The sequence below is a fragment of the Chiloscyllium plagiosum genome, unplaced genomic scaffold (assembly GCF_037043375.1).
Source record: "Chiloscyllium plagiosum isolate Xiang-an unplaced genomic scaffold, Cpla_swu_hap1 HiC_scaffold_36, whole genome shotgun sequence".
NCBI classification, from domain to species: Eukaryota; Metazoa; Chordata; class Chondrichthyes; order Orectolobiformes; family Hemiscylliidae; genus Chiloscyllium; species Chiloscyllium plagiosum.
The window spans coordinates 63321857-63393945 of NW_028270174.1; positions in this window are offsets into that span (position 1 = coordinate 63321857).

The window sequence follows — 72089 nt, forward strand, 5'->3', positions numbered from 1 at the left end:
GTTCAGCCAAATGAATAGGAGATTGTGTAACTGTTACAGACAGAAATAGTCACAGACAAAGGGCAAAAGGAACGTTCATAACAAGGAAAGTGGTACTATTCAGATTACGGTCAAGATAACGGCTGAGGATAAAAAGTTAACTGCTCAAAATTGCATTTCATAACCGTCCTGAAGAAGGGCTAATGCCCGAAACTTCGATTCTCCTGCTCCTCGGATTCTGCCTGGCCTGCTGTGTTTTTCCAGCATCACATTTTTCAACGCTGGTCTCCGGCATCTGCAGTCTTCACTTTCTCCAAGTGTTTAGAAGCAGTGTTTAGCTGAATACAATAAAGTGAGACAAAGTGAAATAGACAGAAAACTAATTATGATTGGATATAGAATATGTGCATATGTAGAGAGAGAGAGAGAGAGAGAGAGAGAGAATGAGAGTGAGATGTAGAGAGATGAAAAATCGTCGTGTTAGTTCCCATGATCTGCCATGCGCGGGGTCAACTGTGCAGTATCGCTCCAAACTGAGAAAGTTCAACAATGTGATCGTTGACCATTGCAAAATGGCACCAATGCCAGTGATCACGGAACATCCAGGGGCATCAGTCCGATTGTGAGTACCTCCAGCCATGATGGGTTGAAGAATCGGGCTGGCATTGAATGAGAGGAACACTATGAGATTTGGTGGTTAGTTAATGAGGTGAGCTCGATAAGATAGAACCAGGAAACTAGGTCAGCCTCGTACAGACAATCCCTTTGTCGCACTCAATGAAAATGGCGCTGAGATTATTTATTGCTAGATTCAGACCAATGTGTTGAAGACTCTGCTGACCCCACACCCAGTTAACAAGGTTGCAGAACAAATGCTCATATCCAAAACTCTCCATCATCTGTACTTACACCAATTTCCTTCACCTATCATTCCTGGGAATATTGGCTCATGCTGCAGAATGCAGTCGAACTGTCTTCATTTGAGCATTCTCACACCTGTGACCTTACATGAAATTGTCTCTCAATCTCCTTTTCACTTCTTTCCCAAAATCCTTTTGATTGTTGGTAGTTAAACTGACTTCCCCTCTCTCTCTCTGGCAGGGACTGGGAAATACCGTCTAGGGAATGAGGACTCTGTATTAGAGTGATAATGCAACTAGACGGGTAATTCAGAGGCATGGGCTGTGACTCCAAGGTAGTGTTTTAAATCCTACCAGAGCCGATGTCAGAGATTAAATTCGAATGACAAAAATTGGAACGAAACCTAATTTCACTCATGGAAACCAGAAACCATCAGGATTTATTCTTATTATTTAACTGATATTCTTTGGTAAAGGATCTTAACATTATTACCCAATCTGAACTCATTGTGACTTCAGACCCACAACAAAATTGTTGGCTCCATTTTTTTCCTGACAAATGGCCGCGTGGTCAAGGACAATTACTGATAGAAAACAAATGTTGCCCTTGCCCGTGAGGCTGGCATCCCGTGAAACAACAGCATTAACGGTGAAATAAACCAAGGAACGGTGGGTGCTAGAGATCGAAAATAAAATTCTCCAGCATCTGCAAGTGTTGGAGAATCTCAACATGTATGGCAGCCTCTGTCAGGAGCAACCCAGATAACAGTTTGAGTCCAGTGACCCTGTTTCACAACTGAATGCAAACTCGGAAATAATATTATTTGTCCTGGAAACAGATATGGTTGGGTTGGAGAGAGAGGCGGGGGCCAGTTTTAAATAGAATGGATGGAGAAATGGCCAAAAAAGAGAGGAAAAGAAATGAAAAGTGATCAGATGGATTGCTGATGATGAACTAAAAGGAAAACAAAATGGCAAGTTATTCTCACATTTCCTCATTTTCCCATATTCTTGAATATCACGTCCGTTTAGATATGTCCCTGTTTACAGTGAGTTAGGTTCCCTCTGTCTCTCTTCTCTGTGTGTCATGATCAAACCCATTGGCAATATTGGTGCTGCCCTTATAGTTGCTGAGATACAGAGAAACGTAATGTTAGATTGTCAACTGCGTCTTTGTGGAAAGAAACTTACTGTGGGAGTGTGCAGAGATGCAACGGCTTTCTCAGCCAGGTAGAGAAACTCAGGAGTGGAGATAGTTTTCAACACTGAGCGCGTGCACGTTCCGTGTGGGGAATTGATTTGTTCCTGTCATTGGAAAATCAGTGGATTTTCTGTGGATGCTTATCTCAGGTTTGTATTGTCAGCTGCTGGGTCTGGTGACGCGATTCTATACCTTGCATTTACAGAGTGTCTGGGTCCATGGTAAACAAATGGAGATGAGGCTCCACAGAAGGGAAGATCTATAAATAGGGAGGAGTACAGTGCACTATCCTCCCTGGGATTTCCCGGGACATTTGTCGAAGCTGGACCAGATGTGTCAGGTATGAAACCAGTTTGTGTCAAAATTGAGATGGTCACTGAGCTGTGTCCCCTCCTTGAGTATACTGTGTAGCCTCACACCAGTGACAGGACTGTGCTGAAGCTCACCATGAATTAAGCTGAATTAATTCTGGAACTTTCCAGGCAGGAGTGAGTAACATATCCATCATCACCGGAGTGCAGTCCTCAGATATATTCACTGGCTGACAGAATCCATTTGTCCGCTGAGAGCAATATATTGTGTCCATCTCCCTGAGGAAGGTACAGAAAGAAACTTCCTGAAATACAGAGTGACTGGTGAAAATTGGGAACAGCCAGAAATTAGAATTAATGAAAGGTACGTCTTTCAAAACCTCATTGAATTTAAGGTTGGTATATTGCTGCATCTGATGAGCTACATCCCGGAGTATTGAGGAGATGGCAGCAGAGTTCGTGAAAGAATTACTGATTATTCATCAAAGCTGGTTAGAGTCTGGAAAGGATCCTCCGGACTGGAAAGCAGTATTGTAAATCTAAATATTTAAAACAGGACGGAGAGAGCAAACAGCAAACTAAACAGTGGATAGTTTGATGTAAGCTGTGAGAAAAAAACATTGGAACCTTTTGTGAGGAATGTGACAACTAGACACTTGGAAAATAATGACATTATTCGGTAGAGTCAATCTAGATTCAGGAATGGGAAATGATCTTGATCTTTGATAAATCTGCTGGATTTTGTGGAGGTTGTCCGTTGTGACATCGACAATTGAGAACCAGTGGGCATGAAGTATGTGAATTTTCAGCAGACGTTTGATATGGTTGAATACAGTTGAGTGGGGAACGTTAGAGTCCATGGGTAGGTAGGGGTGGAATACACCGAATGTATTAAAAGTTGGATAATTGAGAGAATGAAGAGAGTAGTATAATTATCTGGAGTGAAGACTTTGGGGTATCAAAAGGTTCAGTGTTTGCGCAATAGCTCTTCGCAAAATATAAAATATTTCAGATATTAACAACAAACATTATCATTCACATTTATGTTCATTAAATAGTGAGAGGTTGGGAAGTGCTGTTGTTGAAACAGACCTGGATGTGCTTGGTCATAAGTCACAAACAGAATTTTTGAACAGCAGGAAGTAAATGATATGTGGCTCATCATGCAAAATGGTTAATTTACCAGAGTAAATGTATCTTTCCCAATGATAGTGTTTTGTTGAGAGATTGTTAGGTGCATTGTGTACAGGTTGAATCAGCTTTATAAATAATGATCTTGTCAGCGATTCAGTCCAAAGGGGTTTCACCAGACGAAACCCTGGCATGATGTTACCATGAGTAGAAAGTGAAGAAACGTGTGCTTAATGAAGTGTGTTAAGGTGTTTGTGAGTTTATATTTTAAAAAGTGCTGAAGCACGTTGAGTGTTGAAGATACAAAATTGCCTTATTAGATCAATTAAAGGAATGAGCAGGCAAATTCACATTTCCTATGTATTGGAGTGCAAATATATCCACTATAAATATATTGGCTGGTGCCTGTTCTAGTCGAGAAGAGATCTGCACGGTAATAGCACGGACAACGCAGCAGAATCATCTAGTCTGCGATAAGAAAACATGCATCATTCTCACTCACTACTAACTTCACGAGAGCAATGGGTGATGGGAAATGTGATCAATAGCCAACGGTGCCAAAATATAATCCTGTCCAGTAGATTTTGTGTACTGAAGGAACCATACTGAAAGGGGTTAAATTGAGCTGTTTGTTCAGTGACTGTGATTGATGCCAGTCTCCATGGATCCGAGTTGTGTCACTGGATGTTTTCTGTCTCCTATTAGCAAGGGGCCTCTTGCAATGGTTTATGCCATTGGAGCAGCAGATGCATCAATTTCAACGCTCAAAGGGATCAGCAGCTGCAGAGACAGAAAAAGGAGATTTAAACATCTGAGAATAGTCTGGAATGATCCATTAATGGATCAGAATCTGAGAACATTAGACTGGAATGCTGAAACAATGGACAGGAGTTTATCCGATGGTCTTCTCTATATATCCTGGTCTTGGTCCAAATTATCACTTCGGATATATGGTGCACTGATGATTATCCAGGCGGGTTACTATCCTATCCTCGCTATTGTTGGTGTTCCTGGTAAGTTTGTTCATCTCTATACATTTATTAATCTCTTCACCCATGGCGAACATCTTTGCTATTTTTGTTATATTTGACAAAATCGGAAACTATTGTCTTCAGTTTCAAATGCAAATTCCATTGATTCCCCACAAATTTCAGAACCGCCCAAACCCCCGCCCTCACAAACATCTGAGAACGAGACTGTTTACAATACCGAATTTAAATAAATAAAATTCATTTATGTCTCGGTATTCTGTCCATCACAAAACCTATCCACTACCAGCTCGATTATATGCCCAGTCACCATCTTGACTTTAAAGCTGACGCTTAATAGACCATTATCTATGCTTTGGTAAAATTCAGACGTTATGGTTCCACCTCTCCTCTAAGCGCTCTTTCAGTTGCAAATATTCCGATCACAACTTTGTTCTTGTCTCTAAAATAACATAATGACACGAACAGTCTCTCAGAGCAGTAATGTCGGAAGAAATGTAATTCAGATGCACAGGTTATTATACAGAAAGACAGTGTTCCACGACCTACCACAGACAATGTCAGAAAGTAAATACAAAAGGCAGGAATTGAAAATAACAATCATAACACTTCCAGCATTTTGTCCATACGTTTATCTATTTCACTGATGTCCTTTGGTAAATAGATCTTGCGTTATTATCTTGTCTGGCTTAAGATTGATGTGAGACCCACAGCAATGTGCTTGCTTCTGAACAGCCTGAAAGAATGACCTCGCAGTAAATGACATTTGATTAGGTCAACAAATGCTGCCCCTGTCAACGATGCAGACATTCCAAATAATAACAAAATTAAAGGTTAAATAAAGCAAAGAATGATGCAACAGATCAGAAACAATAACGAATGAGAAAGTGCCAGACAAACTGAGCAGATGTGGCAGCCCATCTGCCACATCGGGTCGAGAGAAAAATAGAATTGGCAATTCGATTCTAATGACCATACACCAGAACTGAACACAGTTGGGAAATAGCGTGATTGATGTTGTTGACATCGACATCTGTTATGAAGGGGAGAAGGACTGAGTTGAATAGATGGAGAAAGAGAGAGATAGAGAGAAAGAAGCAAACAATGGGATTGTTGATGATCAGCTGGGATGAAAATAAAACATGAAATTACACCTTGCTTATGTTTCTCCTGTTCCCATTTTATTGATAATTATGACCATGTAAGGTATATGTCAAAGTTCCTGTTTAAAGTTATTCATGTCTGTTTTTCTCTCTTCCCTGAGTGGGATCATCTTCCTTTATTCATTAATGGGATGCTGGGCCAACATTTAATTCTCTTTCCTCATTGTCCTTGAGAAGGTTTTCATGGGCTGCCTTCCTGACCCAGTGCAGTCCGTGGGCTGTAAATAGTCAGTGCTGAGGTCCATGCAGTTTCATTTCTTTGAGGCTTTGAAGTGACTGATATAACTGAGTGGCTGGCTTGGCTATTTCAAATTGCAACTGAGAGTTAACCACATTGCTGTGGGTCTGGAGTTACATGTAAGCCCGACCAGCTGAAGATTGTAGATTTCCTTTCCTGAAGGGCATGAGGGTGCCAGGTAGGACAATCAACATTGGTTTCATTGTTTCATTTGATTCTTAATTACTGATATTTTATTGAATTCAATTTCCAACATTTGCCGTTGTGGGATTCGTATCCGGTGTCTGGGTCATTACCTGATTCTCTGGATTAATATTCGGAGAGAATACAGTGAGATCATCACCTCCTCATTATCTCCCATCAAATCCAATGGCAACAGTGATGTTTTGGTTGGTGTGACTTTGCTTCATAAGGCAAATAAATGATTGGCAAAAAATGCCATCCTTCGCATTTTGTATTTATGAGAAGGCGAGGTGATGGGATGTCCTGTTGGTGAAAAGGAGCTGTATGTCCTTGATCATGAGGCACTAACAGAATTCATACAGAGCAGTCGGGGACTGGCAGGTGGGACTAGATTGGGTTGGGATATCTGGTCGGCATGGATGGGTCGGACCGAAGGATCTGTTTCCATGCTGTGCATCTCTATGAATCTATGACTCAGCAAATAATCAGAACAATTAATGAGTAGCATTGTTCATTACAAAATGATTAAAGTATAAGTGTGAAGACACCATCCTGCAGTTGTGGAGTGTACTTGAGACAGTATTTTCTTTCATTTATAATCAATGATCTCCTAGTTACAGAGAGACGGTGTAATGGAGTTTCACCAGACTCATCCCTGCAGTGATGATACCATGAGGAGAGTGTGAAGGAAATGAGTGTTTAATCTGTAACGCTACAAAAAGATTGAAACGTGATTGCATTAACACTGGAGTGTTATGAATCAACACTCATTATTTCCAAAACAAAATACGGATAGCATTAGATATAACATGTTTTCCATGATACGTGTCTTCACATTTGGACAAATGTATAGATAGGAAAGGTTTAGAAGGATATGGACCAAGCGCAGGGAAATGGAGTTAGCATGGATGGACATTTTGATCAGCATGAACCAGTTTGTGATAATGGGCCTGTCTCTGCGGTGTGGGATTCCATGACTCGATGATAGTTTACAGATCTCTGTGGACCCCCCATGTTGTTTGAGAGAGAGCTCCAGGTTCTGAATGAAGTCTCACTGTCTGGATGTACAGTTGGTATGTGACCCTGTATTGAACGTCAGGTTGTTCACAAATCTGTCATCAGCCACACTCTGATAGTATTCGCCATTCCCACCTGCTTCTGACCTCCGTACAGAACACTAGCCTGTCTTCTCTGACTTTTTTGTTGCTAAAAGCTGTTCATTGGCTCAAGTAGACTCTGTCCTTGATGTTTTTCAGAGGGTCAATAAAACGGGGCCAGGCTACAATCAGACACGAAAGGGATTTTCAGAGGCCTTTTATTTATATGTAAATAGATGAAACTACATGGCAACGTTGTCATGCTTTCGGAGTGACCTGTATAATGAACGGGGAGTGGTCAGCTCTTTTAGCTGAGTTGAACTGAGTTGAGCAGTTTTCAGTTGAGTTTTGAACTGTGAAGTTCAACTGGGAGCTGTGTGGAAACTCTCTCTCTTTTCTGCCCTTCAGCTTCAACCTGGAAACATGCATTATAACGTTTTTACAAGGAAGTTTGATTATTGGGACTATTGTGTGTATTTGGAATAGCATAAGTAAGTCTAGCTGAATAGGTTGAATTCTGTAGGGGTGCTTTATTCTGTTCATTGTGTTTCATTCTGCAACTTTGTGAATAATGTTTTTGTCTGATTTAAAATCACCCTAGCTAAATTACTCCGGGTAATTTTCATTGGATAATGACCAAAACAAACTGCAAAGTTGTGCTCTGGGCTGCTTGCTTAATAATGTTTTGAGTGGTCTGGCCTCGTCCATAACAGACTGGGGGCTCATTGCTGGATTTTCAACAGCGAGTGGGAGATGCTAATGTCTTTATTTCGGGTATTAGTTTGATTGGGTTGACAAAACATCGAATAGTAATGGCTATTTCAGTCGCCAGACGTTTGCTGGGTGTGCATGCAGTGACTTTGGAAATTTTATGAAAAGTGAGTAAGACCAAGTTGCAAGAATTAGCTGAGAAGCGGGAATTGGAACTGACTGCTTCTGTAAGGAAAGGAGAGATAATTACAGCAGTAGCTCGTCAATTAAACTTGCTGGAGAAACCAACAGAATCAGAGATGGCAAGAATTCAGTTGCAAATGAAACATCTTGAGTTAGCGGTGAGACGTAAGGAAAGGGCAGCGCAAATGAAACACTTGACTTTCGATAAAATGCAGAGGGGGGTGGAAGAGAGCAGGAGAACAGAGAGTAAAAAAATGGCAAAAGAGAGAGCAACAAGGGAGAGAGAAAGAGAGAGCTTTGGAATAGCAAAAACTGACATTTAAAAAGAAAAGTCAGTGTAAAAGACTGGAGATAACGGCTGAGGATGCGCTTAATAAGGAAGAGAGTGCGGATGAGTAAGCCCCTAGTAGTCAGAAGCCTGGTGAGAATTTGTTTGTGTATGTTCAAGCATTGCCTCAATTTGATGAGAAGAATGTGATGCGCTTTGCATCTCATTTGAAAAGTTGGCTAAACAAATGCAGTGGCCAGAGGCATTGCGGGTTTTGTTGATCCAAACGAAACTTGTAGTTAGGACTGGTGAGGTATTCACATCCCTATCAGAGGAGGTATCTGGGGAGTCTAGACAGGTTAAAAAAACATTTTGTCTGCATAGACAACCTTTCAGGAATCTAATGAGGGATCCTGGTCAAACCTACACTGAGTTTGTAAGGATCAAACAGACTAATTTCGATAGTTGGATATGAGCTTTAAAATTCAAGCAAAACTGTAATGCCCTTAGAGAGGTTAGTACTTGGAGGAATTCAAAAATTCACGACCTGAAGTAATGCAAACTCAGGTGGAAGAGCAGAGAGTGTAAACAGCAAGGTTAGCTGCTGAATTTGCTGATGATTATGAACTGGTCCAAAAACTTGGTTTGGCTTCCAGAACTAGTTCTGGTCTCTGCGGGACAGAAATTGGAGCAAAGAGATATCCTCACGTGCAAAGGGAAAGGTAGATCACAGTGGAGAACGTAAGTATAATTTACCACGGTAATAAAGAAAACTTTGAGGGGGACAAAGAAGTTAAAATACTCTGGTGTTTTCATTGTAATAACGTGGGCCACACAAAATCACAGTGTTGGTGGGCTGGGAGAAAACCAGTTGTAGGATAACCAGACAAGCCTGGAAGTTTTGTTGGACTCGTAACAAAAAGCATAAGGGAAGTTATGCAACTGCCTCAGAGTGTACAAGATGATCAGTGGACGTGCCAATTCTGCATAAAAAACTTACATGAAAGGGTAATGTTTATTCACATAGGCCAGGAGTAATTGATAAGGAGGTTCCAATATTAATTGACACAGCATCTTTTCAATCTGTAATGCTGAGGGGTGAAGCTTTATGCACTCTTGAGAGACTATTACCAGAAAATGTGCTGCGAACAGGAATTCATAGTGAGGCAAAAAGTACTCAGTTATGTAAAGTGAGGCTGGAGAGTCCAGAGAAGAGTGGAGAATGTATGTTCGGAGTACTGGACCCCTAACTCTCAGCTCCTGGAATAAAATTTGTCCTTGCAAATAATATAGCTGATTCACTGGCAGGCGTGCTGCCTACTCTAGTTGAAAAGCCTGTGGAGATGCAGGCAACTGAAGACCTGGAGAATGTTTATCCAGGAATTTCCACTGATTGCGCCATCAGAAGATCACAGATACACGGGTTTAAGCAGGTTAAAGGCACAGATAAGGAAGCTGACGTAGAGTTTTCCGAAAGTTTCTTTTTGATCGGATAAGTGGAACAGAGAAGGAGCAAGTAGGAAAACATGAACGTATTTTTAGCTCTGCTAAGCTGATTGAATTACAGCAGAGAAATGAGGAGTTAAAAAAGTTATATCAAAATATATTTAACAAGAAAGCGAATGAATGCATTCCTGTGTGTTATTACTTCACAAATTATGTCGTAATGCGGATATGGAGATCAGCACACATTGAAGCAGATCAGACGTGAACAGAAATTCATCAAACTGTTTTGCCTGTTGGGTACAGAAAGGAGGTGCTGCGAGTGGCACATGAGCGAGCACTTGGAGATCATTTCGGGGTGAGGACATTAGAGGCTGAAATACAAAGATATTTTCACTGGCCTGGACTACACAAAGATGTAGTTGAATATTGCCAGCCGTCTCAAAGATGTCACACAGGCAGTAATAAACCTGCAACTGTAATACCTATTCCAGCATTTGAGGAACCTTTCGCAAGAGTCTTGATAGATTGTGTAGGTACCCGATCTCAACCAAAAAGTGGGAATAAGTATTTATTAACAACAATGGATGTGTCGACTAGATTTCCAGAGGCAGAACCATTATGCAGCATTACAGCTAAAAGAGTTGTAGAAAACAAATGCTTATTTTTTAACTAGGTACAGACTACCAATAGAGATCCAGACCGATCAAACCTCACATCCGATCTATTCAAGCAGGTGATGGAATACTTAGGAATAAAACAATTCAAATATACTACGTAGTATTCGGAATCACCGTGAGCATGACCGAGATGGTATCAAACAGTGAAGACCATGTTGAGGGTTTATGGTCAGGATTATTCAGATGAATGTGATAAGGAAATGCCTTTTGAACTTTTGTGATCAGAGACACACGGAATGAATTGACCAAATTCAGACTATTTGAATTAATTTGTGGGCATGATGAAAAAGAACCATTACCATTGGTTAACGAGAAATTAATAAGTCAGAATTCAGAGACCACCCATTTGGACGATGTGTCAAATCTTAGGGAACAATTAAATAGAGCTGGAGAGTTGGCTCGACAGCATTTAAAAGTATCGCAGCATACAATAAAACAGGAAGTGGATCAGAAATCACAAATTTGCAATTTTGCAATTGGGAATAAGGTATTGATGTTACTTACAGTAACGGCTGAGCCTTTAGAAGCAAGTTTTAGTGTACCTTATCAAATTGGGAAGAAATTGAATGAGGTGAACTACTTCGTACGGATTCCAGACAGCCAGAAATCTCCCAGAGTGAGTCATGTGAATATGCTGAAAAGGTATTATGATAGGGAAGGAAAGCAAGAGGAGAAGGTGTTAATGATTACAGCACAGAAGGAAGAACCAAGTTCAGAGGATTCTGAATTGGACATTCCTCAAATCAAATTGAACAATGAGAAAGTTGTCAAAAATTGGGATAAACTATTGAGTAACCTTACACAAGAAAAGCAAAGTGACCTGAAAGAGTTGTTACGATATCGTGGAGAGATGTGCGGCAATAAACTTGGAAGTACGAACATAATTGTGTATGATGTAGACAAAGGAGATGCTGTTCTTTTTTTTTAGATTTTTTAGATTACTTACAGTGTGGAAACAGGCCCTTCGGCCCAACAAGTCCACACCGACCCGCCGAAGCGCAACCCACCCATACCCCTACATTTACCCCTTTAACCTAACAATACAGGCAATTTACCATGGCCAATTCACCTGACCCGCACATCTTTGTGACTGTGCGAGGAAACCGGAGCACCCGGAGGAAACCTACGCAGACACGGGGAGAATGCGCAAACTCTACACAGTCAGTCGCCTGAGTCGGGAATTGAACCCGGGTCTCTGGCGCTGTGAGGCAGCAGTGCTAACCACTGTGCCACCGTTCTGATTAAGCAACATCCTTATTGGCATGACTGTCCAAAATTGGCACAGGTTCAGAAGGAGATAGAGCGCACACTCCAAGATGTCACAATCGAAGTGAGTTACAGTGACTGTAGTTCACATATAGTCATGGTACCAAAGCCAAATGGTACCCAATGGCCATGTGTGGACTATCACAAAGTCAATACCGTTACAAAGACTGATGCATATCCAATTCCATATTTGGAGAATTGTGTAGAAAAAGTGGGAGAAGTGATTTACATTTCTAAGTTGAATTTGCTCAGAGGCTACTGATAAGAGCCTCTGCCAGAGAGACCGAAGGCAATTTCGGCTTTCATAATGCCAAATGGACTATATCAGTTCAATGTTGTGGCATTTGTTATGAAAAACGATCCAGCCACGTTTACGGGATTGATAATAAGGTCATTTCCGGATTACCCAACTATGTGGTGTACATTGATGAACTGGTGTTTTTTAGTCACTCATGAACTGAACATTTACAGCATTTATCAGACTTGTTCAATTGACTTCAGAAGGTAGGCTTGGTGGTAAACCTAGCTAAAAGTAAATTTGAGAAAGCCCAAGTCACGTTCGTGTGTCACGTTATTGGACATGGACAAATGGCCCCATGAGATACGGAAATGAAAGTAGTTGGGGAATGTTTCACACCGTCGACAAAAAGAAATATGCAGTGCTACGGTTCATGGGATTGACTGGATTTTACTGAAGGTTTGTGCCAAACTTTAAGCAGTGTGGCTGCTCCACTCACCGAATTGTCAAGGGCAAGAACTCAGTGGACAGAGGACTGTCAAAAGGCATTTTACAGCTTAAAAACTGTGTTAAGCAATGCCCCCAGTCTTAGCTACACTAGATTACATGAAGCCTTTCAAGGTGGCTATCGATGCCAGTGATGTGGGTATTGGTCCAGTGTTGCTGTAGGAGAATGATGAGGGAATAGAAAGACCCATCGGGTATTTTTCTGGGAAGTCGAACGTTCCTCAACATAAATGTTCAACGGCGAAGAAAGAGACTTTAAACTTGGTGTTGGCATTACACCATAACTGTGTTTATGTTATCAGCAATGCATCTGAGACAATCGTATACTCTGATCACAACACATTGACATTTGTGGAAAAAATTAAGGACAAAAATATCAGACTGTTTAGATGGAGCTTGTTGCTGCAGCCATTCAATCTGACAACTGTGCATGGGGCAGGTCGCGAACAGGTGAAAGCTGATGAGTTATTGAGACTCGAATGAGATATGGAGGTGTTCGATGGTGGGTGTACCGCGGCCTGAATTAGCATAGGTTAGTGTTTGAATGTTTACAGTTAGTATAGTGTATCTGTCTGTATTGAGAGTACTAACTGGGTTTGAAGGGTTAAAAATGCAGCCATCTTTTAGCATCGATGGTTCTTTATTTAGTGGGAGGAGACATATCACAAAGCAAGTCCCTTTTTTGTCTAAAAGCTGTTCCTTGGCTCAAGGAGACACTGTCCTTGATTTTTTTTCAGAGGGACAATAAAACGGGGCAAAGCTCCGATCAGTCTGGGTTGGCACAGAGATGAAAAGGATTTTCAGAGGCCTTTTGTTTTTATGGAAAGAAATGAGACTTCAGGCCAAAGTGGTCATGCTTTATAAGTGACCAGTATAATGAAAGGAGAGTGGTGAGCTATTTTTGCTGAACTAGCTGAGCTGAGCAGTTTTCAGTTGAGTTTTGAACTGGGAAGTTCAACTGGGAGCTGTGTGGAAACTCTCTCTCTTTTCTGACCTTCAACTTCAACCTGGAAATATGTGTTCCATTTATACTGGTTTTTATTGGGAGTTTGTGCATTGTGACTATTGTATATATTCAGAATAGCATAATTAAGTCTAGCTGAATAGGTTGAACTTTGTCGTAATTCTATATTCTCTTCTTTGAGTTTTATTGTTTAATTTTATGAATAAAGTTTTTGTCTGTTTTAAAATCTAGTAGTCACCCCCAGCTAAATTACTCCGGGTAATTTTCATTGTACACTTACTGAAACAAATTGCAAAGGTATGCTCTGGGCTGCCTGCTTAAAAATGTTTTGAGTGGTCTAGCCTAGTGCGTAATATCTCGGAGATGGAAGGTGCCTCCTTGGGACTTGGCACAAACCAATCACTTTCCCTCCTCATGGTCAGCAAACCACGTTAACATAACACGTGTGTACCATTAGCAATGGGGCCAGGAGGAACAACGTGGAGCAATCTGTCTGTGCAGTCTATGCCTCATTGGTTTGTCGTGTTGCAGCAACAATGACATCCTCCTATTTCAGTGTAACAGTTTGGAGGGGCTGTATGGTCTCTTCTGTTCATGTGTCACTGTCTCGAGGGACTGAATGTCTTCCTCCTGGCCAGAGGGAAGGCATTCAAGGGCTTCAGTGGGGAGCCCGTGGTTCCAGCCTACCAACACGTTGTGCTGACTAGACTCGATCTTCCTGAGTTATAGGAGACAAACGGAAGGCTGAAAAAACACTGCAAGCCAGGCAGCATCATGAGCTGGGAAAGTCAACATTTCAGGTATAAATGTCCTTCAGAACTGGGTTGGTGGATAGGAGGAGCTGCAGATAAAGAGGGAAGGGTGTGGTTGGGGTGGGGAGATCAGGGGGATGGTGAGTTATGGATATGTGGACACAAGTGGTGGGTGCATCCTGGTTGGGCGATGGGAGTGATAAAATCCGTTTGGGAGCTGAAAGGTAGGGTCGTTAGGTGGAATGGAAGACATCCCAGTCACTTCCTATTTCAATTCTCTTTCCCAATCCCTTTCCGACATAGCCATCTTTGGCCTCCTCCATTGCCACAATGAACCAAACCATAATGTGGAGGAACAAGATCTCATATGTCACTTGTGCAGCCAACATTAAATTCTCCAATTTCAAGTAACGTCCCTTCAAATCCCCCGACACCCTTCCCAGGCTCTCCCCTCCCTTCCATTCCTCTGAGCACGCTTTTGTCCAGCTACCAACTGGAGTCAGCCCTCCCATCAACAACTTGCTGATACCCTTCATCTGTGTTCACTTATCCCCCACCTCGCCACTCTGCCTCCTCCTCTCTCACCCGCCAATTTATCTATAGACCCCCTTACTCCCACCCACAGTCCCGACAAAGGGTTATATCCAAGGCGTTCACTTTTCAACGTCTTCATGCTGCCTTGCTTATTTTGTTCTTCCAGCTTCCTGCGTGTGTATTTTGGATTCCAAAACATACTGTTTTTTTTTAAATTGTCTCCTTGTGTAATAGGCAGGAGTGAGTGAACGCATTGCACCTCTTGTTATCCAACAGATCAGATAGGCTGAATGGCTTTCTTATATTACTGTGAAACCAGCTAGAGTTGCTGAAGGAGTTCCTCTTTCTTGTAATCGTGGAAATGTTTAGTGTCCAGCAGTGCTTTTGATTCATGTTACCTTTGCATTAACAGCACAAGCTTGAATGTTGTCCAGATTTGATACTTTAGTACTTTAGGAGGTGACTCATTGTTCTGAACATTGTATAATCTTCACAGAATATCCCCACCCCTGATCGTATGACAAAGGGAAAGACATTGATGAAGCACCTGAAGATGTTTGTGCCAAAGAAGCTCCCCTGAGGATTGCCCACAGGGATATCCAGGGACTGGAAGGATTGATGTCCACCAGCCCCATTGTGTTCTGAATGATCCAACCAGTGGGGGGTTTACAACTGATTCCCATCAAGTTCAATTTTGTTCAGTCTCCTTGATATCTGGCTCAATCAGATACTGCCATGATATCAGGGCCAGTCACTTTACACTGTGTTCATATCTTCTATCCATGTCAATATGCCAAGGTATATGTGTGGGGAGTGTTTCCTTCTCTCAGGGAATAGTGATGGTTGGGACCAGACAGTTAGGGGAGGCTACATCACTGAAATGTTTGGGAGGTGCGAGTGGGTGTCAGTGGACTTTGACCCGTCAGAGAGTCGAGGGCTACAAAGAATTGGGCAGAAAAGAGAAATTGCGGTCGAGTGCAGATCAGCCCTGACTTACTGAATGGAAGGGCAGGTCTGAGGGGCTATGTAGCCTGGTTTTATTCCAGAATACCTCATAGTCCAGTCACTTTGTGGCCTCTTCCATTTCCTGTGCTACTGACTTCAAGTTACTGAATAGACTGATCCTGCTGCTGTGAAACTGGATACTGGTGCTGCATGATCTGGTTACAGTTTTATCGGCCCTAGGGGCTTATTTGCCTCCTCCTGTAATTGCATATCAGGCTCAGGGGCTGAAAAGCCTCATTCTGTTCTGGTGTAACTGAAATCCATATTGACTAAATCGACTGCCCTTGGAGAAAGTGTGCTCTGCAGATGCTAGAGATCAGTGTCGAAAAGTGTGGCAGTGGAAACACACGGCAGGTCAGGCAGCATCAGAGGAACAGGAGAATCCATGTTTTGGACGTTCCTGATGAAGGGCTTATGTCCGAATCATAGATTCTCCTGCCCTTCAGAGTAGAAATATTCGTTGAGGACTTCACCCATCTCTTATAGTTCCACACATACTTGTCCACATTGGTCTTCCAAGGGCCCTATTTTCTCTCCAGTTATTGCTTTTCCTTTTAATATAATTTAAGTACCTTTTTGGATTCATCCTAATCTTCTTAGCCAAGGCTCTTTCTTGCCCTCTTTGCACCCTACTGATTTCTTTCCTCAGTAAACTCCTGTATCTCTTATATATCTCCAGGGATTCCCTTGATCCCAGCTGCTTGTACCTGAGCCACGTCCCAAGTTCTAACATGAACCTGTGGACCAGTTTTGTCCCTCGCCATAACTATTTGAAAACTAATAGAAATATGGTTACTGGTCCCACAGTGCTCCCCCCACAGTTAACTCAGTCACCTGTCCAGCCCAATTTCCAAACAAAATTCGAGTTTTGCCCCTTCCCGAGTAGGACACTCTATATACTGCTTGAGGAAACTTTCCTGACGCATTTAACCGATTCTATCTCATCAAATCCCTTAATGCTCTGGCCGTTCTAGTCTGTATTAGAAAAATGAAAATACCGTATTATGATAACCCTGTTGCTCCTGCAGGTCTCCCCTCTCTCCCTGCATATTTGTTACTCTCATTCCTCTTGACTCTTTGGGGGTCTATATTACAACCCCAATCACCTCAGCATTCCATTCCTATTTCTTAACTCTACCTACAAAGCCTCACTGGGTGAGCCATCAGTTATTTTATCTCCGATTACTGCTGTGGTACTCCCCTCAATCAAAAATGCAACTCCCCCTCCCTTCCTTCCACCATCTCTGTTTCACCTAAAGTACCTATACCCTGGCACATTAAGCTGTCAGTCCTATCCATCACTTAGCCATATTTCTGTAATGGCTATAATATCCCAGTCCCACCTACGTATCCACGCCCTGAGTTCATCGGACTTACCTGTCAGCCCTCTTGCATTGAAACAAATGCAATTTAATCAAAAATACATTACTTTCTCTTTGTCATTTTCCAGCCTAACCTTACTATTTCTATTTACTCTGTCTCCTTCCACTTTGCCTCCCTGCTCTTGAGGATATGACCACCTGCCAACCTAGTTTAAACCCTCCCTTGTAACCCTAGCAAAACTGGCAGGCAAGATATTGGTATCCCCCCCACCCCCAGTGCATGTCTCGGACGGTAATCTCTCTCTCAGGACATTACCACTGTCAAGGTTTTTTTAAAATGTTTCTCCTAGCTCTCGGTAATCACGCTGCAGGACCTCGTCCCTATTTCTACGTGTATCATTTGTGCCAACGTGCATAATGATTTCTGGCTGCTCGACGTCCCGCTTGAGAATGTTCTGCAGCCACTTGGAGACATCCTGATCTCTAGAACCTGGGAGGTAGCCCACCATCCTGGATTCCCGTTTGTGGCCACAGAATCTCCGATCTGTCCCAATAACAATCGACCCTCCTATCTTTAACGTCCTGTTTACCTTTACCCTTTCCCGCTGTGCCCCAAACCCAGTGGTAGTACCACCAACCTGGCTACTGCTGCTTTCCCCTGAACGGGCATCGCCCTCAGCAATCCAAACTGGTCTACTTGTTATCTAGAGAAATGGCCACAGAGGATTCCTGCACTCCCTGCCTACTCCCTTTGCCATTCCTGGTGGTTGCACAGCTACTCTCTGCCTGGAACATGACAGGAAGCAAGGAACACCTGTTGGATGAAACTGTGTTTATTTAAATACAATAGTACTGACATGTAAGGCTAATGAACTCAGGACGATGAATGTTGGACTGGAATATTACAGTCATTAAAGAAACATAACTAGGTGCGTGTCTATGAATTTGTTAGTATCTCGGATGACCCTTAGTGCATCCTAGATTAGATTACCGACAGTGTGTAAACAGTCCGTTCGGCCCAACAAGTCTGCACCAACCCACCGAACAGCAGCCCACCTCGACCCACCCCCGTACACGCAACACCAAGGTTCATTTTTCATGACCAATTCACCTGACCTGCACATCTTTGAACTGTGGAAGGAAACCGTATCACACAGAGGAAACACATGCAGACTCGGGGAGAATGTGCAAACTCCACACAGACAGTTTTCCAATGCAGGATTTGAGCCCTGGTTGCTGGTGCTCTGAGGCAGCAGTGCTAACCACTGAGCCACCGTGCCTCTCAGCATCTCTGCCTATCACGGTCTCCCAGGAGCTGAAGCTGGGTGCAGTGTCCACACGTGTAGCCATCAGGAACGGTGGAAATCTCCCTGAGCTCCCACATCCCACAAGAGGAGCGTGTGGCTGCCTTAAATGCCATCTCGACTGCTGTAACAATAAAGTTAAATGGACTTTATTTGTGGTTACCTGCATATTTTGCTGAGCTGGAGCTGTCCGGAGCCTCTCGTGTCAAAGACTTACTGCTTAAACTGGTACAACAGCATGTCTCTCTACCCTTCCACATTTAGTTTTGGCCAGGGAAGGAAGGAGACACGACAGTGATGTAGTGTTTAGGCCTTCAGCACTCCTTGACACCTGGCCACTAACTACCTGCTCCCCAGTGCAGGTCTCTGCTTGGATTTGGAGCGTGTCTTGCTGAGATCTTCCTTCTGGTAGTGGTGACTGTGTCGATGCAAGTCCTCACCCCGACAGCAATCCGTGTTGTTGTAGTCCTCTCGTACTTTCTGTCTATCACTATCGCGTTTATGAATTCCTTGAATCCCTCGATTGCATTCCAAACTGTGTATCACTCCATAGTGAGAGAGATGATGTTCTTGTGAATACAGGGCTATTGGAAAAGAAAACCATTAGACGTAGGGGCAACAATGTGTCTATCCGCTCACTGAGTCTGCTTTTTCTTTGATTAGATTGTATTAATTCTGTTCATCCCCCATTCCACTTTCCTGTGATTTCCCTGTAACACTTGTATAAAAATCTGTCTCAGTCTTGAAGATATTTAATGATCCAGGTCAACAGTCCTCCGAATTTTCTACAATTGCTTCCCTCTCACTGATGTGAGACTTGGTGGTCTTTAATCTGGGGATTTGCCCACTCTATCTTGCATAAACTTCCAATTCTTCCTCAGTTCCTGTATCAATTTGCTCAAAGGTCAAACGGTCACTCTCTCTGAATCCAGAAACTGCTTCTCCAAACTGAAGATCGATTCGTAGGATGTGTTTAACATATTCTCTGGCTCTGTGAAGAGTCTGCCCCCTTAGTGCCTAACACTCCCATTCTTTCCCGCGTTATCGTCTTCCCCTTAATAAACAAAAGAAATGGCATCGGTTTCTTGCTAATCTTACCTGCTAATGTTTTATCACCCCTCCTTCTGCTCTTCCACTGACTTTTTAAGTTTAGCCGTCCACTTTCTATATTCTTTTAGGACCTTCATTGACCTGCTCACTTGGTACCTGTTTTAAGCTTCTCTTTCCTTTTTCATCCTATTCGGAATTTGTGTCGATATCTGGGGTTTTCTGGGGTTGTGTTACTAAATTTTATCTTCGGTGTAACATGCTGGGCCGACACTGTTATCAATTCCATTTTAATCAAAAGATTCCCCTAACCCACACACCACCTTGTTCTGCTACAGTTTCACCCAGAAGCAACTGTTCTTTGGCCAGATCCTGTCATTTTTTCTTATAAAATCTGTCTACCCAATCCAAAAAGCTTTTATGTTTCCAGCATTTTTGGGGTCTTTTCCTTAGCAAAGTCAAATTGTGTGATATCACAGTCACTGGTCCTATAATGCTCTCGCACTTCTGCCTGGAACAGTTGACTGGCTTCGTTCCCCACAGTGAGGCCCAGCACTGCACTGCCCATTGCTGTGTCTGCTACATGTTGATATAAGAAGCTCTCTAGAATAAATTTCAAAGCACCTTCCCACTCTTAAGAAGTTATCATTGCCCGAATGAATGTTTGGAATTGAAATGGGTGAATATAATGAACCTATTATTGTTTTACACACCTCAATAACTTGGTTGTTTGCCTGCTCCCGTACTTTCCATTATCTTGGGGTCTACAATATATCCCTAGCAGTGTTTCTGTCATCGTTTTGAGACTGAGCTCTAACCACCAAGCCTCATTAGAAGATCATTTCAAGATATTGTCCCTTCTTACACCAGTAACTGAGTCCATAATTAATAAGACACCACTACCTCCTCTTTTACCCTCTCTCCTGTCCTGACAAAAGTTTTGGTACCACAGAATATTGAGTTGTTAGCCATGACCTCCCTCAAACACATCTCTGTAATGGCAAAAATGTCACACTTCCACATGTCACCTCGTTTCCTTGTCATATTTGTCTGTCTGATAAGATTAGCAGTATTAAGGTAAAGCACATCCGACCTGGAATATATCACCTGGAATACTGTGTTCCTCGGAGTTCTTCAGTCATTCACTGCTCGTTATCAAGCTGTCCAAATCATGAACTAAAACTGTAATTCTGGGACTGAATGAAAATTTGTTGAATTGTAATTTCATTTTTAGTGAAAGTGTTCATCAAATGCAGCTTTCCAGAACTGAACAGTCAGCTCTAAATACAACGGGTTTCTGCTGATTAATTGCCTGCTCAGTGTGCAGAGAGGACAGCCCTCAGTAATGGAGAATGTGAGGACTGCAGATACTGGTGATCAGAGTCGAAAAGTGTGGCGCTGGCAAAGCACAGCCATTGAGGCAGCATCAGAAGAACAGCAGAGTCAAAGTTTTGGCATCTGCCCTTCATGAGAAAGGTATTTGTGCATTCCCAAGATTTCCATTTCATAATACACAGGATATTGAGAACCATACTTGCTCAGGAAGGCAGCAGTGTACAGAGCCCTGAAATGGAAAGCAGTTGGTTGGACAGGGAGTAAACAAATTGAGGTGAAATACAGACTGATGGAAGTACAAACATAAGGATAGGTAAATCCCTAAGCCAGACGGGAAACACCCTAGGTTACTACAGAAATAGAGGAAAGAGATTTCTGTGTTTTTGGCGATGGTCTTTGAGTCTTCACTCTCCATTTGAGTAGCGTCGGTTGAATGGAGGGTGGCAAATGTTACTCCCTTGTTCAGGCAAGTGAACAGGGATTGTCCTGAGAATGACAGACCAGTCAGTCTTGCATCAGTATTGGGCAAAGTATTGGAAAGGATTCTGAAAAATCATAGTTTGATTAGAAATCGTCAGCATGGCTTTGTGAGGGGCAGGTCATACCGCACAACTCTTATTGGATTATTTGAGGGTGGGATTAAACACACTGAAGAAGGTAGAGCAGTGAATGCGGAGTGCATGGACTGTAACAAGGTGTTTGATAAGCTTCCCCGTGGTAGTTTCGTTCAAAAAGTAAGGTAGCATGGCATACAGGGAGATCTATATGTCTGGATACAGAATTGGCTAGCCCATGGAAGACAGAGAGTGGTGGTAACTGGGAAGTATTTAGTATGGTACTAGGTGAGCAGTGGTGTTCCGTAAGGATCAGTTCTGGGACTTCTGCTGTTTGTGATTTTGATGAATGACTTGGATGACGAAGTGGAAGGGTAGGTTGGTAAGTTTGATGATGTAACACCGGTTGATGGAATTGTGGATAATGTGAAGGGCTGTTGTAGTTTGCAACAGGACATTGACAGGATGCAGGACTCGGCTGCTAAGTGGCAGATGGTGCTCAATATGTAAAAGTGGGATGCGATTCATTTTGGAAGTTCGACTTTGAATGCAAAATACAGCGTTAGAGGCAGGATTCTTACATTGTGGAGGAACGGGGATCATATGGGCCATGGCATAACTCCCACAAAGTTTCTACCCAGGTTTATAAGGTTGTTAAGAAGGTGTTTGATGTGTTCATGAGCCGAGGGATTGAGCTTATGACCAGGAAGGTTATGCTCCAACTATATGGAGCCCTGGTGAGACCACATTTAGAATATTGTGATCATTTCTGTTTGCCTCTTTATAGAAAAGGTGTGGAAGCTTTGATGAGAATGCTGAGGAAATTTATCAAGATGCTGCCTGGACTGAAGGACATGTCTTGCAAAGAAAATTTGAGGGAGCTAGGGTGTTTTCCTCATTGTAACGAAGACGAATGGAACGTGACTTTTCAGTGGTGTTCAAGATGATGAGAGGCATAGATAGAGTGGATAGCTAGAGACTTTCCTCCCAGGGTGGAAATGGCTATCGCGAGTGGGTATGATTTTAAGGTAATTGGTGGAAGGTTTGGGGGGAGATCAGAGGTAGGTTCTTTACACAGACTGTGGTGGGTGTGTGCAATGAACAGCCAATAGTTGTAGTAAAATCAGCTATATTAGGGATATTTAAATTGATAGGCACATGAATGATAGTATAATGAAAGATATGTCGGTTAGTCTGATCTTAGAGTCGGATAAAAGGTCGACAGAACGTCAAGGGCTGAAGGGCCTGTACAGTGCTGCACTGTTCTATGTTTACAGTTTCACCCAGCTTGTGGATTCTCATCAATTGTTGAATGTGTGAGGGAGTGATGTGTGTGAGATCAGGAAGCTTTGGAGAGGTGTCACCTGAAAGTCAGTATAATATGTGTGGTTACTTGGACCAGACAGTATCCGCCAAGTTCAGTTATTAATGTGATTTTGGTTTAACGTTTGCTGCTGGTTTCTTCACATAAATTCTACTGTGTGATCCATGTGGTAATTTCTGACCATTCATAGAGATGTACAATTTTACTTTGATACTGGAGAATGTGAAGGTGACATTTATTGGATATGGCTTTAGAGGTTTCTTTGTGAGACACAAGGCACTGCAATAGATTGTCAACTTGTTAACGTCTTCACCCATGTCTGGTCCGGCGTGCAGAAGTATGGAGTCTGGGAGGCAGTTCAGGTTGCATCACCATAGGTAACATGTATGGTGTGATTCTGGCTCTCCATGTCAACACGTCTGCTCTCCGAGCCAGGCTTTGACTGAAGATGAATTTCAAAACCAGGTTGCTGGTCAGCCATTAGTATTTTACCTGGACAATATTTGTACCTATACTGAGACCAGTGATAGTCTGTTGACGGTTTCTCCCCCTGCCCAAGGTGGATTCCAAATTATTTGTTTTGAAGTAATGTTTGACAGACTGCCCTAAACCAGGTTAGAAGCTCAATGCACAGATTTTGGAAAAAGCCACTGAGTCTCTCTGTATCACAGGCAGCTGTAAGCTCCAATAACACTGTAAATGATTTCAGATAAATTGGAAGCAATTTTCAGCGTAGCTCATTGCATGGTGGTGACTTCACTGACCAGAACAATAATAGGATGTTTTCTATATTTCATGAATTGGACAAAATTCCGATGTGAACGATAATCTCTTCAATCAATTCTGTTGATTCTATATTTATGGAAGTAAAATCTAAAATCCTGACAAGATTTTACAACACAAAAATAAAGTATGCACATTTTATTTTATCAAGAAAGAACATAATTCTTGTGGTGATCAGAATTAGATATTCAATGTCAAGATTCAAAGCAATGTTTTGCCACTCCAATGTTTTTAAAGTGGTTGGCTTCTGAGTGATTGCATATTCAGATTGAGCAGATGATTGAACATACAAATAGAATTAGCGTTCTTATACATTTATATATATCAATCAGTTTAATTTCTCACTGAAATGTACGATCTTCAGCTATTTGCCAGCAATTTTAAAATGGCAATAATTCAACATGGACTGTGAATATTAAACTAAATAAATTATTTGTGTTATCAAATTTCAGTGAACAATAATTTGAAAACTTCCAATTTTTAGAATGAATGATATTTAATATGAAATGTGGAGAGTGGAAAAAAAAAACGAACATAATATCGTGTCAGTGAAAAGTCAAAGCTTTCCAAAGGGTTTTGTGCCAAAGCAATAATATATTTGTTTAAGTAATGGGAATACAACATGTAAAGTATTCATGTTCTGAGTAATAATTAGACTTCATAATGAAGCTGACCTTGCAATACTTGCATTTTAAATGCTTATGCTGCACCAAATAATCAGGTATTTGCGAGCATTTACACTGTGAAATATAATTGGATCCTGACTTTTATTCACAACTGGTATATGATAGGGTACAAAACTTTAAAGTACAGGAGGAAGCCATTGGCCATTATGTATGAGTCAGCTCCAAAAACGTTTCCCAAGCACCTCCCATTTGCCAGTCCTCTCTCTGTTGCCCGTTAAATTCATAATTTCCAAATATATATCCAGTTCTCTTTTGAATCTTCAATCACATCTTTCAATTCCAATTCGTAACAACTCTCTGAATAAAGACACTTATTTCACTCCTCGCTCTTTTGCTGACAACCTTGAAATTAGAATTCTTTGACGCTATAATGCCAACTAAGAGAGTATTATTTTTCACTCTGACAGTTTATTCATACTTTTGACCACCGCAATAAATTCACATCTTTGTCTGTTCTGCTCCAGGAACAATAAGCCTTGCAAGAACTGTAACAAACACTACACGGAAAAACAAGCAGAAAGCTAGTCACCAGGATATATGAACATCAACTAACCACAAAATACATGACCCCAACACTAATTTCCTGCGTACCGATGAGGAAGTACACCACTTTTACTCGGTCTGCATATCCATTCTAGGACAGGCCAAACAGAGACAAGCAAAAAAATTCCTAGAATTATGGCATTCCAACCGGAACTCCATCAACAAACACATCAATTTTGACTCCATCTACCACCGTCTGAGACAAAGGGCCGGAAATGATATCATCGACACAGGAAATTACATTACCAACGCAAGGAAACCGAAACACTAAAATAGAAAGTGGGAGATAACACCAGCACTTCATTGGACGCTCTCTTACTGAGACAGTCAATGGAACAAACCAGGAACTGCCATTAGCTATTGCTTCAGAATATATCGGTGTTCATGGCTGCCACCACATAGAATCATTGAATGAAAATGCGAGCCTGCACCACCGATTGCATATCCAAAGGCTTTTTCAAAGGTTTGTGAGATTATCTGCTCAATCACCCATCGAGGAAATGCATTCCAGATACATGTCACCAGGGCCAGGACGGTGGCTCAGTGGTTAGAACTCCTGCCTTAGAGCGCAGGGACTCAGGATTGATTCCAGCCTCGGGTGACTGCCTGTATGGATTTTGCACATTCTCCCCGTGTCTGCGTGGTTTATGCTAGGTATTCCGGTTTCCTCCCACTATCCAAAGATGTGCAGGTTAGGTGAATTGGCCATGCTTAATTGCCCATAGTGTTCAGGGATGTGTAGTTAGGTGCATTGGTCAGGGTTAAATATAGGAAGAACGTGTTTGTGTGGGTTATTCTTTGGAGGATTAGTGTGGATTTGTTGAGCCGAAGAGCCTATTTCCACACTGTAGGAATTTTATATTCTATGTCTGTGTCACCCTCTCAGTTCAAAACAGTCTCACAAATCCTCTCTCAATCCCCTGCCTTCACTTTAAGTATGTAGCCCTTTGTTTTTGACCCTTCGAGTAAGGTAAACAGCAGCCGTCTGTTCATCCTCTCCCTTCCCCTTATGCATTTGTACACCCGTACCAAGTTTCCTCCTCAACCTTCCCTGCTGCAATGAAAAAAGGAGTAAATTTAGCCCGCGCACTTCACAGTTTGAGTACTCACTTGTCTTGTTAATTCAGATGTGCATTATCTCACATTTATCAGTGTTAAACTTCATCGGCCATTAATCTGGATATAGAAATCATCTGTTAATATCGTCCTTAGGCTAACCATTTCCTCCTCATTGTGAACCACCCATTTAATCTTTGTGTCTTCCCCAATATTAGTTATCATTCCACTGCAGTCCATCTTCCACATTCTCACCATCATCATCATTTATGAATATCATAAACAAATCTTGATTTCCTTCCTGTTCTCCAGATGTTATTCACAGAAGAGGAATTAAGAATTCCAGTCTCTTGTTATTCTTATTTTGGGGAGTTTACAGAGTGATGCAGTTAACACCTATTATGAGGGAGCTGCAAATAGCATTTTCGACACAGAGTTGAATTCACTTTTTACACCCTAACATCAGCATGTCTTATTCATAAAGCGTGTACCTAATTTAGGATTAACTAGGTTTTGACACATTGCACTAGAACCTTTTGCGTGGCACTGTTCTTCGTAACAATAGTATGATCTGAAGAAATTTTTCATCTGCAGGATGGAGACTGACTCATTGCTTGAATCAGTGAATGTGATGAGGATAAATACTCAATTAAATTCTATGTTATGGACTAACTGCAGGAGATCAAATCATATTCTCATGTCTACATTGAATTCGAAGCAAACACAATACTGTTAAAAAAATCAAAAATGTTGAGACACCATACCAGGGAAAAAAAAATGTAATCCGCAATTGATGGAAATACAGAAGTACAGAGTGAATGTGCAATCTGAACAAGAATCAAGTGCTGGAAAATGAAGTACATCAAAACTTAATTTTCAATGGAACCAGATCTCAATTTTCCTGAACAGTGATGTTTTTCACCCAACCTCACTTTTGCTAAAGCAGGTTTTTCCCAGTCACTAAAACTTCATTAGCCATTCTTCCTCCGCCTTCCTACTCTTTTTTTACATTCCTACTTCCCTTGCATTACCCCTTCTGCTGCTACATACTCTTCCACTGATGATATCTCTTCACGTCTTTCTTCTCCTACTCGCACTGTAAGTTATACCAGTTCCCTAGTTACTCCCACTTCCACTGGCCCTTCCTTTCCCTTTTTGCTTTGCAAACTGGGGTGATGAGAACCGCTGGCTTCTGTGCTGCTATTGGTCATCATTGAATGATGAGATTGAGATGATCAATGTCCAATTGGAACAGAAAATAGTGTGTGTGTGTCACTGTCCAATGCACCGTGAACAGGGTGGTTTTGTTCCCCATAGAGAATGGAACTTTTTTCTGTCTCTGTGTCACAACGCTTAAGCAAACAGCCTCATCACAAATAGGACAAACCTCTCCTCAGAATCAGACGTTCATGCATCAGTTTTTCCTTACACGTTGTGAGGAAGTGGCTGCATTGTTCAAATATTCCGTGTTCTATCATTTTGCTCTTTACCATTTTACCTGATTTTTCAATGTCATTAGAGGTGAGATCAGAGTAACTTCCCTTGCATCAAAGTAATATTTGACTCATGTAGCATCATTAACCCTCAGAAAACTGTGGTTAACGGGAATCAGATGAAATTCTGTGCTGGGTAATTTCCTCAATGAACAATGACACCTTCCCTGGAGCTATTGGGAATGAAAAATAAACTCTGCCTTTGCTAGTACCTTCCAAAACCATGCATGGATTTGTCTTAATAATAACATCAAAATACATCTGTTTTAACAGTTTGGTCTAAAGTCTCAGAAAAGTAAGACCTTGCTGGTTGAGTGTTACCCCAATGAAATCAGAGCATTACAGTAAGATAACGATTCAGATTATTTCCAATCAGTTACTTTATGAGGACTGATCGTGCGATGTCAGTGCCACTGAGATCAACATTTTCTCTGTGCAATAGCATCTCATCATATTGGCTCAAGGCTGCACCATTCCCCAATTCTACTTAATTCTCCAGCTCATTCGCCGTGCTCGCCAGATATACGAGGCCCACAAGATGTAATAACTTAGAGATGCCTATGAGCCTCTGGCACCTGCCACCCCACCATGCCCTGCGCTCTGAGTCCATCCCCTCCCCAAAGCCCACCTCCTGACGTGTATTCACCAGCCCTCCTGAAACTTCCACGCTCTAATGCTGAGTGTTCTGTACTCAGCAAAAATTTCAGCTTTATCCCTCTGTGCCCCCACTTTAATGAATTTCAGGAACGACATAATGTTGAACTTCTCTTCCACCGTCTTCTCCACAGTGTCCATTTCTTTGGGCAAGAGTTCATTCCTCATCCCACAGACACTTCCCCCAGCTCCAACACTCTCCCTCCACCTAGACACATACCTCTGGCGTTTACTTTGACTCAATCTGTTCTTTGAGAACTTTCAATGTGACACTGGTTGTTGTAATTTCTCTGCATCCCCATCACTCTATCCAACCTATCACTCTCTGAACAGACTGTATGCTGTATGCTTCGATCCAACCGAGACTGTGTTTTTCAGCCTGTGCCGATAAGGGTTGTGCTGCAGTATTATGGTGGATTCACCTCTCCATTTCAGAGATTGAGTGCCAGCTCTCAGATACCTCCACATATCACCTGCTGTTCCATCACCCTGCCATGGCACATCAGGCCATTTTATTAACTAAATCTGACAACATTTCATTTGGAGGTTCCCACCCACTCGCCCCCACCTAACAGTCCCGAAGCTGATGGTCCTCTGACAGCAGAGCTCGCTTTTAATTCCTCCTGAAAATCCACAAGCAGAACTGCCTGGGTAGACCCATTGCTTCAGCTTGCTCCTGCCATACAGAAGGGGTGCATGGATACACGCGTGGGCCCAAGTTATACCTGGTCCTTCATGGGGTACGCAGACCATTCCTTGTTCCAGTTCTATTCCAGCCCCATCCACAACTGTTTATCCGATACATAGATGATATCATAGCTGCTCCTCCTGTCTCTTGTCCAGAATTGGAAACGTTCATCGCTTCCAATTTGCATTCCTCCCTCACTTTCACCTGGTCTATCTCTGATTCCTCCCTTTCTTTCCTCGACATATCTGCTTCTATTTCTGGGGATATCGGGTCACTGATATCCACTATTAAACCACCGACTCCCACAGCTACATGGAGTATGCACCCTCACATCCTGTTTCGTGAAAAGACTCCATTCCATTCTCCCAGTTCCACCCGCTCAACCACATTGCTTCTGATGATGTCAACTTCAAAAATGTTTCCTCTGAAGTGTCCATTTTCTTCTTCAACCGAGCATTCCCCAGCACTTTTGTCGACAGGGCTCTCAACCAGTTCTGACCCACCTCCTGCACTTCTACCCTCACGCTCTCTCCTCCCTCCTGTAACAGCGTAGAGTTCTCCCTGTCGTTACCTACCATCCCACCAGCATTCACATGCATAAGGTCATCAGTCTGCATTTCCACACCTCCAGCGAGGTGCCACCACCAGACACATGTTTGCCTTCCTGTTTGTCCTATATAGGAGTGCACAAAACACTATATAGGACAAACAGGAAGACAGCTACCAATCCGCATCCAAGAATGGGCGGCAAGGTAGCACAGTGGTTAGCACTGCTGCTTCACAGCGCCAGAGACCCTGGTTCAATTCCCGCCTCAGGCGACTCTCTGTGTGGAGTTTGCACATTCTCCCCGTGTCTGCGTGGGTTTCCTCTGGGTGCTCCGGTTTCCTCCCACAATCCAAAAATGTGCAGGGGTTAGGTGAATTGGCCATGCTAAATTGCCCGTAGTGTTAGGTGAAGGGGTAAATGTAGGAGAATGGGTCTGGGTGGGTTACGCTTCGGCGGGTCGGTGTGGACTTGTTGGGCCGAAGGGCCTGTTTCCACACTGTAAGTAATCTAATCTAAACATCAACTAGCCACGAAACGACATGACCAGCTATCTCTAGTAGCCACACATGAATTCGACTGGGACAACACTACCATTATAGGGCAAGCCAAACAACGAACAGCCAGGGAATTCCTAGAAGCATGGCACTGATCCACAAACTCCATCAACAAACACATCGACCTGGACCCAATATACCGGCCACTACAGCGGACAGCTGAAACTGACAACCGGAAGCAGCAGAGACAGGCCACTGTAAATGCCGGAGGAAACACCACAGAAGCGCTTCACAGGAGGCTCCCAAGCACTGAGGATGTCACCAAGACAGGGGACGAAACGTTTGCAACAAACATTTCCAGCTCAGCGAACAGAACCACAACAACGAGCACCCGAGCTACAAATCTTCTCCCAAACTTTGAATATGCTAACTCTGCTTCTCTCTGCAGTTATCTCCTCATCTGTTGCGCTTCTCCATCATTTTTATTTGTCTTTCATGCTTCCACATCACTATATTTCATGTTTTTTGATAGGTTTACATGCTGAATTTGGAGAAATATGGACAATGGAGTCCTTTCCTGTTCCTATTATAGTTGTTGTGTCTGTGATACCTGTGTTACAGCCGAAATCTGTTTCTTCTTTAAGATTCAAAGGAAAAAAAAGAATATTTTCTGAATATCCTGTAAGTCTCAGGAACTCCACTTTGTTTGAAAAGACATTTCAGAGGCAGCTAAAATTTCATGAGATAATAGGGATAGATTTTTGATGGTGGAACACTCTGTGTCCTTCGTTAAACTATCTTGTCTACCCCCCCCCCCCTCCCCCCCAAAGGCTTTGATTACATATCACAGAATTATTTACAGCAAAAGTGTGGGCAACACAGCCCTTTTTCTCTTCCAGCTTGGAACGACTATATCTCTACTTTAGTCTGCTGTACTGTCCCCATAGCCCTCCACATTTTGTTATTAGTGTCTGCTTTTAATTTTAAGTATCCTGCCAGATATGAACAATATGATCAAACTCAAATTAAAAAAAAAAACAGAACTTTGAGGGCAAGCTCAGCAGTATCTGTGAAGAGAAATCAAAGTTAATGTTCTGATCCAGTGATCCTAATCGAACTGTATTCCCAATGATTAAATGGTGTGTATATAAAATATAGTTCACTTTATCACATTTAATATTATCCTTTTAGTTCACCTTGTCATTGAGCATTGCATCTCCCAAATGTTGCCTGTTTCCTTGTTGTGCATTAGATTTAATTCTGTCTGTCAGAAAGAGTGGGAATATCATTGTACTCCCCATGCAGTCTCCACAGCCACTATTCCCATTCTGTCCTATCTCCCAGCCAATGTCATGTTCATTCGAACCTGACTCATTAATTCATAAGTCTCAATGAATACTTTCATTGTAATTATCACTTTTGGTTTTGGACTGAGGCCAAAATGTGTGTAAAAAAGTACTGTTTTACAGCAAATAAAACTGCATTTAGAAGTTTGTCAATTTGTGTAAATAAATTACTGAAGCATATTCTCTATGGAAGTTCCAAAGTTGCCTTATTCCAGCAGGGAGAGGAACTTTCAGAGAAGTCCACACTTCCTGTCTATGTTCAGGGCAACTGTGCGCAGTGACAGTCTGTTCGCTACCGTTTGTTCCCGTGGAGGAGAGAACAGCACAGTAACAACATCCTGATTGTGATTCTTTTGTGGGGGTGGAGGGGTTTGGGGAGAGATGGTTACAGCATAGTAAACGGACAACAGAGCAGGATCATCTAGCCTACGAAAAGATAACATCCATCACTCTCCCTCACAACTGCCTTCACTAGAGCAATTGGTGATGGGAGATTTGACCAATAGCCAGCAATGTCAACACGCAGTCCAGTCCAGTTATATTGTGAACTGAATGTGCTGGATTGAAAGCTGGGACTGGTTGCTCAGTGACTTTGATTAATGTCAGTCTCCATGCAATGTAACTGTATCACTGGAGGATTTCCCTCTCCTATTGGTGAGGGGCTTCATTCAGTGCGCTATCCCAGTGTAGGAGCAAGTGCATCAGCTCCAACAGTAACAGAGATCAACAGCTGCGTAGACAGAGAGAGGACAGATCTGAATCTGAGAATAGCGAACTGGAATATGACAACAATAGAGAGGAGGTTTTTCTTGAGTCTTTTCAAGATTTCCCCCTGCTGGGAATTTCTACCATATCGGATATCAGCAGTGCTGCTGATGATTCTGGGCAGGGTGGAGGGTGTGCTACTAACCTATTCTCGCTATTGTTGGTGTTCTCTACTTCTGTCCATTCATTAATCCCGCAAACAAGTTTGAACTTCGTTGCAATTTCTGTTATCGATATTTGTCAGAGAAAGAAACTATTGTCTTCAGTTTCAATTGTAGTCTCCATTCATTACCCATGAATGGTAGACCACTACCTCACAAATATCTGAGAACAAAACTGTGCAAAACCTCGAGATCTCTTTTTTCCCTGAACTGATTTATGTCTTCTGATCTCTCTGTCACCAAACCTCTCCACTACCAGCTCCGAATATCCCCAATCTCCATCTCTGCATCAGTGCGGTTGCTGAACAATCCATTGCCTACACGTTGGTAAAATTCAGACTTAATGTTTCAAGCTCTCATCTGACTACTTTTCCGATTACAAATATTTCAAACATAAAAATGTTCTTGTCTCGGACGTTACTTTATGATTAGGACAATGTATGAATGTAGGAATGTCGCTGGATGTAATTCAGAAGCAAAGCTTATTAAACGAAAGATATTGTTTCAAGTAATCTGTTTCAATTCCACCACAGCTGATGTCAGAACTTCAGTAAAACTGATAAGAATTGGAATAAAAGTGAATTTCACAAAGACAACAATAAAAGCAACACTTTGTCTGAAAGCCTTCCTGTTTCACTGATCACCTTCGGTAAAGAAATCTAATGTTATTACCCGGTCTGGATTAAGTGAGACTTCATCCCCATGACAATGTGCTTTACTTTATATTGGCTAGTGGAATGGCCTCAGAGTCAGGGCAATTAGCGATGGTCACCAAATGCTGCCCTTGGCCGAGATGCCAACGTCCCACGAAATAACAAAATTGTAGGTGAAGTCAAATAAAGGAAGACGCTGAAAATGTGAAATTATACAAGGCAATTCAAAGAAACGAACAGAAAGTGCGGGGGAACTTGCCTGAACTGAAAGCAGCTGGAAAAGAGTGTGATTAATACCATTGACAAGGAAGTCTGCTTTGAAGAGAAGGAGGAATCAATAGAGAAAGAGGGATATAGAAGAAAAAGAGGAAACAAAGAGAATGATAATTAGCTGGGCTGGAAATAAAATGTGAGGTTCACCTCATTTATTTTTCGCCATTCCCATCTCTGCATGGGTAGAGGTGAGGATGAATTTTGACCTATACCAAGATGCCCAGGCAGATCATAGTAAGCAAGGATGTACAGAACGATGGCTGTAAAACATGTCTGAGAGGCATATAGGTTACGCTGCACAGAGCATGCGCTAGGTGAGATCAACATGAACAAGATTAGCATTATCTGAGATTAGAGAGTCCATTCATCCGTCTAATAACATCCAGGAAGAAGCCGTTACTGAACCAGTTGATCTGTGTTTTCAAGCTTCTGTATCTTTTAGCCTGATGGAAGAGGTTGTGGGAGATTTTTACAGGCATGTGATGGGTCTTTGGTAATGTTAGAACTAAGAACATTCCAGTACAACAGGCCATTTGTCGGTAAAATCCTGTGCTGATCCAGATCCTCTATCCTTTGCTCCTTGCCCATTCATGTATCTTGCTGGAAACATCTTAAATGGAACACCACTGGTCACAGTTCTCCATTTTGAGAAACTGCCTTCCCCTACTACGCTCTGTACCCTGTTGCCTAGACAGTTCTTTATCCATGTAGCTAGCCCACCCTGGACCCCATGTAACTTCACTTTCTCCATAATCCGACTATGGAAAAACTTACCAAACGCCTTCTTGAAGTTCATGCACATGACATCTACAGCCCCTCCCTCATCAATCAACTTTGTCACTTCCTCAAAGAATTCTATTAAGTTGGTAAGACATGACCTTCCCTGTACATAACCATGTTGCCTATCACTGATAAGACCATTTTCATCCAAATGAGAAAAGACCCTATCCATCAGTATCTTCTCTAGCAGCTCCCCAACCCCTGATGACAGGCTCACAGGTCTATAATTAACTGGATTATTCATGCTACCCTTCTTTAACAACAACTTTTCAGTCCTCCGGGACCTCAGTTGTTTTCAAGGATGCTACAAAGATATCTATTAATGCCCCAGCTATTTCCTGTCTCCCTTCCCTCAGTAATCTGCGATAGCGGTGGAGCCTCTCGTCAAAAGGAAGAAGGTAGCTTACATAAGGTGGAGATTGCGAGGGTCAAGCTCAGCTCTAGAGGATTACAGGCAGGCGAGGAAGGAGCTCAAAATGGTCTGAGGAGAGCTAGGAGGGGGCAAGAGAAAGGCTAGGCAGAATGGATTAGGGAGCACACAAAGGCATTTTACACTTATGTGAGGAATAAGAGAATGGTCAAAGAAAGAGTAGCGCCGGTCAGGGATAGCATAGGGAACTTCTGTGGGGAGTCTGAGGAGGTAGGGGAAGCCCTAAATGTGATTTTTGCTTCTGTCTTTACGAAAGAAACGAACTTTGTAGTGAATGAAACCTTTGAAGAGCAGGTGTGCGTGCTGGAATTGATAGAGATAGAGGAAGCTGATGTGCTGAAAATTTTGTCAAACATTAAGATTGAAACGTCGCCAGACCCGGACCAGATTTGTCCTCGGCTTCTTTGGGAAACGAGAAATGCAATTGCGTCGCCACTTGCGAAGATCTTTGCATCCTCATTCTCCACCGGAGTCGTACCTGAGGACTGGAGGGAGGCAAATGTAATTCCTTTCTTCAAGAAAGGAAATAGGGAAATCTCTGGCAATTATGGACCAGTAAGTCTCACGTCTGTCGTCTGCAAGGTGTTAGAAAGGATTTTGAGGGATCTGGTTTATGACCATTTGGAAGAGCATGGCTTGATTAAATGCAGTCAACACGGCTTTGTGAGGGGCAGGTCATGCCTCACAAACCTTACCGAGTTCTTTGAGGATGTAACTAGAAATGTTGATGAGGATTGACCTTTGGATGTGGTGTATATCGACTTCAGCAAGGTATTTTATAAGGTTCCCCTCATAAAATTCAGAAGTTCTGGAGGAATGGGATACAGGGGAACTTAACTGTCTGGATACAGAATTAGCTAGCCAACAGAGACAGCGAGTGGTAGTAGAAGGAAAATATTCTGCCTGGAAGTCAGTGGTGATTGGTGTTCCACAGGGCTCTGTCCATGGGCCTCGACTCTTTGTAATTTTTATTAATGACTTGGTTGAGGGGATTGAAGGATGGGTCAGCAAGTTTGCAGATGACACAAAGGTGGGAGGTGTCGTTGACAGTATAGAGGGCTGTTCTCGGCTGCAGCGGGACATTGACAGGATGTAGAGATGGGCGGAGAGGTGACAGATGGAGTTCAACCTGGATAAATGCGAGGTGATGCATTTTTTAGATTACTTACAGTGTGGAAACAGGCCCTTCGGCCAAACAAGTCCACACCACCCCTCCGAAGCGCAACCCACACATACCCCTACATTTACCCCTTACCTAACACTACGGGCAATTTAGCATGGCCAATTCACCTGACCTGCACATCTTTGGACTGTGGGAGGAAACCGGAGCACCCGGCGGAAACCCACGCAGACACGGGGAGAACGTGCAAACTCCACAGAGTCAGTCGCCTGAGGCGGGAATTGAACCCGGATCTCTGGCGCTGTGAGGCAGCAGTGCTAACCACTGTGCCACCGTGCCGTCCACTTTTGGAAGGTCGAATTTGAAAACTGAGTTCAGGATTAAGGATAGGATTCTTGGCAGTGTGGAGGAACAGAGGAATGATGGTGTGCAAGTACATAGATCCCTTAAAATGGCCACCCAAGTGGACAGGGTTGTTTAGAAAGCATATGGTGTTTTGGCTTTCATTAACGGGGGATTGAGTTTAAGAGTCCTGACATCTTGTTGCAGCTCTATAAAACTTTGGTGAGACCACACTTGGAATTCTGCGTACAGTTCTGGTCGCCCTATTATAGGAAAGATGTTGGTGCTTTGTAGAGGGTTCAGAGGATGTTTACCAGGATGCTGCCTGGACTGGAGGGCTTATCTTATGAGGAGAGGATGTCTGAGCTCCGACTTTTTTCATTGGTGAAAAGGAGGAGGAGATGGGACCTGACTGATTATACAAGATAATCAGAGGCATAGATAGAGTCGATAGCCAGAGACTATTTCCCAGGGCAGAGATGGCTAACACGAAGGGTCATAGTTTTAAGCTGTTAGGAGGAAACTATAGAGGGGATGTCAGAGGCGGGTTCTATTTTACAGAGAGTTATGAGAGCATGGAATGCGTTGTCAGCAGCAGTCGTGGAAGGAATGTCATTGGGGACATTTAAGGGACTGCTGGACATGCATATGGTCACAGAAATATGAGGGTCCATGCATGAGGATCAATGGTCGGCACAACATCGTGGTGTACTGTTCTATGTTCTATGTTCTTTGTTCTAGATATTGGCAGCCTTTCTGTGGCAACGAGCCGTGGAAATAGAGTCAGGTTTTTGGAAAATTGGCTGTACACCCAACCTTCTGTAATTTCTTGCAGTCCTGGGCAGAGCGTTGCTGTATGAAGCCGTGACGCACTCAGACAGTATGCTCTCGATAGTGTATCTGTCGAAGTAGTAGATGCTGAATTTCCTGAGCCTCCTGAGGAAGAAGAGGCGTTATTCAACCTTCTTGACTGACACACCTATGCAAGAAGACCAGGATAGGTTGTCAGTTATCGTCACTCCGAGGGAGTTGATGCTCTGCACTTGCTCAACCATTGATGTAGATGAAGGTGTGTTCCTCTCCTTTCTTTCTGAACTCAATGATCAGTTTAGATTAGATTACTTACAGTGTGGAAACAGGCCCTTCGGACCAACAAGTCCACACCCATACCCCTACATTTACCCCTTTTACCTAACACTCCGGGCAATTTAGCATGGCCAATTCACCTGACTTGCACATCTTTGGACTGTGGGAGGAAACCGGAGCCCCCGGAGGAAACCCACGCAGACACGGGGAGAACGTGCAAACTCCACACAGTCAGTCGCCTGAGTCGGGAATTGAACCCGGGTCTCTGGCGCTGCGAGGCAGCAGTGCTAACCACTGTGCCACCGTGCCGCCCACAATAGTTCCTTACTATTGCCGAATTTGAGAGGGAGGTCATTATCATTACACCACGCCACTAAGCTCTCGATCTCCTTTCTGTATTCTGACTCATCGCTGTTTGATATCCGTCTTGATTTGGTGATTTTATCAGCGAACTTGTAGCTGGCGTTGTTTGGAATTTGATAATACGACCGTGTGTGTACAGGGCGTACAGTATGCGGTGAAAACAGAGATATTGGAGTAGAGGGAGTAGGGTATGGGGCTGAGGACACAACCTTGGGAGTAGAGGGAGCAGGTTATGGGGACGAGGACACAGCTAAGGGAGTGCAGGAACTACAGTAGGGAGCTGAGGACACAACCGTGGGAGTACAGGGAGTACAGTATGGAGCTGAGGGCACAGCTGTGGATATACAGAGAGTACAGTAGTGGGCTGAGGACACTGCTGTGGGTGCACGGAGAGTACAATAGGAGGCTGAGAACACATCCTCTGGGATTCCAGTGTTGAGGTCTATTGTGGAGAATATGCAGATATCTATCTTCACAGATTGTGGTCTGTGTGTCCGAAAGCAGGGTATCCAGTCGCAGAGGGTGGAGCCGTGATCAAGGTCACAGAGTATTGAGATAAGTCTGGAGGGGATAATGATGTTGAAGGTGGAGCTGTAGTCAATGACCAGGAGTCTGGTGCAGGCATCCTTGTTGTCCAGATGTTCAATGGATGAGTGCAGAGCAGGTATATGGCATCCGTTGTGGACCCGTTACACCAGTCGGCAAATTATAGGACAGCAGGTAAGGCTGGGAGACTGAAGGTGGTGTGGGTCATAACCAGTGTCTCAAAGCACTTCATGTTTATTGAAGTCAGAGCCACTGGGCGGGAGTCATGAAGGAACGTTGCATCTGATTTCTCACTTACAAGGATGATGGTGGTCTTCTTGAAGTGGGTTGGGATTTCGGCTTCAGGAGGGAGAAGTTGAAGTCGTCTTTAAATACCTCTGCCAGTTGGTCCTCATAGCATCTGAGTGCACAGCCAGGAACACTCTGCAGGTCTGTCACTTTCCTTGATTTGACCTGCAGGAATTTTGATCATGCCTCCCGTGGTGATAGCAGGCACAGGTACATCCGAGACTGGGAGGGCAGGTTTCACACTGACAGCCACACAATCATTCATCATAGACATTCTCTCCCCCAGCTTTTTCCATCATCATCAACACACAGTGACATTGGTTGTTATGAGCAACACACAGTGAGTGTTGAGACAGAGTGACATCATTAGATTGGGATTTTGCGCCATCAAGTCCTTTGTCACCATAACGGGGTAAATTTGCAACAAATCGGGGGCAGGGTGTGCTCCTACTGGGTGTCAGTGGTGCAGGGAGTGAAGGTTTTAAAGGTATAATTCCAGTCAAGCCACTGCTTTAACCTGAATGGAGTCAACCACCTTGAATGCTGCGTCTTTTCAATGGTGGACAGTCCTTCGGGAGTCAGGAAGTGCCATTTACATGAACCACCTGAACAAACGACCTGAGGGCAGTTTTGCTAAGTTTGGAGATGATACAGTGATGGTTGGATGGGTAGGCGATATTCATGAAGTGGAGAGGATGCATTAAAGCTTGGACAGTTTAGGGCTGTGGGCAAACACGTGGCTGATGGAACAGAATATGAGATCGTGTGAGATTATGCACATGGATTGGCGGAATAGAGGCAGACACTATGTTCTCATAGGGTCCATTGAATCTGAAGCACAAAAGGATTTTGAAGCACCCATCCTCTCTTATGGTTAATGTGCAGGTTCATTTGGCGGTTAGGAAAGTAAGTGCAATGATAGCATTCATTTCAAGGGATCTAGAATACAAGAGAGGAGACATACTGCTGAGAATGTAATGGGCTATCTTCAGACGGCATTTGGATGTTGTTTTGGGCACTATCTCTGGGGGAAGATCTGCTGTTGTTGGAGGTGATCCATCCTGGGGATGGTGATTTGTCATATGCACGGTAGTGGGTGTACTCGATGGAATTTAGAAAAATGGGAGGTGAGGTATCCGATAGAAACTGGTTGATCACTACAAAGATTGATACAGTCAGTGTGTAGAAGATAATTCCACTAGTCATACAGACAATGACAAAATGGCAGTTTCAGAGTGAAGGAATGGGCTGAATGGCCAAAATCTATTACTATATATCATGCTCTTTAGTTCGTTGTGTCTATTATTCAGTGCAGAATTGTAAGTCTCTGACCTGCTTTTGTAACCCTTGTATCTGTATGTTGATTTTGCTTCACGTTCTGTTCAATGGTAACCCCTGTGATATGGATAGTGGGAAGATTCAGTGTCGGCCAGTCGTCCATTAAACGTTGAATATAAACAGCGATCTGTAAGTCTCATCTGGCGGGAGTACATTGTCTCTCTGATGATTGTCATTTTCAGTCTGGTATTTCCGAAGGATCGGTCCCGTTACGCCAGTGTTGTTGAATTAACAAAACAGATGCAATTTATCACAGCACACAGCAACAAAAAGTCATCGAACACTAAACACCCTTCCAACAACAAAAAAATCTACAATGTTCTGTATAAGAAGCATTGCTTTCCTGTTCATGTTCAAATCAGATAACCTATCCCATTGTGATGCACAACTTGGAACTATTTTTTAAAAGTCTTTTTTTGGATGCGGGCATGGCTGGATTGGCCCACCATTTCTTGCCCGTCCCTCGTTGCCCCCTTGAGAAAGTGGTACTGAGCTGCCTTCTTGAACCGCTGCAGTCCACCTGCTGTGTGTTGACCCGCAACGCTATTAAGGAGGGTATTCCAGGGTTTTTATTTTCTGTCAGCAACAGTGAAAAAACGGCGATATATTTTCACATCAGGATGTTGACTCGTTTGGAAGGGAATTTGTAGGTGGTGGTATTCCCATAAGTCTGCAGCCCTTGTCATTCGAGACGTAAGTGTTCGTGGATTGGAAGGTGTTGTCTGAGGATCTTTGGGGAAGTTCTGCAGTGTGTCCAGTAGATAGTACACACTTCCACTACTGAGAGTCGGTAGTGGAGGGAGTGAATGCTTGTGGATGTGATGCCAATCAAATGGACTGTTTTCTCCAGGATGGTGTCAAGCTTCTTGGTGTTCTTGGGGCGGCAAGTGGGAGAATTCCATCTCATTCCTGACTTGTGCCTTGTCGATGATCGACAGGCTTTGGTAAGTCAGGAGGTGAGTTACTCACACAGTATTCCTAGACTCTGATCTGCTCTTATATTTATGTAGCGAGTCCAGTTGAGTGTCTGGTCAATGATAACCCCCAGGATATTGATAGTGGGGAATTTAGTAATGATAATGCTGCAGAATATCAAGTTGTTATATTGTTTCTTATTGGTAATGGTCATTGTCTGGCATCTGTGTGGTGTGAATGTTACTTGCCACTTGTCAGCCCAAGCCTGGTGAGGGTCCAGATCTTGTTGCATTTGGGCATAGACTACTTCCATATCTGTGCATTTGCGAATGGTGCTGAACATTGTGCAGTCATTGTCAAATATCCACACGTCTGACTTATGTTGGAGGGAAGATCATTGATGAAGCAGCTTAAGATGCTTGGATCTAGGCTTTATCTGAAGAGTCACTGAAGATGTTACCTATCTGGTGATGAAACGTCTGATAATGAAACTACCAGCTCAGCAAGCAAAACTACATCCACATTATCCTGAGGGACTTCTGCAGAAATGTTCTGGAGCAGAGATGACTGACCTCCAACAACAATTACCATCTTCCTATCTGTCAGGTATGACACCAATAATGCAGTATTTTCCCGCAATGCCCTTTTTTTGCTTGGGTTCCATGATGCCACATTTGAAAGAATGTCGCATGATGTCAAGGGCTGGAATTCAGCTCCTTTTTCTACGTTTGAACCAAGGCTGTAATGAGATGGATAGATATGGACAGACAGAAGTAAGAAGTTTTATTTAGAAATCCCTCTTGATTGCAAATCCTTTGTCTGGGTGTCATACACTGTGAGCAGTGTGCTGATACTGGCTGTCATCCCAGATTACTTATTCCCAATAATGTCACAGAGCTAGGTTACTGACAGCTAACAAAATCCATTCGTCCAATAGATTAGTACCATGGAGAAAGTGGATTTTAAAAAATAAACTATGCCAAGAACAGCAGGAAATGATAACAACCCCCACTGTGTGAGAGACTGGTCCAGAGAATCTCAGTCAGGTGGATTGCTGACATTGTGGAAATTAAACTAACTGGACTCAGATGTGAGCAAGAGCAAAGGAAAAGTTTTATTTTTAACCACTGCAGGGAGCCAATACACTTGGCACACACATCTTGTGAAAGGGCCTTGAACATTATTAACGTATTCCTTTTATGCTCTTCTTATCACACGCTCAAGGACATGGGCTGGGAAACATTCAAGTTCTTATTTTTTCACTCCCTTGCCGTGGACATAACTGTCTTTATGTTTTCCTTTGCTTTTCTGCTGAATTCGCCTGTTCGCCAGGCCAGGTTGAATGTATACAAAGTTCAGCAAAGACTAGCTGTCTCTTCGACTGCAGAATTCAGCAAAGTGTTTGCAACGATCAGACAAATTTTAGAATTAGCATAGCAATCTCTTTCAGGTTTCACAGAAAATGTTAAGTTTGTTTCTTTTCTATTACACTGACAGAGGGGAAATCAGGATCTCAGCTGTGGATCAAATAATGATTGATAAATATCACACACCACTTCCACAGTTTTGTAATCCAGATTTCAATTTATATAGCTCCATATCAGGAGTGCATTTTAACAACCATATCTCTTTGTAGTTTGCATATTTCCGTCTGTACAGAAAATCACCTTTCCCTGTATTTTGTATTGCATAAATGCATTTCATTAATATTGTCTCTGCTAATTCCTCATTGTAGATGGACCCTTGAATCTGTTCTTCATATGAGTTATAGAGAGTAACGTTCCAATGGTAGTGATTGGGGAACATAACTGTCCCTCCGCCCAGACTGAACAGTCATGTCCCCAAGTCCTCGCCATCTTCTCTCTTTTCCCCAATGTCATAATCACAATGTAATTGAAGTCCAGTAAATGATACTTCATCACAGTTCCTTAGCATCGATAACATCAACAACATGACCCACACCTGCCCTCTCTGATTCTGGAATAACAATCTGAATTGTGTTTGTCACGTACAATTCCCCGTTAGCATATCCATGCCGTTTGTTTGTTATAAAACCACATTGTCTCAGGCACATTTTGCCATCAGATCGTGGAAGAAAGATGTTCTCTCAATGTTTTACTGATATTGCAATGACTGATCTGTAGTTACAGGATTTGTTTCTCCATGTATGAGCAGAGAAGCATGTTTCTGGTCTGTTAAACCTCTGGCATTATTTTCATATCCAAGGCAGACTGAATGATTACACACAATCAATATTCCATCTTCAACATTCGTTCCGTCAGTCGCACTCACATATCACACCCAGGATACATGGATGTTCAAAGTTATTTTGAATTTTAATGAAATAATATTGAATTGAAAGGGATTAACTGAGCTGTTTATTCAGGGATTGTGATTATGTCAGTCTCCATGGATCCTATGCATCCCTAGAGACGTTCTCTCTTCTATGAATAAGGGAATGCTTTCAGTGTTTTATCCCATCGTATGATCGGGAGCATCATCCACACCAGTAACAGGGATCCTCAGCTTCAGAGAGAGGGTGATGAGAGATCAGAAACAAATAGCAGTAGACTGGAATATTCCAATAATGGACAGGAGTTTATCCAATGGTGTTTGCTGGCTTTCCCAGCCTTGGATATCATTAGTATCGCGGATTGAAGATGTACTGATGGTTATTCAAGCTAGTTACTATCCTATCCTTGCTATAGTTGGTACTCCTGGCAAGTCACTCGAGCTGTCTAGTGAAACGGTCTGAATTGAATTGATGTTCATTATATGTAAATTTTGGAAAGGTGCAAGTCATCGTTTTCATTTTCAATCAAAGATTCAATTCATTGGAAATTATAACTAGCAAATTACTCAATACAAGTTGCTCACCAATATGCGAGGATGAAACAGACTGTTCTCAACCTCCTTGATCCATTTTCTCCTGCCCAGTTTACATCTCCATATCTTCCCCTCTCACCAATCCTTTCTAGTACCACCATTGTGACATCCAGTGTCCTCCTCAGCCTCATGCAATTCCTGACAAAAACCTTCGTTTGTGCCTTTGTTAATTCCGGATACAGCTGTTTCACGTCCCTTCAACCACGTGTCCATTGCAAAACAATTGCACTTGAGATGTTTAATTTGTTTTGTGCACAGAATCTGAAAGATGGGATGACAGTTTATGGTGGTCACATCATTGGTTCATAATCTCGATCTTCAGAATTATAATCTGTTGTTATCGGCTTGCCTCATGCCCATTAGAGAAAGCAGTTGGTCATCCTTCCCTGGTCAGGTTTCTGTGTGACTGCAAACCCACAGCACTGTGTTTTACTCTTTTCTGTCCAGTGGAACAGCTGAACCAGCCACTCAGTTCAATGTCGGCATAGGATGCTGGCCTGATCAGGTCTGCACAGATCCCGCAAGGGCAGATGAAAAGGAAAGATAGCTCTCTTCCTCTGCCTGTATCCCATATTCCAGCAGTTCATTTCCATTCAGGTAGTTGGTCATTCACTGTTTTAGATGGATTCTTTGTGATTGAGTCTCTGCCCTAGAGTGACGTCCATCTGAATAGGGCTTTATTGATGCTGACCGACAGATGTAAGGATGCTTTAAATTCCAAATCAGTGACAGTGCATCGTAAATGAATGATTTCCTATTTCACACAAAATGAACGGAGCCAGCTAAGTGAGGGAAAGGAATTATCGCGATCAAACCTGAGAGTGTAGTTGAGGCAGTATTTGGGGCATTGTGGACAGATTTTCTCTCCTTTATAAGAAGTGATCTCCTTACCACAGAGAGTGTGAAAACGAGTTCCACCAGATTGATCTCTGGCATAATGGCACCATGAGGAGTGAGTGAAGGTTGATCTGTAGCGCTGTGAGAGAATTCGAGGTGATTACATTGAACACTGGGGGGAATGAGCAATCACTCATTAAATTCTAAAGAGACAATGAGAAGGTGATAGATTCCATGACTGTTGTTTCACTCAGGATGCATAATTCTGGATAGTTTAAGTGCCTCTGAGGACGTTACGTCCTCCCACCCCAACTCCCACTCCCCACGGTAATTGACAGAAAAGGAGAAGTCCAGGTTTTGAATAAACTCTCCCCACATTAAATCAGTGCAATTGGTGTGTGATCCTGCACTGAATGTCATATTATCCACCACCCTGACAGCAGCCACAATGCCTTCATTCTAAAACAGTTAACTATTCCCTCCAGCTTCTGACCTTCATGAAGATCATGAATCCATCTTCTCGGAGATGCAAGCTGCCTCCTTGAGGTGTAAACCATAAGACGATAAGACATAGGAGCAGAAAGTAGTCTGCACCACCATTCAATCATCGCTGATAGGTTTCTCAATCCCATTGTCCGACCTTCTCCTTGTAACCTTTGATCCCCTGGATAATCAAAATCTTATCTATCTCCGTCCCAAATATACTCAATTACCTGTCCCCCACAGCCTTCTGTCTCAACAAATTTCAAAGATTCGCCATTCTCTGGTTAAAGACATTTCTCCTTATCACTGTTCTAAAGGGTATTCCCTTTCATCTAAGGCTGTGCCCTCGGCTTCTAGTCCAATGGAAACATCTTACCAACATCCATTCTGTCCAGGTCATTCAGTATTTTGCATGCTTCCATTACAATCCCTCTCATCCTTTTAAACTTTATCGTGTATAGACCCAGCATCCTCAAACATGCCTCATACGTTTAGCTTTTCATTCCTACGACCATTCTCGTGGAGATATTGTGAACACACCCTACGGCCAGTACATCCTTCCTGAGATATGGGGCTCAACATTACGTACAATACTCCAAATGTGGTCTATTCAGAGCCATATACAACCTGTTTTGGATTCAATTCCTCTCGTAATAAATGCCATCAATAATAAATGCAGTTGTCCTCCTAACTACTGCCTCAACCTGCAAGCTTACCTTTGGAGAACCCTGGACTAGACCGCCCAAGTCCCTTTGAACTTAATTTTCTCCCCATTTAAAAAAATAGACCATGCCTCTATTCTTCGTGCCAAAGTGCATGACCTCACACTTTGCGACGTTGGAATGCATCTGCCGATCTCTTTACCTGTCCAACTCCTTCTTCAGCCTCTCCGCCTCCTCAATATGACCTGTCCATTTGCCTATCTTTGTCTCGTCTGCAAACTTAGCCAGAGTGCCCTTAATTCCCAAATCTAGATTGTTAACGTTACAATTAAAAATTATGATTCCAAATCTGTGCCTTATGGAACACCACTTGTCACTGGCTGCCTTCCTGATAAGGACCATTTCATCCCCGCTCTCTGCTTTCTGCCAGACAGCCAAGCTTCGACCAATGCCACTACTTTGCCTCTAACACCATGGACCCTTATCGTACTCAGTCATCTCTTGTGTGAAACATTGTCCAAGACCTTCTTGAAGACAAGGTGGATAACTGTGCTTGGTCGAGCCCGCTCATTTCGTCTTCAATGGCTTCCAACAGATTTATCAAGCATGACCTTCCCTTGATGAAACCATAGTGACTTTGCCCTATTTTACCAAACACTTCTAAGTATTCAGAAATCTCATCCTTCACAATGGATTCCAGGATCTTACCCACGACCGAGGTTAAGTGATTCATTGTGGATATTTGTCTTTTTCCTTACTCCCTTGTTAAAGAGGGATGTCACGTTAGTGGGTTTCCAGTGTTCTGAGATTGTTCCTTACTGTAGTGATTCCTGAAAGATCATCACGATCGCCTCCCTTCTCTCTTCAGCTATCTCCCTTATATCACTGGGATATAGTCCATCTGGTCAAGATTATTTAACCACCTTCAATTCTTTTCTAGCATGTTCTCCATGATGGTGCCCATCAGACTCAGCTCTGGCCTCCCAATCGCTTGAATGTTTAATGTATTACTCGTGTCTTCCATCGTTAAGGCTGATGCGAAGTAATTCTTCAGTTCCTTGACCATTTTCTCGTTCCCCAGTACTATCTCTCCAGTATCATTTTCCAGCAGTCCAATATTCACTTTTGCCGCTCATTTGTACTTTATATATCGACCAAAACTGTTACAGTCTTCATTTATATTACGCCAGACTTAATTATCTCCCTCCTTATTTTATTTTGTTTGCCCTCTGTTTTATCTTTGTAAGCTTCCCAATCCTCAGAATTCCCACTGCATTTTGCCACATTATATCCTTTCTGTTTTGCTTCTATGCTATACCTGACTTCCCTAGTCAGCTATGATTGCCTCATCCTCCCTGTACCATGCCTCTTTTACCTGAGGATAAATCTCTGCTGTATACTGAATTACTCCAAAAATCTCCTGCCATTGCTATTGCACTGTCTCTCCTGCTGGGCCCGTCTCCGAGTCAATTCTACCCAGCTCCTCCCTCATGTCCCTGTAATTGCCTTTATTCAGCTGTAATACCGTTACCTCTGATTCTACCTTCTCCACCTGAAATTGCAGAGTAAGTTCAATCATATTATGATCACTGCCTGCTAAGAATTCCTTCACCTTAAGCTCCTTCATCTAGTTCGCCTGTACAAGCTGCTAAAAAAAAGCCATCTCATAGACATTCCACAAATTCCTTTTCTTGCGAACCACTACCAACCTGAATTCCGAGTCCACCTGCATAATGAAATCCCACATGATCATTGTAACTTTGACTTTCTTACAGAACTTTCTAGCTCCTGGTGCATCTGCACCCCAGCTCTCTGTACTTAACTCCAACTGCATTTTTTCACCTTTTTGATTCCTCCATTCTACCGACACAGATTATATACGATCTGACCTTACTTCATTTCTTATTATTTATTATTGATTCAATTTCATTCTTAATAATGAAACAACTCTATCTCTGCCCACCTGCCTATCTTTTCGACAGGATGAATATCCTTGAATATTCTGCTCCTAATCCTGATCCTCTTGCAGTGATATCACTGTAATGCCCATGTCGTACCTGCCAATTTGTGAATGAGTCACAAGCGTATTTATCTTATTCCTTATGCTGCATGCATTTCGAGTGATAGTTTCGTCCTGTATTACCAGTCGCTCTTTTCACTGTCATTTGATTGTCCAGCCGTTGGTACCTACACGGACCCTGACCACTGGATCATTCCCCGCCCAATCCAAGTTCTCCTGCAGCCCAGATGATATTTCCCAAACCCAAGCACCAGGTAAGCAACACATCATTCAGGACCCTCAATCCCAGCCACAGAGGACAATAGCTCTGTCTCTAACTCCGATTATCCATCATTGGGCTGCACGGTGACACAGAAATGCTGCTTCAAAGTGCTAGGGACTCGGGTTCAATTCCAATCTCTGGACTCCGTCTATGTGGACTCTGCAAATTCTTCCCGTGTCTGTATTGGGAACATTATCTCTTTCGTCTCTCCCCCAGTATGTCTCTGTGTTTGCTTCGGATTTCTAGCATCTCCAGTATTTTTGCTTTGGTTCGACAGAGAAATCTAGCAAACGTGACAGGTTTTTGTAAAAGCAGCCGTGCATCGCGGGTTCCCTGGTTGTTTAGGAATCTTGCCCGGCCCCTTCCATGTGTGCAGTGTCCCTGGATACCCATTCCATCTCTTTCAGTCCCTCAGTCCATCGTCACTACATGCAGCCTTTTCTTGTGTCACCCCTGGGACGCCACACACCCCATTGCCTGGCACTGGAAACTTCCTTCGCAGGACTGTGCACGCAACGACACTGGGCACTTTCTGACCCACTGGGGATGCTGGCTAAAGATCCTGCCATTGAAAGGAACAGAATAACTAAAGTCCAATTGAATAGCAAAGCATAGTAAACAAGCTGCATAACATCCATCTGCTCTGAAAGTTTCTAGTTTTCTGTTTATCCTCGTCCATCTGCAAATATGTGGTTCATATGTATACGTTGGTAAAAACAATGACTGCAGATGCTGTAAACCAGATTCTGGATTAGTGGTGCTGGAAGAGTACAGTAGTTCAGTGGTGCTCTTCCAGCACCACTAATCCATAGGTATACCTTGTCAAACAGGTTTAGTGGCAGTGATAGATATCAGATCCTCTGGGCATTGGACTGATTCAGTGGATACCACTTTCCTGAGGTCACACTTAAGTTTTTTTTATTATCAAGTCTATCCACTTTAAAGAAAAGGCCTTGCTGGAGTTGTGTTGAAAGGATAATTGCATTTTGGAGACATTAGAATATGTCACGTGCGAGTGAGGTTAGGAATAGGAAGGTAGCACAGTTAAATGCATGGCCAAACAGCGGGCAAGGGAGGCAGCACTTCTGATATGTGGATCTTTGGGATTCCCGAGTAGGTAGGACCTAAACAAGAAGGACAGGATGGACCTGAACTGGCAGCAATCTCCGATATGTGGAGAGCGGTATAGCAGGAAAGACAGTGGAACAGCAATGGCAGGAGATTTCAAGATTAATTCACGAGACACTGCAGAGATTCATGCTGAGGAATCGAGGCATGATACAGGGAGGATGAGACAGCCAGGGCTGACAAGTGATGGCAGGGATTGCATAGAAGTAAAAGAGCAAGCATATAATGTGGTGAAGGGCAGTGGGAAACTAGAGAATTGGAAAACTTACAAAGACCAACAGAGGGCAAAAAAATAAGGAGGGAGAAGCTTAAATATAGGGGTAAGCGAACCAGCAATATCGAGGAGATTGTAAGAGGTTCTTTAGATATATAAAGTACAAAAGATAGGGAAATGTAATATTGAACACTGGAAAATTATGCTGGAGAGACAGTAGTGGGAAACAAAGAAATGAATGAGGAACATTGCATCAGTCTTCATGGTGGAAGACATGAATAATTTCACAAAAGTTGAAGACAGTGAGAGGGCAGAGCTGTTTATGGTGGCCATTATCAAGAATAACATGTTAGAAAACGGAATGGCCTGAATGTGGATAAATCATCTGGACCAGATGGACGACACCCCAGCCGTGTAAGGGAGATAGTTGAAGAGGTAGTGCAAGTATAAGTAATAATCTTTCAGGAGTGACTAAAATCAGGAAAGGGCCAAGAGGCTGGAAATTGCTAACCTCACACCCCGTTGAAGACGGGAGTTAAACAGAAAATGGAAAATTACAGACTAATTAGCCGTACCTTAGTTGTGGGTAACAACCTGGAATCCATCGTGAAGGATGGAATTTCTGAATACTTCGAGGCCTTTGGTAAAATAGAATAAAGTCAACATGGTTTCATCAAAGGAGGTCAGGCCCGACTAACCGGTTAGAATTCATTGAGGGAGTAACGAGCAGATTAGACCAACAAGAACAATAGATGTTATCCGCTTGCTTTTCAAGAATCCTATGACAAGGTGCCACACAGGACGCTATTGAGAAAGATAAGGGACCACGGTGTTAGAGGCAAGGTGCGAGCATGGATAGTAGCATGGCAGTCTGACAGAAAACAGAGAGTTGGGATAAAAGAGTCTTTCTCAGCATGGCAGCCTGAGAAGTGGTGTTCCACAAGACTCAATGTTGGGACCACAACTTTTCCCTTTATGCATTAATGATTTACATGAAGGAACTGAGGGGATTCTGGCTACGTTTTCAAACAGCACAAAGATGGATAGAGGGACAGGTAGCATTGAAGAGGTGATTCGGCTGCAGGAGAGTGCTCTAGCACATCTCTGCAACTTCCCGCACCTCTGCCCTTGATCTCCCCCTTTCCAACTACAACAAGGAGAGAAACCCTCTGGTGCTCGCCTTCCATTCCACCAACCACAGGATACAACGCATCATACTCCGCCATTTCCGCCACCAACAGTCAGATCCCATCACCAGAGGTATAATTCCCTCCCCACCCATATCAGCAGAGAGCATTCCCTTCAACAACTCCCTCGTGACGTTCACGCCCCCCAACCCCACCCAGCCACCTTCCATTCCTGACACCTTCTTTGCCACTACAAGAGGTAGGAAACCTATGTCAACATTCCCTCCTCACGTCCCCAAGGCCCCAAAGGATCCTTCCACATCAGGCAAAGAACATCCTGTGCATCCAAACACCACATCTACTCTGTCCATTGTACCGGATCTCCTCTCCATTGGGGAGACAGGACATCAACTTGCAGAACGGTTCAGGTAATACACTTAGACACACACACCCAACTTCCCTATCCTTGAATACTTCAACTCTCCCTCCCACTACAACAAGGACATGCAAGTTTTTGGCCTCCTCCATGGCCAATTTCAAGCCAGCAGTCATCTGGAAAAAGAACGCATCACCTTCCACCGAGGGACCCTCCAACCACACGGTATCAAAGGCAATTTCGCCAATTTCCTCATCTCCGCTCCCACCACCTTATCCCAGATCTAACCCTCTAGTTCAGTACCGCCCTCTTGAACTGTCCAACCTGTCCATTTTCCTTCCCATGTATCCACTCCACCTTCCACTCTGAACTTTCGCTATCACCACTCATCTTTATCTAGCTATCGCTGTCCAAGCTACCTTCCTCCCAACCCCAGACCCTCCCATTTATCTCTCAGCCCCCTTCCGCCAAACACCCTCGTTCCTGATGAAGACTTTATGCCTAAAACATTGAATCTCCTGCTCCTGTGATCCCGCCAAACTGGCTGTGCTTTTCTAGCATCACACTTTTTGACTCTGATCTCCAGCATCTGATGTCTTCACTTTTTCCTACTGAAGGATTTGTACAGGTTAGGGGAGTGAGCAAAGATGTGGCAGATGGAGTATAACGTGGGCAAGTGTGACATCATGCACTTTGCCAGGAAGAATACAGGCATGGGCTATTTTCGAAATAGCGAGCAGGTACAGAAGTCAAAAGTGCAAAAAGCCGAGGGAGTTCCAATCCAGGAGTCTCGAAAGGTAATCTTGCAGGTTGTCAGTAGTTAGAAAGGCAAATACAATGGTGGCATTTATTTCAAGAGGGCTTGAATATAAATGCAGGGATGTACTTCTGAGGCTGTATAAGGCTTTAGTCAGGACACATTTGGATTAATGTGCACAGTTTTGGGTCCCATATCTCAGGAAGGATGTACTGACCCTGGAGCGTTTTCCAGGAGATTCACGAGAATGGTCCCAGGAATGAAAAGCTTAACATATGAAGAACATCTGAGGGCTCTGGGTCTATAGATGATAGAGTTCAGTCGATGTTAGGAGGTCTACTCGAAACTTACAGGATACTGAATGGCCTGGACAGAGTGGATTTTGGGAAGGTATTACCAATGGTAGGAGAGACTAGGAGCCGAGGGGACAGAATAAAGAGAAGACCTTTCCGAACAGAGATACGGGCGAACCTCTTCAGCCATAGAGTGGTGAATCTATGGAATTCACCGCCACAGAAGGCTGTCGAGTCCAGGTCATTGAGTATATTTAAGAATGAGACAGTTAGTTTCTTGATTGTAAAGGTGATCAAGGGTTACAGGTAGAAAGCGGGAGAATGCGGTTGAGAAGCTTAACAGCCATCATTGAATGGCGAAGCAGGCTCAATTGGCCTAATGGGCAAATTTCTTCTCCAATGTCTTCTGGTTGTATGGCTAATATTGACTCTCCTCATTCCTCATTGGAGTTGAATTCCGGAGTTTGATCTTCATATATGATTTATGAAGAATAAAATTCCAATACTGATGACTGGGAAATATCATATTCCCTCCCTCCAGTCTCAGCAGCCATGTCCCCAATATCATAATCACACTGCAATCGAAATCCAGTGATATTTACTTCATCATAGTTGATTGACATCGATAACATGAACAGCATGACCCTCACCTGCCCTCTTTGATCCTCGAATAACCATCTGAATTTTGTGTCACATCATATTCTCTGTTAACATATCCATGCCATTTGTCTGTTATCACTCATGTTGTTATATGCACGTGTGCCTGTCAGATTATGGACTAGAAAAGTTCTCACCATATTTTACTGACATTATAATCACTGATCAGTAGTTTCAGACTGTATGTTTCGATTTATAAACGGAGAAACTTTTTTAAAGTTCTGACAATCCTTTGACATCACTCGCATATCTAAGGCAGATTAAATGATTACATACAATCAATTACCATCTCAAATATTTCTTCCCTCTGTTCACCCCGCCCCCACACATATCCCATGCCAAATGTGTAGCTTTAAACATTTTTTTTTAATTTTAATAAAATCAATATTGAATTCAAAGGGGTTAACTGAAGCTATTTGTTCAGTGACTGTGATTAATGTCAATCTCCGTGGATCCTAATTATCACAATGGAGAGTTTTCATTGTTGAAAGATAAATGGGCTTTGTTCAATGTACTATCCCATAGTATGAGTAGGAGCATCACTGACAGCACGAACAGGGATCAGCAGCTCGAAAGAGATAGAGATGGGGAGGAGAGATCAGAATCTGAGAACATTAGACTGGAATGTTCCAATAATGGACAGGAGCTTATCCTCGGGTCTCTACTGGCTTTCTCGGCTTTGGATATCATTAGCATCACGGATCCAGGGTATCCTTTGGATTATTCAAGGTGGTTACTATCCCATCCTCGCTATAGTTGATATTCCTGGTAAGTCATTATAATTAATAGGAGAAAGTGAGGACTGCAGATGCTGGACATCAGAGCTGAAAAATGTGTTGCTGGAAAAGCGCAGCAGGTCAGGCAGCATCCAAGGAGCAGGAGAACTGACTTTTCGGGCATAAGTTCCTGAAGAAGGGCTTATGCCCGAAAAGGCGAATCTCCTGCTCCTTGGATGCTGCCTGACCTGCTGCGCTTTTCCAGCAATACATTTTTCAGCTTTCAAGTCATTATATTTGTATACTAAACCGGGTTGACCTGAATTTTTGCTCATTATATATAAATTTTGGAAAGTGCAAGCCAATGCCTTCAGTTCCAAACAAAAATTCCTTTCCTTCTATATTATAACTATCAAACCACTATTTATAAATTACTCACTGATATGCGAGAAGGAACCAGACTATTCTCAAACTCCATAAACCATTTTGTCCTTCACAGATTTACATTTCCATGTCCTCCCCACTCACCAATCCTGTCCAATACCACCATCATGATATCTCAGTCTCGTCCTCAGTCTCAGTGCAACTTCTGAATAAACTATTTGTGCCTTTGTTCAATCCTAATGCAATAGTTTCACGTTCCTTCTAACCACATTTCCGTCACTAAATAATTGCTCTTGATAATGTTTAACTTGTTATTTGCACGTACGGGAAGACAGTTTATGGTGGTCAAGCCATTGACTCATAATCTAGAGCCACAGAATAATGGTCTGTTGATATGTCAAGAAGGAAATTTGGTTGTATAAAAGCAACCATTATCATTTGTTATAAAAACCAATCTGCTTGCCTCAAGACTTTTAGGGAAGTCAATGTGTCATGCTTCCTTCGTCAGGTTTCTGTGATGAACACGTAGGTGTACTGTACCATTGAGATAATTAAAAGCCAGCAATAACTATCTGACAGCAACAAGTGTTCTGAAAAATAGATATAATGTAACATTTGATCGAACAACCCAATTAGCTCATTGTCTCGAAACAAAGACAAATACAGCAAAACATTTTAACTTATACCCCAAAATACCCACCTCCAACCAAGTATGAATTTATTATATCGGCAATCTCAAAAGCCAATGATACAATCCCCAATAGTTTGGCGGTACAAGACCATGGAAACTTGAACAGTTGAGAGGAGAACTGCCAAGCTACCAGCATGCAAAGACTGCCTGAAAAATAGCTCTTCTATTGGTACATTTATTGATTAGCAACTGGTGAAGCAGAGTCCCCAAGAAGAAAAGAAGACAGGAATATGGAAAAGAACCGAAAGCTTCCTGATTTTGAGATAAGAAGTTTTGTTTTCTAAATCTTGATTAGGAGTCTTATCGGACTAGTATTGTGGAGGGGGAAGGTAAAAGACAGGTTAGAGGAAGAAGTTGTAAATAGTCATTCGTTTATTATTTTCCATTATACTTTAAGAAATAAAGTTGTTAATTTTTACTTTAAATAGATTTGGACTCGAGAATTATGAAAGATTACTGCATGTATAAATCTTTTCTCTGTTGCTGGTTATAATTAAGCAGGAAGATTTATCCTGTGTTGTAACACTACCAACCCACAATTATGCGATTTACTCTTTACGGTACTGTGGAACAGCTGAACCAGCCACTCAGTTCAAGATCTGCATAAAATGCTGCCCTGACCATGGGCTGCATACATCCTGTCAGAGAAGAACAGAAGTAAAGATAGCTCCCTTTTTCTGCCTGTTTTCTGTATTGCTACATCTCATTTCCAGTCAGGTACGTGATCATCTCCTATTTTAGGTGTATTCAATCTCATTGAAATTCTCCCAGAGAGTGATGCACATCTCCATAGGCATATTTAGTGCTCGCTTTATTGATGCTGACATACAGATGTAAGGGACTTATAAATTAGATGTCAGTTGTAGTTCATAGAGAAGGAATGGCTTTCTGTGGCACAGGAAAGAAATGGCGATGTCTAAGTGAGAGAAAATATGCTTTGTGATCATCCATGACAGTGTTGTTGAGGAAGTATTTGGGATACTGTGGAAAGACTTTCTCTCAAGTTTCACCAGACTAATCCCTGGGATGATGGCACCATGAGCAGTAAGTGAAGCTCAGTGAGAGAATAAGAGGTGATTGCATTGAACCTTAAGGGGGGTGGACAATCACTCATGATGTTCTAAACAGACGGTGATAGTTTCCATGGCTTTTTTTCACTAAGATTAAATGATTCTCGATAGTTTAAGAGCCTCTGAGAACTTTCCACCTCACCACCCCCACTCCCCATTTCGACTGAGAAAGAGAGGAGAAAGAGAGGAGAGAGAGAGGGAGAGAGAGAGAGAGGGGGGGGGGGGGATTTCAGGCTTTTGAATAAACTCTCCCAACGTTAAGACAGTTCAATTGGTGCGTGATCCCGAAATGAACGTCATGTTATCCATAATCCCGACAGCAACAATACCGTCATTATAAAAGAGTTAACTCTTTCCAGCAGTGTAGAGAGAAGGAAAGTCTTTTTACGCTACAGGAAAGAAACGGAGATGACTAAGAAGAAAAAGAGTTATTGTCATCATTGCTGAGAGTGTTGTTGAGGCAGCATTTGGGATATGGTGGACAGACTTTCCCTCCTTTATAAGGAATGATCGCCTTGCCAAGAGAGAGTACAATGGGGTTTCACCAGACTAATCCCTGGGATTATAGTACCATGAGGAGAGAATGATGATTAATCTCCGGTGTTGTGAGAGAATGTGAGACGATTGCATTGAACCTTGGGGGGAGGGACAGTCACTCACAATGTTCTAAATAGACACTGATACTGTGACAAATTCCATGGCTTCTTTTTTTACTTGGGTTACATGACTGTCAATAGTTTAAGAGCATCTGAGAATATTCCCCTCACTCCACATCCAATCCCCATTTCACATGAGAGAGACAGCGGACCAGTCTTTGAATAAACCCACCCCACATTAATACAGTGCATTTGATGTGTGGCCCGACACTGCAAGTCTCGTTATCCGCAATCCCTACAGTACCCACAATACCTTCATGCTAAAACAGTTAACTATACCCACCAGATTCTGACCTCCATGGAGAACATGGATATGTCTTCTCGGAGATGGAAGTTGCCTCCTTGAGACTTGGCACAAATGATTTCGCTTCCCTCCTTACTGCCCAGCAAACCTTGTTAAAGTAGCACACGTTCTGCAAACAATGGAACCATGATTAACATCATGGTCTCCTCTATCAGTGCAGTCTCGGTTTCATTAGTTTGCCATGTTGAACTATCAATGACCCCCTCTTGTTCCTGTATAACTGTGTCGTAGGGATGAATAGCCTCCTCCTGGTCTCATGGAACAGGTTTAAGGGTCTGATTGGGCTCTACCTGTTCCTGTTTAACAGCTCGATGCACTGAACAGACCACTCTTCTTCCTGTGGAACAGGCAGGAGTATTGAATGTGCTGTCACTTTTCCTGTTTTTTGAATGCTAGCTCATACTCGTGTGCAACCTCCTTGAAATGCTGAATGAGCTCCTCTTTTAACTGCGGAAATGGGCAGTGTCTGGGCCGTACTGTTGCATAAATGTTACCGACACTTTAACAGCACAAACCGGAATTCTGTCCGGGTCTTTCTGCACATGGACACAGAATGGTTCAGGAGCTGATGGGGGACAAAATGTTCTTAACATTGTGTGATCTTCAGTCATCATACCCACTTCCGATATTATGATGGGGAAATACATTGATGGAGTAGCTGAAGATGTTTGTGCTGAGGAGGCTAACGTGAGGATCTCCTGCAGAGATGTCCCGGGACTGAGAGGATTGTTGTCGACTGACCCCAAACCTTATTTTGTTCTGAAAGACCCCGTCCAGTGGGAAAGTTGCACCTGATTCCCATTCAGTTCAAATACATAGCTGGTCCCAATGCCATCCTCAGTCAAATACTGCATTGGTATCATAGCCATTCACTCTTTCCTGAGACCCTGTGTTCGCCTCTTGTTCATATCTATAGGTGACAATGTATGTGTAGTGAGTGTTTTCCTCTCACAGAAGGTGAACACTGTTAGAAATTATCTGGGCTAGAGAGCTAAGGGAGCTACATTACTGAAAGCATTTAAGGAGGAGTAGATGGATTTTTGACCTGTCAGAGAGCTAAGAGGCGAAGAATTGGGCATTAAAGAGGAGTTAATGTCAACAGTAGATCAGCCATGATGGTATACAATGGCTTGGTCTTCCGAATTACCTGATCCTGTTCCTTTTGTCCTCATATTCAGTAATTGCAAAGTTAATGTTTGCAATTTTCCTGAACGTTCTTTTATTGCACTTTGCAATCAGAGAGATTAAAGTATTTTGTGAGTCATCTCTGGTTGAGGTATGGGGACTGTACTCACAGTGAATCTGGGTCTATAAAATGACCAAGAAATGAATCACAAGTTGCAGAGAGGAAACACTCTGTCATGAGACCAGAGGCGTCGTTTGAACCAAATAACATTTTCCAACCTACACCAAACCATGTGTGACAGTCTTGAGGGACTGAATGAGATCCTGTGTTACTGTTGACCAGGTATCTGGGACAAGTGGCTTCCATCTGCTCCTTGCAGGAGCTGTGAGGGGTTGAAGAGAACATAGCAACATAGGACTGAGCAGCGGGAGTGGGCCATTAGATACTTTATCACCGCTCCATGTGCTTTTGGTCTCAGCAGCACGTTTCTGCCTGTATGCCATTTTATACATACCAAAGACAACTTTGAATAAATGCAAACATCCAGAATCCGCAATCCTCTGAGGAAAGTAATTTCCACTTGAACAGTTCGTTGAGAATTTCTCATTTGTGTTCCAACAAATGTTGGAAGGTCACTATGTTCTTTTCCAGTCCCACTCCTCCACTGGTTACACAAATCTTAAATGCAACCAGTTTAGTGATGTGGCCAATTATATAGATCTCAGAGTAGGTCATTTTCGAGAAAAATTTGAGACATAGAAAGTTGAACTCATAACAAATGGTAAAATGACAGAGTGCCCCAAATGTTATTCTGCCTTTGAAGATACTCTGCTCTCACAAGCTACTGCTAGTGGGATTTCTTTCTGGAACAGTTGGATTTGGCTGAATTACCTTCGTTCCAGGCAGTGGAGAGATTCCAATGAATCCTCACCAGGAATCCTTCACAAGTGGTAAAGATAACTCGGGGATTTTCTAGTCTCACACTTTGCTATCGGGCGGAACAAAGTCAGAGAGAGGGATCAATCGGCTGCTGCTTCTCAGACAGGGAACATTTTTCTCCCTCTCTGTGTTGGAACAAACAATTATGTCAACTGAACACCAAACTGGACCATGTGCGATCTCCTGGAACATTCTCTGGAAAATCTGATTATGGATTATGTGCAGGTGCGTCATTGCTCTTGTTGTACACAATTCCTTCCAATCGCAAAAATGTCCCCACTTTATAATTTGATGACATGCTTACGTGTGTCTGTGTAATTTGTAAATATTGGTAGGTGTCTTCATAGTATGTGTGTTAATATCAATGCATCTTTTCCTTAAAATTTATTCTCTAGCTTTAGTCTCCCTGACAGGAGATAATATGCATCCAGCTGATACACTTTTCAGAAACTCATGGATGGTTCAATACTATTTCTCAGCTAAGATCAAAACTGATAATCCCCTATAACAAAAGGCCGGCATTCCAGGTATGAGTAAAGGGAAACTTCTTTGAAAATCTTCAAAAAGAATTATATATTTTTATTTTAGTTTAGGGGATCAAATCTGCACACAGTGTATTAGGTGTGGTGTCAGCAATGCCCTGTACAGATGCAGTAAAACATTCCTGCAATTAAACCTGATGCTTTTTTTTTGCCAAAAAACAGCATTATTCCACTGACCTTCCAAATTACTTGCTACATCTAACTTCATATGATTCATGTCGCAAGAACATGGAAACCTCCTGTATCACAGAGTTCTGCAATCTCTCTCCATTTAAATTGTTTACCATTGTTTCATCTTTCATGCCAAAATAGATAATTTACCTTATGTTATTTCTGCTGAAGGTGTGCTCAATAACCTTCCCTGCCTGTATCACTTTGCAGACACACTACCTCCATTTGACGACATATTGAATGGCCATCTTGGTGTAAGAGCTAATTGAGCTCCAAGCTATTCCCTCCCCTTCCTCCAGATCTTTGATAAAGATTATTGATCATTGATAACCCCACAGTGATCTCTGAGGCACTCCATCAGTTACAGCTTTGCAGCCTGAAAATAAACATTTGTCTCTACTCTTTATTTCCTGTTAGCGACAGCTTCCCTGTTCCTGTGTAGCAGCTCAGGTGGGTTGAAAGGCCTCCTCCTAGACTGTGCAGTGTACTGAACGAGCTGAATTATTTCATTCTATATTCCTGTGTAATTGCTTAGAGGGGCTGAATGGTCTCCTCCTGTCTCATTGTAACGACCCTGTCTGACTTAATGGAGTGGTCCCCAACCCTGTAACAGCATCGAGGGGTGGATTGAGGGAACAACACATGGGTTATGGACAGCAGTAGATCTCTGTAACAGCCTCGAGGGGCGGATTTAGGGAACACATGGTGTCGGGGCAGAAGTTGCCCATTAGGCTGCACCAAACAGAATGCTCATGGCTGATCCGAGTGTGTCTGACCATCCATCTCCTGTCTCTTCACAATAAACACTGACCCTTCTGTCCAGTGAAGATCTCAGCCTGGAATATCTTCTATAACCGAGTCTTCACTGCTCCCTGAGGATGAGGACACCACAGGTAGCACAAGACTAAAGTGAAAGGGATGTCCTTATTTAATTGTGGGACAACTGTTATTTTAAAACTGTGTTAACTGAACATCAAATCACCATCTCTTTTCAGACATAAGGACAGAATAATTAGGAATAAAGATAAACCATTCCGGACTCCAAAACTATCCCACATTCCCACTGACCCTTTCCAATCAATTATGCATCACACCCAGCCTCTGCTGCTGTCTCAGAAAGAGAATGCCTGATAGCATAATACCGCAGGACCATGAAGGAAATGAGCAGATTGAGGCCATTCAGCCTATCGAGTTTGAAATTTCGTTCAATACGTTCTTATTAGTACCTCGACCTCATTCTTCTGCCTTCTCCCTGGAATCATTGATCCCCTTACAATTCAAAAACATATCGATTTGTGTCTTAATGACACTATTGTCTGTGCCTCTGTGTGTCTGTATGTGAGTACGTGTTTGTGCGTGTTTCTGTATGTGCGTGTTTGTGTCTGTGCCTGTGTTTTCGTGTGTCTGTATGCATGTGTGTGTCTGTGCCTCTGTTTGTTTGTGTCTGTATGTGTGTGTGTGTGTGCCTGCGTGTGTGTGTGTCTGTATGCTTGCGCGTGTGTGTGTGTGTCCGTGTGCTTGTTATCTGTGTGTTTCCGTGTCTACATCTGTCTGTCTGTGTTTCAGCCCGTGTTGCTATATGTATTTATGTCTATTTGTATGTGACGGTGTATGTCTCTGTGTGTTTATACGTGTGTGTATGCCTATCTCCTTGTAAGTATTGTGTGTGTTCGTCTGTGTATTTCTGTGTCTGCGTCTCTGTGAAATGTGGTATCTGTGGGTTTTTTTTGGATGTGAAAGGAATGTTGTGACTGTTGTGGGAACTGCCAGTGGGTTTAAACTGAGAACTGTCTTTCACTGAACATTGCTCCTTAATTGGTCAGTAGGACGTGGATGTTTCAGATTCTCCACACGAGGCGTCCTGGTACCCTCAAGTTCTTTAAGAGTCCTCCCCACATGGCGGGGGGAGGGGAGTGAGGGAACGGATGTCGGGCACTCCACTACCCGGCTTCGAGCTTTCTCTCATATTCCAGGCGGTTTCTCCAGGAATGGGAGAAAGGATGGAGGGAGAGTGTGAATGGGTGACCCTGATGTTTGTGCTGCTTTAGGTGGGGGGAAGTTGTGAGTTGTTTGGAATGAGTCAGTGGACAGTTTTTAATCCATATAGCATTATTAGTTGCTGAATTCAATAGTGAGAGTGGTAGTGCCTGAGCCTTATTTGGAGACAGATCGTGAACCTTGTTCGGGGTTAGGTGCCATAACAGATATACAGTGAGTGTGAGGGAGTAGAGAGTATATAATAACTCTTATCCTAACAGAGCGAGGAGGATATTGTTGCTTGTCCAGTCTTGTGGGACATTTCGTCAGATCATCTCAGCGTCGAGGTGAGCCTCCCTGAATGTCTTGTCCAGGTCTATCACTAATAACGACACAGACCTATCCCTCAGCTTCCACAGAATCAGTTTAGGTAGAGTCTACAGACAGCAAGGAGAAGCAAATAGTGGTGTGTTATATATCGAAACCACAACGGTAGCAGAAAATCGGAGCATCATATGCTTTGGAAATTATATAGGCAAGTATTGTGGATACCGCAGTCTTATTGAATGGTTAACAGCGTTAACTAAGTGACTGCTGAAGCAGTGAAAAATAAGTTTCGTAAGTGAATATGAAGTGGGTTGAAGAGTATGTTGTGAAGCAAACTAGAGAGCAGGTTATTTCGGATTTGATGTCAGAAGGACGGATTATTAACCTTGGTCTGAAGCAGCTTTTAAGGAATAATGGCATTTATAAGGTGCAGTTTACAAGGAGTCTGCATACAATTTAGAATGCTTGAATATTCCAGTCAAACATAATTTAAGACTGGAGGCTAGAGTGTCAAGATATCTTCAGTGAATTTGGAAAGTACAATATAACATTCACTGGGAGACAAGCAATGGTTGGTACAGTCATAGAGGCAGACAGCACGGAGACAGGCCCTTCGGCCCAAACTGGTCCATTCCGACCAAAATGCCCATCCACGCTAAGCCCATTTCCCTGTCATTGTCCCGTATCTTTCTAATCCTTTACTATCCATGTATTTGTTCAAATGCCTTTCAAATATTGTTCATGTATCCGCCTCAACCACTTCTCATTCCATATGATAACAGCCCTTGTGTTAAAAAGTTGGTCCTCAAGTTCCCTTTAATTCTGTCCCCTTTGACCTTAAACTGATGCCCTTGAATCTGTGATTGCCCAACCCTGGGAAAAAAAGACTGCGTGCATTCACTCTATCCATGCCTGTCATGATCTTATAAACTTCAATATGATCCTCCCTCAGCCTCATGCACACAAAAGTAAAAAGTCCTAGCTTGTCCAACCTCTTTCTGTAACTCAGACCATTGAAACCTTGTCAACATCCTTGTAAATGTTTTCTGCACTCTTTCCAGTTTAATAACATCCTTCCTATAGTAAAGTGAACAAAACTGAACATAACGCTCCCAATATGGCCTCACTAGCATCCTGTATAACTGCATCATAACTCTCTAATTTCGATACTCAGTGATATAAACCGATTAAGGCCAGTGTGCCAAAGGCTTTCTTCACTGTTTACCTCTGAATCAACACAGAGAACCATGCACCTGAATTCCAAGGTCCCTCTGTTCCACTACACTCCTTAGGACCCAACCATTCACCATGAAACTCCAAACTTGATTTGACTTTCTAAGATACAAGAGCTTACCCTGATCAATATTAAAATCCATTTGCCATTTCTCAGCCCACTTCTCCAGCTGATCAAGGCACTACTGTAATTTCTGAAATTTCTGATAACCTCTCCTCACTCTCCATGATGCCGCTTGTTTTAGTGCCGTCTTGAAACTTACGAATCATGCCTGTACATTCTCATCTAAATCATATATATCTGTAATATTAGAGGTCCTAGCATCAACCCCTTTCACTATTCACAGGCCTCCAGTCTGACCAGCATGTTTCCAGTATTAATCTCTCCTTCCTACCATCAAGGCAATTTTGTACCTAATTTGCCAGCTCCCCCTCAATTCCATGCGATCTAACCTTCCAGAGCGGCGTACAATGTGGAAACGAACTGAAGGCCGCTCTGGAATTATCCTAGACTACGTATACCCCCCGGACCTCCTCAATGTTGCTGGTCACTTTATCAAAGAACTCCAACAAAATTGTGAGTCATGATCTCTCTTGCACAAACTCCTGTGCTGAATTTGATGAAGGGTTTTTGCTCGAAACATTGATTTTTCTGCTCCTCGGATGTTGCCTGACTTGCTCTGCTTTTCCAGCACCATTCTAATCTTACTCCGAAACACACCCTATCTTTCCAAATTCATGTATATCCAACCTCTCCGAATCTTCTAAAGTAACCTACCCACTAGATTTTAAGATTACTGGTCTTCAGTTCCCAGGTTTATCTTTGTAGCATTTCTTGAATACGGGCTCAGTATTCGCTACACTCCAGTCGTCCACGACGGCACTCGTTGGCCAGTGATTATAGAAAAGAGCCAAGCAGTGCTCCCGCAATTTTTTCTCTATCCTCCTCTCCTCCTGCTGTGTTCCTGAATATAACTGAGTTTTTAAAAATACTGCAAAGTCTGAAAAATACATCTATTTATTTCAGGTGCAAACACCAAAGAGTGAGAAAGTGACTCAGTGATGATTGACATAACAAATTAGAAAATATGTTAATCGTAGGAAGTGACTTCAGAAGAATTCCAGATATTGTGGAAACCTGAGAATTCTCAGAAATTAACGATCCAGGAAAGGAAGGCCATGAAACTGATAAGGAAATCAAAAAGAGAACATACATGCTAACAAACAGGAACACAAAGACTGCATCAATCTGCGATCTATATTTCAAAGGAAACAAAAAGCAAGGTCAAATGTGGAAATTTGTAATCGGGAGAGGAGAGGTCCTTGTGGAGAACAGGGAAATGGCCAAGAAAACAACCAGTTACATTGCATCTGTCTTCATGGAGGAAGATTTAGAAAATCATCTAGTAATACCTAGTGATCATATCGGACTCCTGGATCTAAAGACAAAGTTAATTCATATCAGTAACAAGGTAGTACTTGAACATGTAGTTGGATTAAGCATTGCTAAGTCTGATGAAACAGATGTACTTCATATCAATATGTCGGAAATTAACCAACAATCGTAGTATTAATTGCACTGTCGATTACTGTGTTTTATTTTCCTGTACATTCTGCAGAGACCGGAAACTATTGTGGATAATCTATAGATGAATGGAAGGGATCCAAACAGCTACAAAGGGAAAAAGACATAGTGTGGAGAAGTGCAGACCAGTTAACTTGACATTTGTAGGGAAACTGTTGGAATCTATTACACAGGGTGACATTTTTGCTATTTAGAAATTAACAGCAACAATGGAGAGAATCAGCATGCATTTCTGATCGAAACATCATACTTGATAAACTTCGGAATTGTTTGAAATTGTTTCTTACAGCATAGAAAATGGGAAAACAGTAGAAGTGGTATATATTGGATTTTCGGAAGGGTTTCTATAAGATCTCAGTGAGTTTGTAAATGCAATGAATGTGAAGGGTATTTGGAGGAATATATGTACGTGGAAAGTTAGAGTTTGGTTCGCCTTCATTTAAGGGAGTCAGAACATTGATGTAAAGACGTGTTGAAGCAGTTTCACAGCATGTTGGTGGGACTGTAGCTGGGGTATTGTGTACAGTTTTGGTGACCGAATCTCAGAAAGAATATACTGACCTGAGAGGAAGTGCAATGGACAGATTAATCCCTCAGATGGTGAGATTGCCTGATGAGGAAACTCGGCCTGTGTTCTCGAGAGCTTCAAAGAAAGAGAGTTGAGTCACAGTGAAATTTAGATAATTCACAAAACATCTGACACGTTGGAAATTAACAGAACGCTTCCCTCGCTGTCTATTCCACATTCAAGGCAAATAATGGCAGGATCTGGGACAGGCCAGTTAAGACTGCAATAAGGAGGAAATTCATCACTTGGAGGGGACTGACTAACACAGGGGCATGGAAACCTACTGGTAGGCAAGATTCGGGAGAATCTCCAGATATTCTACAAGTGTTTCCAGCGGAACAGAATAACCAGGGAACAACTAGGAGTCATTAGTGACTTGCCAAGTTGCATCCAAATCAACTTTAGTGGTAGGAGACAGAAGGTGGTGGTAGAAGGCTGTTTGTGTGATTGGAGGCGAGTGTCCAATGGTGTACCATGGGGATTAGTGCTGTGTCTCTTAATATTTGTGATTCGAAAGTGTTGGTGTTGGACTGGGGTGGAAGAAGCTAACAATTGCATAACACCAGGTTATAGTCCAAAAGGTTTACTCGGTGGCACTAGGTTCAAAGTGCTTCATCAAACCGCACAACCACCTGATGAAGAAGCAGCGCTTCGAAAGCTCGTGGCTCCGAATAAACCTGTTGGACTATAACCTGATGTTTTGTGATTTTAAACCTTATCATAAAGGATGCAGCTGTGAATATGGACGATGGGTGGGGAGTGTCATAAGTAAGTTTGTGTTTGATACAAAGATTGGCCGGGTAGATGACAGTGAGGAGGAAGGCCTTATGCTGCAGGAAGATACAGATGGAATGGTCAGATGGTCACATCAATACAGAGAAAATGGTCAGATGGGTGGATCAATGGCAGATGGAATGTAACCCTGATAAATATGAGGTGATGCACTTTGGAAGAAGGAACCAGGCAGGCAAGGACTCAATGAATGGTAGCATACTAGGAAGCTGAGAGGGTGCTTCTCCACACATCCCTGAATGTGGCTGGACAGGGTAACACACAATTTGAGAAAGCGTACGGGAACGTAAACACAGCCTTCACACATCGAAGCATAGATTATAAGAGCGATGTGCAACTTTCATTAGCCAAGATGGAATACTGTGTGTAATTCTGGGAGCTACATTACAGGAAAGATGTGATTGTACTGGAGGGGGTGCAGAAGAGATTCACCAGGATGTTCCCTGGGATGGAGCATATCAGCGATGGAGAGAGTCGAGATAAGCTCGGATTGTTTACTTTGGAGCAGAGAAGGGTAAGGGGGACGTGAATCAGGAAGATAAGATTACGAGGTACATGGACGGAGTGGATAGACAGCAGCTGGTCCATTTAATCAAAGGGGCACACTTTTAAAGTGAAGGGCTTGACGCTTAGTGAGGATTTGAGGACTGTTTTTCAAGCAAAATGTGTTTGGGTCTGGGATGCACTTCGTGAGAGGGGAATTGTCATGGTAACCTCAAAACCATTAGAAAATACGTGGTTGTGCACTTGAAATGCCATAACATTCACACCGACAGGTTTTGTGTTGGAACGTGGGGCTAATGTAGACCGTGCTGTATTTCTGATAGTACAGAGTCTGTGCTTCTGTGATTGTACGGCTGTGGAAGGTCAATCATTCAGTAGCTCAAGATAGCAATTAATGGGTTTCTGAAGAAGATCTTATCACAGTGTATATGAGTGAACTTGTAATATCTTCCGAAAATACGCCAATGGCAAAATTAAGAGAAAAAGGTGCAGCTTACTTCGTCTGATACCAGATAATTGAGGACCGGGAAATAGCAGATCAATGGAGAAATACTTCGGTTCTGCCTTCACAGAAGAAGAAGAAAAAAACAAAAATAAAATTTCTTCGCAATACTAGGGAACTTTAATCTGGTGAGAAAAAGGGAATAGAATGAAATTAGCAACTAAACAGTTTTAGAGAAAATATTGGACTGAAATTATTGGGCATAGACAAAGTCAACAGAGGTTTATGAAATAGGAATCATGTTTGAGAAAATGGCTTTTAGCAAAATTATGGAGAAGGTATCAACGCAACACGATTGGAATCTCAGAAAGATTTTTGATAAAGCCCCAAGCCTATTGTGCAAATTCGAATCCTATGGGACTGGGGCTAATATATGGTCATGGTTTTAGAATGGGAGAGCTGGCAGGAAACAGTGATTATGAACAAAACCATGTTTTTTGAATGGAAGGCTTGGAGGATATAACAAGGATCGGGTTTTGCGATCCAGTTAATCCCAATATACATCATATCTTTGGTTGAGGAGCTCAATTGCAATATTCCCAAGACTGCTGACAGCTCTAAACGATGTTAGCTTGTGAGTGGATGATAAGGATGGAAAAAAAAGGCTCTAAGTTGATTGAGACAAGTGGAGTGACTGGGCAAATACCTGGCGATGGAGAGCAATGGCAGAGATGAGAGGTTGTGTACATTGATGGGATCAATTGAATGGCAGCCTATCATTTGAAAAGGGATTGGTTGAAAATTGTTGATCAATAAATGAACTTAAACTGCATTTTTGTTTATTTCTGCGCAGCCTTCCGATTCCATGTAGGGCAGTGAGTTCTGAACACCGATGTCAATACTGGGAATAGCATTGGCATGCCGTATACAGTGTACAGAGACCCAGCAAGTGGGGAGCTGTAACATTGAAAAGAATCTGGATCTCCCTGTACACTAGTCACTGAAAGCAATATTGCAGGAGCAGAAAGCAGGCAGGCAGATAAATGGTTTATTCACCTTCATTTCAGGGGGATTTAGAATACAGGAATAAGGGTCATTTACTGCAACATAACAGGGCATTGGTGGGATCCCATCTCGAACATTGTGCAGTATTGTGTGCAGTTTTAGTGTCCTTACCTAATAAAGGGCAAACCTGACATTGAGGGAATGCAGTGAAGGATGACAGACTGATCTCTGGGATGACAGTTAGTTGTGGGAGCAGAGTTTGGGGTGACTTGGCCTGTATTCCATGGGCTTTAGGAAAATGAGTGGAGATCTCAGTGAGATAGATACAACTCTGACAGGGTGTGACAGATTGGAAGCAGGGATGATAGTTCACTTTATAGAAAATGATTCACGAATCGCATTGCAGTCAAATCACACTTAATAAACAAGCATTATCAGAGAACTCCCTATATATTGATGGGCCGAAGGCACTATAGTTCATAATGTTTAAACATATTTTGGGATATGAACATTGTGTGGGGAAAACTGAATTGAGGAGATGTTCGGCCATGAAATAGCATGGGGAAAACTCAATGTGCTGAATGACCTCCTTCTCTCCCGCTGTTTCTGTGCAGTTTGTGGGAAAGCTCTGCAAATGTTCCCACAAGCTCTCAGATGTTAGGAAGGATGTCTTTGCAGGGTCAACAGGACTGTGTTTCCACCTCCCTTTTCTGAAGACGAGGTTGATGCCAGGTGTTCTGTCAGGTTTTATCATTTAAGACCTCAGAGTACTTTGATACAATTGAGTGTGTCACGTGGCTGATTCAGAGACCATGTCTGTGCGTCTGGAGTCACTTTTATGCCAGACCAGGAAAGCACGGGATATTCACTTCCTGAAAGTATATTGGTTAAGGAGTTTACAATCAACATTGGACACAAGATCACTATTACTGACACCAGATTTTAGGTCTCAATACTTTATTAATTATATTTAACTTCCACCAGCTGCCAGAGCATTGACCTGGTCTGGATTCGTAATCCAATGATATGTTCACTACAGCACCATCTCCACATGGGGTACTATCGGAAACCACACTGACCTGATTTTTTCGGTGCTACTTGACAGCTCTATCAAAAAGTATTCCCACCAATTTGACTGTCGTGATAGGACTGAGGGTGTGATAATTGGTCAGATTGTAATTTTTCTCCTATTTAGGGACTGGACGTAGTTGAGTAATTTTCCTCACTGTCAGGGAGATGTCAGAGTTGGAGCTGGAATGAAAGAGCTTCCCCAGGGACACGGCTCGTTGTGCAGCACACGTCTTCAGTCCTCTTGCAGGAATGGAGTCAGGACCCATTGCCTTTGTCGTATCTACTGTGTTCAGCAGTTTCTTCATGTCACGTGCAGCGAATCGAATTGGTTTTAGATTGGAATCATGATAAGTGTGAGGTGGATCATCCATTCAACACGTCTGGCTGAGGATAGTGCAGACACCACATCCTTGACTTTTTTCACTGACGTACAGAGCTATCCGAAATTTAGCCTGAGGATATTTGTGGAGACCTCTCCTCCAGTAAATTGTTAAATAGTCCATCGACATTATTGTTTGGATTTGACAGGACGACAGAGCTGAGATCTGATCTGTTAGTCTTGGGATCATTTCCCCTCTCCATCAGACATTAGTTCTGCTGGTCGGAATTTAACCAGATAGGTTAGGTAGCTTTAATGGGTTGTCAACAGGTTTAGGTCCACATGACTTAGGCCCTGGCATGTTCAGCCACACTCATCACTGAACCATGGATCGGATTGATGGTAATGGTAGACTGATGAATTATCGTCGGGAAAATGTTCCAGCTTGTTGTTGAATACAGTTCTGCTTCTGCTGTTGCTGCAGCATCAAATGATAATCCAGTTTGAGTTGCAATATCTACAATTCAATTCAACTGACTGTCCCCCAGTTGACACCGAGACCCATTCACCCAACAGCCCTGTATTCTGTACCTAACCTGGTTTCTGATGCGGTAACACTTGCATTTTCATATTCTCATTCTGCTGAGGGCCTCTCCCTGGTGTCACGCCTCTAATTTGTTATTTTAACTCAATCCATTTAAAGTAATGATCTAAATCGTTTCTCTTCCACAATGTAAACTTCTGTATTTGAAGGGAATGTGTTTCCCTCTGTTTTTCTCCCTGACCATAATTAAGAGCTCTGTAGTGTCCGTGATGCCAGACTTGTGTAGTTTCAGAGTCAAGGAACTTGTCCACCATGCGTTATAGTTCAGTTTGCAGTGTACGACGCTCCATGTTGGACAGGATGTGTGGGCAACTTTGACATATTTCTTTGGAAATTGTCCAAAAACAGACATTTTGAAGAAATTGCAGCATCTTCTGGAATGAATGCAGTGTTTATCTTTCAGGTACAGTGACCCTCGAGAAAGCTCCCAGTTCCTCAAGCAATTTTAGTATTTTTATTACCAGTATCCATAGTTATTTGTTTTGTGAAAATTTGTTCCCTGCCTATTCATTTCTGGAGAAATTCAGCAGGTCTGTCAGCATCTGCAGAGACAGAGAAACAGCGTTAGCATATCAAGCCTAGTGTGACACTTCTTCACAACTGAAAAGGATTGGAAACTTGGATTTTTAATAGCTTTACAGAGGTGGGAGATAGGTGACAGGGAAAAGAGGGGTGGCAAATATAAACCGGCTTTTAGCAATGGTGAATTAGAAGATGAAATAAAATTGGTTTAAATTAAGGCGTGAATGGAGAAAGGTGTTCTCTCTATTGAGTACAAGATAAAGAAAACACAATCACACAAGTTCATAGAGAGACCAGGAGGGAGAAAATTGACTACATGGCATGATAAAGATCTGGCCATAAATACGTTTTCACTGTCGAGATTATCGCCCCCTTTAGACAAAGGATATCAGGTGCTTGACTTCTTATTGGCACTAGTAAGCGTTTGATGCTGACTTAGTATAGTAATCGGGAGAAAAAACAAATCACAGTATGAAGTTTGGGCTGAGTATTGTTTACCTGTCATGTTTACTATAGTTTCAAATTTGCAGTATTTATCTTTAAATGCTTGTTCTTGAAGTTAGTATTGATGGAGTGTAGAAGGTTGAGGGATGACATTATGGAAGTTTCTAAAATCATGAGAGGTATGGATAGGGTGAAAGCCAAGGTATTTTCCACAGGATGGGGGAGTTCAGCCGTAGAAGGCATGGGTTTAAGGTGAAAGAGGGAAAATTTACAAGGGAGGCAGAGACAGTGTTTTTACACAGAGGGTGGTGTGGGTATGGAATGTGCTGCCCAAGGAAGAGTGGTAGATGCATGTACAGCTACAACATTTAAAACTCATTTGGACAAACATATGGATGGGAAACATTTAGAGGCATATGGCCCAAATAAAAGCAGATGGGACTAGCTTAATTTGGAAAACCTGGCTCACATGGACATTTAGAAAAGCTTCACGCAGGATCAGAGTGGTTTTGTGAAAGGGAAATTATATTTTACCCTGTAAAATCATGCAAGTATTTCTGGAGATGCCTGAAAATATAACAAGCGGACTTGATAATGGGGATCTGGTAGACACCAGACTTTCCAGAGTTTTTCCACAAGGTATTACAAAATAAAAGTTCTTACACAAGACAGAAGCTCGTAGGATGTTGGAGAATGTATTAACATGGGATGATGATTGCTTAACATATAGAAATCGGAGAGTCAGCATTAATGGATCTTCATGATAAAGGTATATCTGCTGGAGGACCACAGCTATCAGTCCGATGGCATCAGTTATTTACACTCTATATTGACAGTCTGAAGGAGTGAAATGAGTGTACATCCGAGTACTGAGAATCAAAAGGCAGGCTATTATTTAATGGAGAGGACATCCAGAAAAAGAACAGTACAAAGGGATTGGAGTGTTCCTGTGTATGAAACATAAAGTCAGCACGCTGATGCAGCAGGTAAATATGTTGGTGCATTAGCCGGCTTCCAGAGATGAAAGAGTTGTGTTATTGAGAATCTGTAAAATGGTGAGGCGATTATTCATTGGGGTTTAAATGAATGAGGAGTGATACTGCTAAAAAATACAAGACACAGAAGGGACTGGAGAAGGTAGATGTTGAGAAGTTGTTACCATTCCTGAGTGGAGTCTTTAACTCGATGACATAGAAACCGAATATGGAACATTGATTTCTATCTGAGATGCAAAGTGATGTATTGATGCAAAGTGAAGGTAATGAATGTCTGGAATTGCCTAACCCAGAGAGGTGTGCAGGGATACAAGGAGTTGGCAAGAAAGTGGAGTTAGACCTGGAGTAGATCAGCCATGTTCGTAATTAGTGACAGGGCAACCTTGAGGGGCCGAATAGCCTATTCTTGTTCCTATTTATTAATTTCACATGTTATGCTTTTGCAAAGTAACTCGTTATTTTCCCGGAAGTTGTGTTGTGTAATGCTACATTCGGGTGAGCAGAGGATTTCTTTAAGTTAACGCTGGGTGGGGTGTGGGGGCTGTATTCACAGCAAATCTGGGACTGCAACATGACCCACATCGTGAACAGACGTTGCGGAGAGGGGAAGTCTGGAAACAGAGATTGGGGGTGAGTGTCACTTCCTGACCCAGCCTGGATTTTCCAAGTACATTTCAAAAACTGCACCTAACCATCTTAGTGGACTTGATCTGCCCCTGTGTAGCAGGTCCGAAAGGCTGAATGGAACATCAGAACACAGGGCAAGGGATAGGAGTGGGCCATTCGGCCCTTTGACACTACTCAACCAGTAAATAAAGTCGTGGCTCATCTCATTCTGGTTCCAGCTGCCCTTTTCTCTCCTTGCACCATTATCACTGATTCACCTGTCTATGGAAAATCAGACGAAGCCAGCCTCGATATAATATAAAGATTCAGCCATACCAAACTCTGGGAAAGAGAATTCCCACTTGAATGAATTCCCACTTTTTGATTTTGTTCTCACTCCATTTGTGACTGAGGTGGGTGTCACTCCTTCCTTTTCTTTTCCCACTCTTCCACTGCTCACAACAAATTTTACATGTAACCAGGTTGGTGATATGGCAGATGATAAAGGTCTCAGACTGAGTCAGGTTTAATGATAAGAACAAGTCAGGCAGATTTCTTTCGTCAGCCACAGGTTACTCACAGAACTAATGGAGGAGTATGGTGAATCTGTGGGTAACACTGCTTCCTCACATCACCAAGGAGCTGGGTTCAATTCCAACCTCGGGCGACCCTCTATGTGGAGTTTGAACGTTCTCCCCGTGTCTGTATGGCTTTCCTCCCATTGCTCCAGTTTCCCCCCACAATCCAAAGATGTGCAGTTTAAAGTGGATTGCCCATAGTGCCCAGGGATGCTTGGTTAGGTGGGCTAGTTATGAGAAATGCAGGGTTACATGGATAAGATTGGGGAGCACGTCC